General features: G+C 43.1%; 2 protein-coding genes across 2 annotated transcripts in view; one reads left to right on the top strand and one right to left on the bottom strand.

Annotated features, from left to right (window-relative positions):
• The first annotated feature begins 410 nt into the window (after positions 1-410).
• Positions 411-34195, top strand: LOC106613778 (leucine-rich repeat and immunoglobulin-like domain-containing nogo receptor-interacting protein 3). Its single transcript, XM_014216385.3, has 2 exons — positions 411-1028; positions 29688-34195. Exon 2 carries the CDS (start codon positions 29738-29740, stop codon positions 31556-31558), a length of 1821 nt encoding a protein of 606 aa, XP_014071860.1. The 5' UTR covers positions 411-1028; positions 29688-29737; the 3' UTR covers positions 31559-34195.
• A 23675-nt stretch (positions 34196-57870) lies between these two features.
• Positions 57871-60948, bottom strand: part of nfil3-4 (nuclear factor, interleukin 3 regulated, member 4) — a 7548-nt gene continuing 4470 nt past the window's right edge. Inside the window, exon 2 of the mRNA XM_014216899.3 lies at positions 57871-58856. Within this exon, the coding sequence (XP_014072374.1) occupies positions 57913-58749 (837 nt within the window). The 5' untranslated portion in view covers positions 58750-58856 and the 3' untranslated portion in view covers positions 57871-57912. The remainder of the gene's footprint in view (positions 58857-60948) is intronic.

The following is a 60948-nucleotide window of genomic DNA, read 5'->3' as shown; positions in this document are numbered from 1 at the left end:
CTACATTTTGCATAGAGATTCTCCATCAGTGCACATGAAGTGCTGTCTCTAAGTGAGAATAAAGGGACAGTAAGTCAGCCAGCAGTAGAGGGTGAAATTGGGTACAGTCTGTGTTCACCTGAATATGACACTCCTGCAATGCTTCAGGCTCCAATTTACTCTGTGATTAAACAGCATGGCTTAAGTATAAAATATCTGTGAAATGCCTGGAGGTAAAGCAAAAGTTATCTCCTCATTCTCAGCTTCAGAGCTTACTGGGGGGAGGGGGGGGGGGGGGGCTTCGTGGATGAGCTAAACCCTTGACTCCTGTTTTCTAGACTTTTGAGAGGATCCCTAAGCAGTTCATTGACCATCAGAGTAAGTTGTGAAGCTAGACAGCCAGTGTAGTGGAGCGGCAGCAACAGTGCATAATGAGTTCCACTGAACAGCAGCAGCCGTAGCGGCAGTAGCTCTCCCTTATACACACATTTACTCGCATGCTCCTGTAGTGAAAGAGTACACCGCCACCAGTCCAGGCTTTCACTGTGGCAGAGCTCCATCCTCCCCTAGACACAAAGCCCTGTGCCTACTGGGATCCAGGGGCTGGGTCTGGAACACAAAGAACAGAGAGAGGAGAGAGACTACAGTTGCCTTTTTATCTGCAGAGGAAGAGGGAGTTAGTAGATGCTCTATAGATAGGGAGGTAGCGCAGGGGAGAGGGAGAACGAAGCGATTTGCAGTCAGGCTCAGCTGCTGATGCTACAAGCTGGAGGCTCACTGATTGCTATAGGAAGCTGGAGGCTCACTGATTGCTATAGGAAACTGGAGGCTCACTGACTGCTATAGGAAGCTGGAGGCTCACTGACTGCTATAGGAAGCTGGAGGCTCACTGACTGCTATAGGAAGCTGGAGTAGCAACATCACAGTACAGCACACACACACTCTCCGGACGGACAGACCGCGGAACCAGAGACGCACAGACACATACACTCTGAGCGAGGAACAGGTTTGCAAATGTGGATGGACCACCAGTCAAGTTCCAGTCCTGGGTAAGCCAACTTCCTCTGATTCACAAGCCACACACACACAGGCATGCACCCAGTATAGATACCGAACAGAGAGAACTAAGAATGGGTACTGACACTGACACCCACCTGTAATTAACTGAAGACATAAAAGCATTATTTAATTAGGTTCTCAAACCACAGATTAGGTCATAGATACGTGAATGGATACTGTCTCTTCATCCTGTTTTGACTCCCTGCCTTGTGGACTTTTGAGCGGTTTCCTATCACATCAGTGTCATCCCAACCCTTCTGTTATTTCTCTCAGAGGCTCTGTTTGTTGTTTCTACATCAGCCTCAGGTCAAATTAGGTTTGGGGGTTATGCAGTCATAACAGATAATCAAATCAAATTTTATTGGTCACATACACATATTTAGCAGATGTTATTGCGGGAGTAGCGAAATGCTTGTGTTCCTAGCACCAGCAGTGCAGTAATATCTAACAATTCACAATAATACACACACATCTAAAAGTAAAATAATGGAATTAAGAAATATATAAATATTAGATCGAGCAATGTCGGAGTGGCATTGACTAAAATACAGTAGAATAGAATACAGTATATACATATGAGATGAAAAAAGCAGTATGTAAACATTATGAAAGGGACTAGTGTTCCATTATTAAAGTGGCCAATGATTCCATGTCTATGTGTATAGGGCAGCAGCCTCTAAGGTGCAGGGTTGAGTAACCGGGTGGAAGCCGGCTAGTGATAGCAATAGATTGTCTAGCTCCTTTTGAAAACAGACATCTGATCTTGTTATCTCTGTAGGTGGGTATTCTCTCCTTGTCCCTAAAATGTGTCTTCTCTGTTTGCTTCCTCCGTGCTGCCCCGCTCGGCCAGTGTCTATGCTCATCCTCACACAATTAGATCTTAATTACCAGGACATGGGGCTGAGAGAAGGTTGCACCCCAGGATCGATCCTGCAGGCGTATCACGGTGAGGGGGACATGTTGTATGACTCCCTGTCCTGCCACAGTCAGACTGACTGGCTTAGTGGGACTGACTGACTGTGGAGCTCCTCTAGGGCTTCCAGCCTCCCTAGACACGCAGACCGAGAGAGAGACAGGCAGGCAGACAGACAGACAAGCGGAACAATAACTGCTGGTGGAAGTCAGTTCAGTTCTCCTATCCAATTCGCCTGCCTATATGCCTGGAGTTATTTCTGATGATGCCTGTCTTTATTGGTTTTCCTGATGTTTTTTTACGTGAGAGATGAGATTATGCTTGGGATATTGGATGGGATATTGGTTCTTCAGAAACAGAAGGGCACCGGTAGCTATTGGACTTACACAGCTCAGTCAATTGTGTTTAACAGCACCTAGCCACAGTATAACCCTGTCTATCCATAACGAAATGTCCTAATGAATGTTTATGGCATCCAGAATGCATCAGAGTGCAATGTATCCATTATGCCTACGGTCCTTTGCCATCTCCTGCTGTTGCATATAAAGCTGTCCACTGTGCTCAAATGTGACATTACATCTCCTCAGCACTGGCAGTGCCGAGCTTCATTGTGTTCCATCATGGCTTTACGAGGCCAGTAAAACCCATGCATCCCCTGTCATCAGGCTTAGTGCACTGCTACTATCACAGTCTGCAGTAGAGAACGAGGGAACAAGTAGAGGACAACCCAGGGGCTACTAGTGGCATGTCAGTGGCCACAGTGAAAATGTCCAGCTGGACAGTTCACTCTTGAAATATACCTCCCACTCACTCAGTTGCATAATGAATGTTCAGAATGACCTGTCCTTGCCAATCTGCAGCGCTGTCCCTTGGCAACATCAATCGTACCTTAAGAACATCAAACCTGGATCACAGCTTATAGAAGTAATTGAAGAGACAGATTGATAACATTGAAAGAGCCTGTCTTACACGTTTTTGTGAGGGCTTTCATTTACTACATTGCCTTGTTATGAAAGTGTAATATGTACAATAGAAGTGTAGTGATTGGAATTAGCACCATTATGTAACTTGATTCAGTATTGTACTATGATGTCTACCTGCTGGTGACCAAAGCTAATAAGTAAGATTATTCTGCAATAATAGGCAATATTCCCCGTGTGGCTCAGTTGGTATAGCATGGTGTTTGCAACGCCAGACTTGTGGGTTTGATTCCCACGGGGGACCAGTACGGAGAAAAGATGTATGAAATGTATGCATTCACTACTGTAAGTCGCTCTGGATAAGAGTGTCTGCTAAATGACTAAAATGTAATGAAAATGTATTCCTCAGTTCAATCAGAGGTGGACCTATCATCAATCCTATCACACCTATCCAATTGTCACCTCCACCAACCCTAATGCATTTCCTCTGTTTCCCTGGAGCCCTTGAACCTGCCATGTAGTTACATTTGGCATCTGAGCTAATGAGTTTGCCTGTATCCCCTTTGTAGCACCCAGAGCATCTGCCAGCGCAGATACTAAAATAGCAGGGCAGAACAGAGGAGAGGCGGAAACAGGGATTTGTATTACTTTGTATGTCTTTTGGGTTTCGGCATGAAAGAGAATGAACAAGTCATGTCTATACAAGGGTGCTGAGAGAGAACACTCTCATTAGTAGTGGTATGTGTGCTGTAGCTGGTTATCATTTCTATATGCTATTTCTGTAGCATGGTCAATGTGATCTGCTACAGCCTGGAATCTATTGAGGAGTGAACAAGTCATTTTGTTCAGGTTATTAGTTGTTGGTTTTCCATCACATTCCATTTCAATTATTGATCAACAATATATTTGCTATCGTTTTTCTAAAAGGCACTCAAGTATTTCTTTCACATCGTCCACTTCCCAAACAGCTCTATAAAACACTTAGATCCTGTTATTTTCAGAAGGTCAACAAAATGGCAGAAGATAGAGGTATGGAAGCGTAAGAGGCTTGCAGTTAAAAACATGAACCTTTAGGTGTAACTGAGTGTGGCCGCAGAGCCGCTAAATCACCTAGTGGGCAGTTTTACGAGGAGGGGGCTGTGAGTTTATATACTTGTCAGTCTCCACCTCATTTGATTTGATGTATTTTCTGGGCCTGGCAGCTCCACTTGAAATAGTATGACTTTCTGGCCATAAAACAGATCTCTCCAGTATGGTACATGAGTGGGTTGTGGGGGCAGCAGGGTGAGTTATACAGGCTCTATACTACAGTAGCTGTATCACTCATAGGCCATAGCCTTCCTGTTTTATCACACCTATTTGCTTGGGCCTTTGGGGACGATGGTTCAGGTTCCTCTCTCTCTCTCTCTGTGTGGACCTATTGTTTGGGCCAGCTCTTTAATTATGTCATTAGATTAATAATCATCTAGTCATCAAACAAGCCACGAGCTGGTTGTACCAATGTGCCATAATGTGATTTGAGTCCACAAGGTGGGGTCAGATCAAGGTGGTCTGCCCACCACTTGCCAGCAGGTGGCTTTAATTTGATTGATTTATAAGTGTTTGCCCAAAATAGCTGTTATATTGTATAAATGTGCCCACACACAGCCCCGACCCTGGCTATAAGTCATAATAGAACCCTATTATCTTGTGTAACCAGCCTTAAACCGATTGATGCTCTGTGCAAATGGGAGTATTTAACATTAGATTGATCAATCGGTTTTCACATGGAGCTTTTAACGCACGTTAGTTAATAGTTTACAGGGCCGACTGAGCTTGGAACTGGCAACGTTCAGCAGGGGAGTGAGTGACAGGTGAAGATGGGTGATCAGTCACATTGTGCTGGAGCTCAGTCATCCACCCGCACTCTCCTCAATCAGCCTCTCTGTCTATTGCAGGGGATCATGGTATCAGTTCAGAAGCATGCTATATTTTACCTGTTCAGCATTAAATAATAATGAGTCAGTTCATCAAATCATCTTATGAGGAGGCAGAGGATACAGCTGCAGAAGGAGAGCAGAGCAGACACTGCTATCCAGCAGCAGGGTGTCGGGTAAATTCTATTTTATTTCTGAGAGCTGTGGCAAAGTGTGGCAGCAAGGGGAGCTAATGATGAAAACTGTAAACCCAGTTGTTTTCTTCATTATGCAGGGTTAATATATATGTGATGTGAAGAGCCGAAGGCAAGAGGAAGAGAAGAAAGGCCTCCTCCTCCTCCTCTCCCAAAGCATCCCAGGAGTTGGAGTGTATTTTTAGGTCATTTGCTACTTTTTAAAATATATTTTTTTTTTTACATTTGCAGGGGAAGGGACCTATTCCATTTTTATCTGGATGTTTGGAATTAAGATATTGAATGTCTGTACATGTTGGTGACAGTTGATGGTGAGATCCTTCAGCTTCACTGTCAGAGCAAGTTTGATCAGAAATACAGTGCTGAGAATCCAGGCTTTGAACTACTTGAAAGATATGGTTAGGATTTATCTTTGTATTGAGGCCTGCACTGGAATCTATGATATGCTGTGCACACACTGCATATTTATGTTAACTCACATGAGAATTTGAGTTCACTGGCTGCTTATACATTAGCTTTATTGTCATTTAGCACACTCTTATCCAGAGCAATTTATAGGAGCAAATAGTTTTAAGTGCCTTGCTCAAGGGCACATGGGCATATTTTTCACCTAGCCGGCTCGGGGATATTTGAACCAGCAACCTTTTGATCACTGGCCCAACACCCTTAACTGCTAGCTTAACTGCCGTATACAGACAGAGTGAGGGGAATACTTTGTTGGTGAGTATGTGTGTGTGTATGTCGCCTCTCTCAGAGCCTTTTTGAGCAGGGCTGAAGAACATTTGGTATGCATTGTGGGTGTGTTTCTGGATGGCATTCGCAGTTCTCTCTATTTGACAGGTATACTCATCTCTCTGCACTGGGTTGCCACACTCTTAAGGTTAAGAGGACAGAGCGCCTTTGGTTCATAAATTCATCATGGGAGTTCAAATGGATGCAGCAGCATCGATGCCTCTCTCCACTCCAGCATGTATTTGGCTGAAATGAATTATTCAGCTTTCTTAGAAATAAATACACAACCATCACAGATTCACAGATTGGCCAGTTGTATGGCAGTAAACTGTCAGAACCTATCTCCCTCTCCAATCCTCTATCTATCATGTCTTCCCTGCCCCTCTCCTTCAGATGAGGAGCGGCCTTTCTTCCTTCATGGTGTGGTGAAGGCTGATTGGTGGATGGGTCTGGGTTAACATTGTCTAAGGGGCCTATTATCTGTGTGTCGGCACGGAGTTTGTTTGTTTGTGTGCTTGGCTGTGCTGTTTCTTTGAGACTAACTGCCTGCATGCGTTTATATAGCATGCTGTTTTATCCCAGCTCCAGTGAAGCCAGTGAGTTCCTGTGTGGTGTCAGAAGAGATCTGCGTTTGATGTGCAGCACCCAATTACCCAGGGACCTCATTGTACAGAGCAGACCATGGCATGCTGCCTACCCAAGCCTGTGGGAAGCTATGAAGTGAATATGGGACCTCTATGTTAGCATCTGCCCCAATCCAGGGTCAGTAAAATTACAATTAACTCTGATTTCAATTGACATGTTTAGTGTGACTCAATTTTGATTGTCATTACGCTAGACATGCTACAGACTGTTGCCATTGTAATTTGAGACTCAATTGTTGGCCTTTGGTGGCGTTTTCTATAAGGCAAATAATCAATAATTCATGATCTATATTGTAGATTCAAATGACACATGATTGTAAAAACGTATGATACATCTCACATAGTACTATTCCTGTAGGGAGGCCGGCCCAGCTTGCAGGGGTAGGAATCACATACTGGGAGAGAGAGTAAGCAGCTGAGTCCTCCTTCCCCTCCTCTTAAGTCCCTCTTCATCCCTCTCTCCTTCCCTTTCTCCCATAAGCTCTAAAAAAAGCAGCTGAGTCCCCTGCTATCTTGCCCTCCTCTCCAATCCTTCCACATTCCTCCCCTCTCTTTTTTCATTCTAAGCTTTCATCAGGGAGAACTCAGAACCTCTGTCATTTGCACGGTTCAGTGTGAACTCTCCCTGGAGCATTAGGCAGACTTTAGCAAGGCCACTGCACAGTGGGGTAGGATTTCTCTAATGCTGAGATTTACACCGGAGAGACAGGAGAGAGCACCTGTCAAATACCCATCCAATCACATACGTCTGCACTCTCCGCAGCGCCTCAACTTCGGCAAAACCCTTTTTTCTGCTCTCTCTTCTTCCCTGGTTCTGTCAAATTGTATAATCCCTCATCACCTTCCCTTAAACCCTCTCTCTCCTTTACTTTGTTTCTTTTGATTAGTTTTTTTTCTCATTCTTTCCTTCAGGAAATATAGTTATTTTTCTCTTCCTCTCCATCAATTTGTAATTTCTGCCATATCATCCTGCAGACTTCTCTTTTTCCTTAACTGTAATTTAAATTATTCTCCCCTCCTTTGGACTTTCCTTCATCAACTGTTTACTCTTCATGGTCACTCAGTCTCTCCACACCTCTATTTTCTTCGCTCTCTCTCCCTCTGTAACAAGAGGCTGTATCCGATCGTGTTAGATTGATTTCTCTGTAAACGTGGCTCTGTAGCTTGTCCCGAAAAAAGTTTCTCCCAAGTGTGTGTGACACCTACTCCCGTTGTCTGCTGCACTGACTCTGAAGTTATGGCTAGCCCCAAGTCGTTATATTTTTTTATTGTATTTTATGCCATTTGCCTCATGACGCCTGCGTGCTTTGTTGACTATGAACTTGCTTGTTTACCCAACTGTGGGACAGACTATGTTCGTTCCCACACTCGGGACTCTGACTCTCTATTGGTTACACGGACTCTTGGCCTCCCATCCTATTCTAACCACCTCTCGCCGGTTTTGTATTCATGTTACCTGATGAAATCGCTGTACAATATGATCTTGTTGCCATCTAATGCACATTCAAATGAGGACAGCTCTCCCTGTCCTCTGCCGTGCCCTGATTGTATTACTGCTGCTGATATATAGAAATGTGCATGTACACCCTGGCCCATCTACTGTTGCTAGCCCCAGTTCTGACTCTGATATCTGCTTCACTGATTTCTGCTCTCGTTAAAGCCTGGGTTTTCTGCACTAGAAGGTTATTACCTAAAATGTATCAATTGAACGTGTGAGTTCACTGCTCCAATCCAGATGTGTTGGTCATTACTGAGACGGGGTTAAGAAAGAGTGTTTAGAATGCTGATGTTAGCATTTAACCTTTTTCGGCTAGACAGATCTTCCAAAGGTGGTGGAGTGGCAATCTTTACCAAGGAACACCTTCAGTGCTTGGTTGCTAGGTGACCTAAACTGGGACATGCTTAAACCACCTGACCAAGTCCTAAAGCAATGGGACTCCCTAAATCTTTTTCAGATTACTACCAATCCCACAAGGTATGACTCCAAACACCCAGAAAAGGCTACTCTTAATGTTATCCTCGCAAACAATCCTGATAGATATCAGTCAGGTGTTTTCTGTAATGACCTTAGGGATCACTGTTTTACAGCCTATGTTTGTAATGGCTGCTCAGTGAAACGACCTGTCCTGATTCATAGATGCTTGCTAAAACACTTGAATGAGCAAGGCTTCCTTCATGACCTGGCCTCTGTAAATTGGTATAGAAGTAGCTTTATCCCCTCTGTTGAAGATGCTTGGACCTTCTTTTTATATATTTTCAGTGGTTTTGTTAACAAACATGCCCCATAAAGAAAATTTGAATTAAAAACAGGTTCAGCCCCTGGTTCGACCCTGATCTGACAGTTACTCCACCTCAAGAATTCCATTTGGCAAAAGGCTCGGCATACTCAGCCTGACTGGCTCTCGTTCAGGCAAATGAGAAATAAGTGTACTCAGGCTATGCGGAAGGTCAAAGTTAGTTACTTTAAGGAGCAGTTCTCTCTCTGGGTCTAACCCCAAGAAGTTCTGGAAAATGGTTAAATACCTGGAGAATAAACCCTCCTCCTTTAATGTTGATGATGTGGTTGTTATTGACAAGGAGCACATGGCTGAGCTCTTTAATCACCACTTCATTAAGTCAGAATTCCTATTTGACTCAGCCATGCCTCCTTGTCCGTCCAACATTTCCTTATCTCCCACCCCTACTAATATGACTTGCCCTGATGCTCCTCCCTCTTTTCCCCCCGCTCCGCTACAAAGTTTCTCCATGCAGGTGGTCACTGAGTCAGAGGTGCTAAAGGAGCTCTTTAAACTTGGCCACAAAAAACAATCTGGGTCAGATGGTTTAGACCATTTCTTCTTTAAGGTTGATGCCCCTATCATCGCCAAGCCTATATCCAACCTTTTTAACCTGTCTCTCCTCTCTGGGGAGGTTCCCATTTGCTTGGAAGGCAGTCGCGGTGCATCCGTTATTTAAAGCTGATTCTAACTGTTAAAGGCCTTCTATTTTGCCCTGCTTATCAAAACTGTTGGAAAAACTTGTCAATAATCGGCTACACGTGCCTCTCCCTAATGTCAATATGCCTTGTCTATTGCTATTTTGGTTTGTAATTTTTTGTCTTATTTCACTGTAGAGCCTCCAGCCCTGCTCAATATGCCTTAGCTAGCCCTTTTGTTCCATCCCCCAGACATGCGGTGACCACACCTGGCTTAAATGGTGCCTCTAGAGACAAAACCTCTCTCATCGTCACTCAATGCCTAGGCTTACCTCCACTGTACTCACATCCTACCTTACCCTTGTCTGTACATTATGCCTTGAATCTATTCTTCCGCGCCCAGAAACCTGCACATTTTACTTTCTGTTCCGAATGCACTAGACGGCCAGTTCTTTTAGCCTTTAGCCGTACTCTTATCCTACTTCTCCTCTGTTCCTCTGGTGATGTAGAGGTTAACCCCAGCCCTGCAGCCCCCAGTATCACTCCCATTCCCCAGGCGCTCTCATTTGATGCATGTTAACATTAGAAGCCTCCTCCCTAAGTTTGTTTTATTCACTGCTTTAGCACACTGCGCCAACCCGGATGTCCTAGCCGTGTCTGAATCCTAGCTTAGGAAGGCCACCAAAAATCTTATAAATAACTATAACATTTTCTGACAAGATAGGACTGCCAAAGGGGGCGGAGTTGCAATCTACTGCAGAGACAGCCAACAGAGTTCTGTCATACTATCCAGGTCTGTCCCCGAACAATTCGAGCTTCTACTTTTAAAAATCCATCTTTCCAGAAACAAGTTTCTCACCGTTGCCGCTTGTTATAGACTCCCTTCAGCCCCCAGCTGTGCCCTGGACACCAGATGTGAATTGATCGCCCCCATCTATCTTCAGAGTTTGTACTGTTAGTTGACCTAAACTGGGACATGCTTAACACCCCGGCCGTCCTACAATCTAACCTAGATGCCCTCAATCTCACACATTATCAAGGAACCTACCAGGTACAACCTTAAATCCGTAACCATATGGGCACCCTCTTAGATATCATCCTGACCAACTTGCCCTCTAAATACACCTCTGCTGTCTTCAACCAGGATATCAGCGATCACTGCCTCATTGTCTGCGTGCGTAATGGGTCTGCGGTCAAACGGCCACCCTTAATCACTTTCAAACGCTCCCTAAAACACTTCAGCGAGCAGGCCTTTCTAATCGACCTGGCCCGGGTATCCTGGAAGGATATTGACCTCGTCCCGTCAGTAGAGGATGCCTGGTTGCTCTTCAAAAGGGCTTTCCTCTCCATCTTAAATAAGCATGCCCCATTCAAAAAATGTAGAACTAAGAACAGATATAGCCCTTGGTTCACCCCAGACTTGACTGCCCTTGACCAGCACAAAAACATCCTGTGGCATTCTGCATTAGCATCGAATAGGCCCTGCAACTTTTCAGGGAAGTCAGGAATCAATATACTCAGTCAGTTAGGAAAGCTAAGTCTAGCTTTTTCAAACAGAAATTTGCTTCCTGTTGCACTAATTCCAAAAAGTTTTGGGACACTGTAAAGTCCATGGAGAATAAGAGCACCTCCTCCCAGCTGCCCACTGCACTGAGGATAGGAAACACTGTCACCACCGATAAATCTATGATAATCGATCATTTCAATAAGCATTTTTCCACGGCTGGCCATGCTTTCCACCTGGCAACCCCTACCCCGGGCCAACATCTCAGCACCCCCTGCAGTAACTCCCCCCCCCCCCGCTTCTCCTTCACCCAAATCCAGACAGCTGATGTTATGAAAGAGCTGCAAAATCTGGATCCCTACAAATCAGCTGGGCTAGACAATCTGGACCCTCTCTTTCTAAAATTATCCACCGAAATTGTTGCAACCCCTATTACTAGCCTATTCAACCTCTCTTTGGTATCGTCTGAGATCCCCAAAGATTGGAAAGCTGCCGCGGTCATCCCCCTCTTCAAAGGGGGAGACACTCTAGACCGAAACTGTTATAGACCTATATCCATCCTGACCTGCCTTTCTAAAATCTTCGAAAGCCAAGTTAATAAACAGATCACTGACCATTTCAAATCCCACCGTACCTTCTCCACTATGCAATCTGGTTTCCGAGCTGGTCATGGGTGCACCTCAGCCATGCTCAAGATCCTAAATGATATCATAACTGCCATAGATAAAAGACAGTACTGTGCATTCGTCTTCATCGACCTGGCCAAGGCTTTTGACTCTGTCAATCACCGCATTCTTATCGGCAGACTCAACAGCCTTGGTTTCTCAAATGACTGCCTCGCCTGGTTCACCAACTACTTCTCAGAGTTTAGTGTGTCAAATCGGAGGGCCTGTTGTCCAGACCTCTGGCAATCTCTATGGGGGTGCCACAGGGTTCAATTCTCAGGCCGACTCTTTTCTCTGCATATATCAAGGATGTCGCTCTTACTGCTGGTGATTCTCTGATGCACCTCTACGCAGACGACACCATTCTGTAAACATCTGACCCTTCTTTGGACTCTGTGCTAACAAACCTCCAAACGAGCTTCAACGCCATACAACACTCCTTCCGTGGCCTCCAACTGCTTTTAAATGCTAGTAAAACTAAGTGCATGCTCTTCAACCGATTGCTGCCCGCACCCTCCCACCATCACTACTCTGGACGGTTCTGACCTAGAATGTGTGGACAACTACAAATACCTAGGTGTCTGGTTAGACTGTAAACTCTCCTTCTAGTCTCACATTAAGCATCTCCAGTCCAAAATTAAATCTAGAATTGGCTACCTATTTCGCAACAAAGCCTCCTTCACTCATGCTGCCAAACATACCCTCGTAAAACTGACTATCCAACCGATCCTTGACTTCAGCGATGTCATTTACAAAATAGCCCCAACACTCTACACAGAACACTGATCCAGCAGGTATATTTATTTTGTGTTATTGACTGTACGTTTGTTTATGTGTAGCTCTGTGCTGTTGTTTTTGTCGTACTGCTTTGCTGACTGGCTTTCTTGATGTCTATAGTATTCTCTCTGGTACGCAATCTGGTTTCCACTCAGGTTATGGATGTGTCACTGCAAGGTCCTAAATGATGTCACCATTGCCCTTGATTCTAAGCAATGTTGTGCTGCTATTTTTATTGACTTGGCCAAAGCTTTTGATACGGTAGACTATTTCATTCTTGTGGGCCGGCTAAGGAGTATTGGTGTCTCTGAGGGGTCTTTGGCCTGGTTTGCTAATTACCTTTCTCAAAGATTGTAGTGTGTAAAGTAAGAACATCTGCTTTCTCAGCCACTGCCTGTCACCAAGGGAGTACCCCAAAGCTCAATCCTAGGCCCCACACTCTTCTCAATTTATATAAAAAACATAGCTCAGGCAGTAGGAAGCTCTTTCATCTATTTATTTGCAGATGATAGTCTTATACTCAGCTGGCCCCTCCCCGGATGTTGTGTTAAACGCTCTACAACAAAGCTTTCTTAGTGTCCAACAAGCTTTCTCTGCCCATAACCTTGTCCTGAACACATCCAAAACAAAGGTCATGTGGTTTGGTAAGAAGAATCCCCCTCTTCCCACAGGTGTGATTACTACCTCTGAGGTTTTTAGAGTTTGAGGTAGTCAACTCATACAAGTACTTGGGAGTATGGCTAGACGGTACGCTGTCCTTCTCTCAGCATATATCATAGCTGCAGGCTAAGGTTAAATCTGGAGTTGGTTTCCTCTATCGTTAATCGCTACTCTTTCACCCCAGCTGCCAAACTAACCCTGATTCAGATGACCATCCTACCCATGCTAGATTATGGAGATGTCATTTATAGATCAGCAGGGGAAGGTGCTCGTGAGTGGCTAGATGTGCTTTACTATTTGGCCATCAGGCTTGCCACAAATGCACTTATAGGACACACCACTGCACTCTATACTCTGTAAACGGGTCATCTCTGTATACCCGTTGCAAGACCCACTGGTTGATGCTTATTTCTAAAAACCTCTTAGGCCTCACTCCCCCCTATCGGAGATACCTACTGCAGCCCTCATTCTCCACATACAACACCCGCCAGTCACATTCTGTTAAAGGTCCCCAAAGTGCACACATCCCTGGGTCGCTCCTCTTTTCAGTTCGCTGCAGCTAGCGACTGGAACGAGCTGCAAAAAACACTCAAACTGGACATTTTTATCTCCATCTCTTCATTCAAAGACTCAGTCATGGACACTTACTGACTGTTGTGGCTGCTTCACGTGATGTATTGTTGTCTCTACCTTCTTGCCCTTTGTGCTGTTGTATGTGCAAAATAATGTTTGTACCATGTTTTGTGCTGCTGCCATGTTGTGTTGCTACCATGCTGTGTTTTCATGTGTTGCTGCCACGGTATGTTGTTGTCTTAGGTCTCTCTTTATGTAGTGTCGTGGTATCTCTCTTGTCGTGATGTGTGTTTTGTCCTATATTTTATTTTTTATTTAATCCCAGCCCCCGTCCCTGCAGGAACCCTTTTGCCTTTTGGTAGGCCGTCATTGTAAATAAGAATTTGTTCTTCACTGACTTGCCTAGTTAAATAAATAAATAAATAAATAAAATACTTCATTTGAATTCAAGCCCTTTTATCAGATGGGTTCTCCTCTGGTATATCGTCTCCCTTCGTTTGTGTATTTGGCTAAGATTGTTATAGATACAGTGCAATGGGGTAGTAATTATATCTGTGGATGTATTACCAGTTCATTATCTATGATGTGATGAGAGATGTTCCTCCCTATGCGCCGTGAAAAAGATTGCCAATGTTTTCTGTGGCTCTTAATTGCATTAGCAATTAGTGTAATTAGCGTAATCTTGCCAAATAGCATTGGCATGAAAACCTCATTATTTGGCTTTATCAAGAAATAGACATTATTAACACTCAGAGAATAACTCACTAAACAAACAAATTTCCCAACAACATTACCTCATAGCAAAATATAACATCAATGCTGGTCTGTGAAGTGGACCCTCTTCTTCTTTTTATGGTGAACAAACAAAAAGCAAAATGCTATTTTTATTACAACTGTATCACAATAATTGCCTGTTGGACTGGATGTGTCAAACTTTATTGGTCACATACACATGTTTAGCAGATGTTATTGGTCACATACACATGTTTAGCAGATGTTATTGCGGGTGTAAAATCGAACAATTTCACAACAATACACACAAATCGAAGTAAAATTAACAATGTATAAATATATGGACGAGCAATGTCAGAGCAGCAGTCCAAACGTGCGTTTGGCTCCACCCAGTTCAAACAGTTTACATCAGACACCTATCTCCCCGCAGACTCACAGTGCTACATGTCTCTTGGGATTGGGTCAGGTGAGTTCCCTCCCCGAGGGATACATTTTTTTGCCTCCAACTTAATTCTCCCAAACTGTCCTGTCACTAAAGCCTTGCAGTGGAGGCTGCAGACAGCATAGCAGGGAAACAATTTGGGATGTTTAACCTTTTGTTCCGGTGTTTAGACAGCTTTCTGTGTGGTCTCAATTTCCTAGAGAGCCTGCCAGCTGTACCCAACAGCCATCTGTCTTGGAAGCGGTGAGATTACCAGGGGTGTAGGAGGCAGAGTGGGCCGGGCGGCCAGAACACCAAAGGATTAGACAGAGTACACTGAAGTAAACCAGGCAAACATACCCAGGCTGAAATATGGACAACACAGTCCTATGTTCTATCACAATAACAGTATATCATAATCCTTCTCAGTATGCCTCAGATTTGTGTGTCAATTTCTTATAATTGGTCAGTAGTAGTAGTTGTTATTGTCTGAACTGCACTATTTCCCAAAAAATATGTTTCTATGGATCACATTTTTATCTGAAGAGCAAAGACAAAGCTAAATAAATATGTTGTACGTCCATAACATCCTCCATAAGGAATCATTGTTGTGCAACAGAATAACAAGCAAAAATCTAATATATACTAAAATATCCTTCTGTATCTCATGCTGTTGCCCTGTCACTGAGCTAACAAGCATTAGGCATGAGGGGAATCAGGTGACCTATTCTGCTTTGCTTTTTGAGACTTACTGCACCAGTAGCTTGTGAGTGACCTTTTCAGGTGGGTGAGGGCTGGAGTATCGGGTGTTCTCTATGTTGTTGGTGATGAGAGCCCAGCCTGTAAGCCCCTCTGGTGCAGTGTTGACCCCTGGGGCCCCCTGTGGCCATGCCCACCTCCTGTTGGTCTCTACTCCCTCTCTCCCGTCCCTACTTTTGCCCTTTACTCCTCCACTCTGCCCTTCTGCCACCTTCTACCCCTTCCTCCTTCTCTCCCCCTCCTCCCACCCTCCTCACCCAAGGTCAGGGCTGCAGGTTGCCAGTCTGCTGCAGGACCACTGTGTCCCACAAACCACACAATCTTGACAACCAAAGTCCCCTCCCCAAGACGTGCCATCAGTGGACAAGATGTTGATTTCACATCACTTCGGTTTTCTTTAGAAAGTATGTTTTTGACATAGTTTGCTTGAAATTGTTTTGAATTGACCTTGATACCAATCAGACATCTGGTCCTCTATGGAGATTAAACCTTTCTGCCAGTTGGAAATAGAGCAGTGTAAGACCATTAACTTCAAAGGTACTTCGATTCTCTCAATGAATAGCTTTTTAATTCAGTAGAGATATATAAGAATCTGTGTGGAAGGCTGTTGTGAGTGAGATCGTATTGTATATTGTTTATTTTGAAGTGTTAGTATGTATTTCCCTTATGTGCCATGATTTTGTGGATTACAACTTCTGTGTTTAATTCATCTGAGTGAAATCCTTTGTCACTTAAGAGGGAAATGCATCATCAGTCATATTTCAAATACATTATTTGAATTTCATACTCTGAGAGCCTACCTGATCAGGTTGGGTTACCATAGTAAATGCCAGGTTAGCTTTTTCTTCGCAGGCCCCTTGAGGCTTCATTATAAGGACAAAATCACTCCCCTCTTATAATAGGCTATTACACTGTTGGAATGCATTGTATGTACAAGTAGCACTGGAATACAGATCTTACTGAGAGTAAATTATTATCCCTCAGAGCTCAGTTAAGCTTAAGTTTGATAATTGGACTTGTGTCATGTACAGTTGAAGTCGGAAGTTTACATACACTTAGGTTGGAGTCATTAAAATTTGTTTTTCAACAACTCCACACATTGCTTGTTAACAAACTATAGTTTTGGCAAGTCGGTTAGGACATCTACTTTGTGCATGACACTACATTTTTCCAACAATTGTTTACAGACAGATTATTTCACTCATAATTCACTGTATCACAATTCTAGTGGATCAGAAGTTTACATACACTAGGTTGACTGTGCCTTTAAACAGCTTGGAAAATTCCAGAAAATTATGTCATGACTTTAGAAGCTTCTGATAGGCTAATTGACATCATTTGAGGCGATTGGAGGTATACCTGTGGATGTATTTCAAGGCCTACCTTCAAACTCAGTGCCTCTTTGCTTGACATCATGAGACAATCAAAATAAATCAGCCAAGACCTCAGAAAAAAAATTGTAGACCTCCACAAGTCAGGTTCATCCTTGGGAGCAATTTCCAAACGCCTGAAGGTACCACGTTCATCTGTACAAACAATAATACACAAGTATAAACACCATGGGACCACGCAGCCGTCACACCGCTCAGGAAGGAGATGTGTTCGGTCTCCTAGAGATGAACGTACTTTGGTGCAAAAAGTACAAATCAATCCCAGAACAACAGCAAAGGACCATGTGAAGATGCTGGAGGAAACAGGTATAAAAGTATCTATATCCACAGTAAAACGAGTCCTATATCAACATAACCTGAAAGGCCGCTCAGCAAGGAAGACTACGGTTTGCAACTGCACATGAGGACAAAGATGGTACATTTTGGAGAAATATCCTCTGGTCTGATGAAACAAAAATTACCAGAATTTCTGGTAAGATGTTGTCTAAGACCCCTTTTCCATCTGTTTGACCAGAAATCAAAGCCTGCTTATTCTAAATGTTTAGTATGGAAAGTGGTTGAAATGTGTGAATATGTACCTTCATTTCTCCAAAATATAGACTCTTAACTTTCATTTGATGTCCAATTTGACATGCTCCTATGAATTTCACATGTTGGTTCTCATGGGTCCTTTCAGATGGAAATGCCCTATAGCTCTGTTCAACGTGTATTAAGTGCATTTCGCATTATTCTGGATGTAAATCCAAAACACTCCATTTAGTATGATATGTTACTTTTTGTATGGTATGTTAATTTGTGAATGTCCATCATCCATTTTGTATGAATTACAATTCATATGATATGTTATGAATTTGCAAAATGTATAATATTTAATGAATTTGTTAAACTTATGATGTTACGAATTCTAATTTGTTGTGCCTAACGTTGGCTAGGTGGCTACCTTTGGCTAGGTGGCTAACGTTAGGTAGCTGGGTAACGTCAACTTTAAGGCAAGTGTGTCAAACTCATTCCATGGAGGGCCTAGTGTCTGCGAGTTTTCGGTTTTTCCTTTCATTTAAGACCTAGACAACCAGGTGAGGGGAGTTCTTTACTAATTAGTGACCTTAATTGATCAATCAAGTACAAGGGAGGAGTGAAAACCCGCAGACACTCGGCACTCCATGGAATGAGTAGGGGGTTAGTGGTTAAGGTTAGGATTAAGGTTAGGGTTAGCTAAAAGGGTTAGGGCTAGGATTGGGGAAAGGGTTCGCTAACATGCTAAGTAGTCGCAAAGTACCTAAAAAGTAGTAAGTAGTTGCTAATTAGCTAAAATGCTGAAGTTGCCCGTGATGAGATTCGAACACGCAGCTAGACGTTTGCGTTATATGCCCAACCAACCATCCACCCACCCTCCTTTAGTTTTGCAACATGAATGCAACATGCAACAATTTCAAAGATTTTACTGAGTTACAGTTCAGTTTAAATAAATTCATTAGGTCCTAATCAATGGATTTCACATGAATGGGAATACAGATATGCATCTGTTGGTCACAGATACCTTAAAAAAAAGTAGGGGCGTAGATCAGAAAACTAGTCAGTTTGACCACCATTTCCCTCATGCAGCGCGAGACATCTCCTTCACATACAGTTGATCAGGCTGTTGATTGTGGCCTGTGGAAGGTTCAATGGCTGTGCGAAGTTTCTGGATATTGGCAGGAACTGGAACAGTTGGTTATGACGCCAACTGCAGTCAGGTCAAGAGCCTGGTGAGAACGACGAGCACACAAATGACGATTTTATTCAGTTGTGCAAACCCACAGTTTCATCAGCTGTCTGGGTGGCTGGTCTCAGATGATCCCGCAAATGAAGAAGCCAGATGTGGAGGTCCTGGGCTGGCGTGGTTACAGGTGGTCTGTAGTTGTGAGGCCGGTTGGACGAACTGCCAAATTCTCTAAAACTAAGTTGGGGGCGGCTTATAGTAGAGAAATTAACATTACATTCTCTGGCAACAGCTCTGGTGGACATTCCTGCAGTCAACATGCCAATTGCACGCAGGTAGTTGGATTATACTGGCAAAGGAGAAATGCTCACTAACAGGGATGGGATCTTTTATTTCAGCTCAGGAAACATGGGACCAACACTTTACATGTTGCATTTATATTTTTGATCAGTGTAATTTGGGTGTCCTGGATTTACGTTTGCTTTGCTACGTCTAGTCTATGAGACCAGTCTGCTCTGTTAGGTAGTCTTCTCCTACACAGCATGGATGGCTGAGCTTGATAAAGCTAATGGATGAGTAGCAGACATATTTCTACACTGTCTTAGCTGTCTCCTTGTCTCATTGTAACTACCTACCTCAGCATTCTCTCTATTCTCACTTCAACATCTAATTGGACCTTCTCTTCTGGAGATGTCATGGCCTACTAAACATTCCCACTACTTCTGAGTGATGAATGACTTTGAATCCATTTGGCCGGGCAAGAGGAAAGGGATTACTTTCAATTTACACATCGCTCCCTCTGGCAGAGCACTTCCTCAAGGAGTTTTGATTTTGAATGCATTATTGGATGGCCTGAAACACTAGCCTGCCAATCATCATAGATGTTTGAGAAATGTGCATGTAGCTACGAGATCATGTTACTGACTCTCTGTTTGACTCCTCACCATCTGACTCACAGTTCTCACTTTACTGACAGAAGCTAAAGGAAGAACCATCCGTAACCTTCTCGGATGCTCATTGACTCCTGTAAATTGTGCTTAATTGCCCTGGTTGATTTGCTATCAGTGAAAGCAATAGACTGAAGGACGGAGAGTCAGAGAAACCCTAATGGAGGTGATGAGAAGGACACAGAACGCCTGTGGGTCCCATCCGGATTACACAGCCTGTTACATGTCACTGCACTGTCTGTTGCACCAATCAGAGCACAGGAAACACAGAGGGAGTGTTCTGTGGCGTTCTGGGATTCCAGAGACCCACCTTCATTAGAACAATGTGGATGTGTTTGCAAATAAGGACTCTTCCTGTGACCCTGTGTGTTCTCTCTCTGCCTACAGACACTGACCTTTAGAGGGAACAGTCACAGTCATGCTGACTGCACAGGAGATGGAGGCATAGGGAAATACAGTGTGTGTGTGTATGTGTGTCATAAGGGTGCGGACTGTGCATTTGTGCATGAGTGTGAATGTGAGTGCGAGTGTTGATGGGACTGATAGTCTGTGAATGTGTGTAATCAAGTGTTAGAGTGGCCTCATATGCCCCATCTCTGCATCTACGCCAAGTGAATCCCACAGGCAATGCCCAACCCGGGTGAAGGGATGGATCTTGACAGGGCAGTGAGGCCAGCCAAGGAAGGGTGAATGCCAAGCAAGATGGCAGCTCACACTCACCTTCACACTGTGGCAGCCACTTCACCATCCTGCCTCCAAGCAATCTATACAGTCCTGCATTGTACAGTGCACTCTGGCCCCCTGATAGAAATCAATGGACAGCCTTATGCAGTTGTAAAGCTCCTCTCCTTCATCCTCAATGTCATCATGTCTTTTTCTGGCTAAAGATTTAGTTACCTGGAATAATTAGCAATTATTCTGCCACACGTAATAAGCGATTAAATATATTTTAGTTTATAATTCCTCAACAGGAAATGGAAATAGAATGATGGTATTTCAGCGTGGTTGAACGGATGCCATGAATACTTAAACAATCAGAGCGCTTGACAAAAAGCCACTTGCTATGATCATAAAGGGCCATGGAGTAATGGATGTTTCAAAGTCATTACATTTGGTACTTGATGAAAGTGCTTTTCAATGACAGAGTACTTTCCAAATTATGTTCTACTATAACTTAATAGCAATCAGAGGCTACAAGAGGAAATTCTATTTTCTCTGCTTTAATACGGCAATATTCCCAGATATCCGTGCACTATATACAGTTGAAGTCGGAAGTTTACATACACTTAGGTTGGAGTCATTAAAATTTGTTTTCAACCCCTCCACAAATTTATTGTTAACAAACTATAGTTTTGGCAAGCCGGTTAAGACATCTACTTTGTGCATGACACAAGTAATTTTTCCAACAATTGTTTACAGACAAATTATTTCACTTATAATTCACTGTATCACAATTCCAGTGGCTCAGAAGTTAACATACACTAATTTGACTGTGCCTTTAAACAGCTTGAAAAATTCCAATAAATTATGTAATGGCTTTAGAAGCTTCTGATAGGCTAATTTACATAATATGAGTCAATTGGAGGTGTACCTGTGGATGTATTTCAAGGCCTACCTTCAAACTCAGTGCCTCTTTGCTTGACATCATGGGAAAATCAAAAGAAATCAGCCAAGACTTCGGAAAAACATTATGCACCTCCACAAGTCTGGTTCATCCTTGGGAGCGATTTCCAAATGCCTGAAAGTACCACATTCCTCTGTTCAAACAATAGTACGCAAGTATAAACACCATGGGACCACGCAGCCGTCATATCGCTCAGGAAGGAGACGCGTTCTGTCTCCTAGAGATGAACGTACTTTGGTGAGAAAAGTGCAAATCACTCCCAGAACAACAAGGACCTTGTGAAGATGCTGGAGGAGACGGGTACAAAAGTATTTATATACACAATAAAACGAGTCCTATATAGACATAAACTGAAAGGCCGCTCAACAAGGAAGAAGCCACTGCTCCAAAACCGCCATAAAAAAGACAGACTATGGTTTGCAACTGCACATGGGGACAAAGATCGTACATTTTGGAGAAATGTCCTCTGGTCTGATGAACAAAAATAGAACTGTTTGCCCATAATGTTTGGAGGAAAAAGGGGGATGCTTGCAAGCCGAAGAACACCATCCCAACTGTGAAGCACGGGGGTGGCAGCATCATGTTGTGGGGGTGCTTTGCAGCAGGAGGGACTGGTGCACTTCACAAAATATATGGAATCATGAGGAAGCAAAATTATGTGGATATATTGAAGCAACATCTCAAGACATCAGTCAGGAAATTAAAGCTTGGACGCGAATGGGACAATGACCCCAAGCATACTTCCAAAGTTGTGGCAAAATGGCTTAAGGATAACAAAGTCAAGGTATTGGAGTGGCCATCACAAAGCCCTGACCTCAATCCCATAGAAAATATGTGGGCAGAACTGAAAAAGCGTGTGCGAGCAAGTAGGCCTACAAACCTGACTCAGTTAAACCAGCTTTGTCAGGAGGAATGGGCCAAAATTCACCCGACTTATTGTGGGAAGCTTGTGGAAGGCTACCCGAAACATTTGACCCAAGTTAAACAATTTAAAGGCAATGCTACCAAATACTAATTGAGTGTATGTAAACTTCTGACCCACTGGGAATGCAATGACAGAAATAAAAGCTGAAATAAATCATTCTCTCTACTATTATTCTGACAGTAAACATTCTAAAAAATAAAGTGATGATCCTAACTGACCTAAGACAGGGAATTATTACTAGGATTAAATGTCAGGAATTGTGAAAAACTGAGTTTAAATGTATTTGGCTAAGGTGTATGTAAACTTCCAACTTCAACTGTAGCTACACACACACCTATATCCCCATTATTTCGTATAGTCTACTACTTGTTTTTCCTCTGAAGATGTAGGGTTGCACTATCTGCATGTCGTCCTCCCTCCATCTCTGTATCTGTGTTGATGTTGTGTAACAGGTCTGGGCCTGTCCCCAGAGAGGGTTGACAGACTCTTGGGGCTTTAGGGAGAAGATGTTTATTTTAGAGTCCTACTGCCAGCGGTGGCGCCCACATGCCTCGGGTGCCACACATGGCTGACTTATTTACTGTACCAAAGCCCAGTCCTCTGTCTCTATACGACCCTCTGTCACTAACTGCAACGCTACTCACCCCGCCTGCCTACACCCACATCTGGAGAGCACATTTACAAGTGCCTCAACCCTCTGAATTTATAAATGGCCCAGAGCACCCTCTGACACTATGAAGGCAATTTACGAACACACCCTTTATTGCATGAGAGAAAATGTTATTGTTTTGAGTCATTTTGGCGTGACATGATGTGTGACTCGAGAGGATATGTCATGTAGCATTACGGTGATGGAGTGTGGGTCATTGGAGAGTGACATTTACTGTAACTTAATGTTCTTTTGAGCAACAACTATGGTGTTAGCTCGAACTGACTTTGCTTAGAGGGATAGATTGTTTTGGAAGTGTTTGTCAAGGACCTCACGTTATCCCAGCTTTACCTCAGAACGATATGCTGTCAATGCTGCCCATTGAAAATGTCAGCTTACCCTTTGCCACCCAACAATGAGGTAGGCCTACTGCAACTATACCCCTCTATAGTCAATGTAAACATCATCGTCTACACAATATTCTGATTGTAAATAACTTTGAAATGGAGGAAAAGACTAAGAATATCCATATGACACTATGGTCTAACCTCAGTCCCAGGGTCTAACCTCAGTCCCAGGGTCTAACCTCAGTCCCAGGCCTTATTGGAAAGCCAACACGTGGTTGCTGGTGAAGGGGCTGGTCTGGACCATTGTCTTGTCTATGGATCTAGTATACATAGAGTATCCATATCCACCCATCTATAATCTATTGTGTGTCAGCGGTGGTAGTGATGGGGGTCTATGGGGGTCTAATGAGCCAGGTAAGGTCACTGTCTCTGTGTCAGTGGGTCATGACTGGAAAGTGAAATTGTTTCAATTATTCAGCGGCTGTCTTGAGAACCCCTAACGTATAAGCCCCCACCGTTTCCTCGTCATCAAATATGCATGTTGGACAAAGTCTTACATCCGTCCTCTGTGTGCCATTGGGTTTCTCCACATGATTGAAAGTCATCCCTGATGATTTTAATAGAAAGCTGTACCTCTATAAAGCCCGAAGACTCATGAACATAATGAGATGACATCCATGACTGAGCAGACATCAGTAACACTACTTTGCATATCGCCTGAGGACAAAAACACACGTGTTTTTGCTATTTACCTCCACTTCCATCTTTCCCCGATCTGCCATGTCACCATACTGTCCACATTGGGCCCCCAGACTGCCCCTGGCTTGCTGTCCTCCAGTGGTGGAAGGGTGTCCTTGCCTGCTGTGGGGGGCCCAGGGCCCAGGCTGGTTGTGCAGAAGTGATCTATCATGGGGCTACGAGGTGGCATCCTGGGGAATAGAGCCCACCCGGAGAATAAATCTTCAGGCTGGCCTGCTATGCCATGTGCCGACATTCTGCAAATTTTCTCATCAATGAACCATTTGATCTCAATACATTTTCTGTTCCCAAAACTAGAATCTGTTACGAACACAGTGCACAATGTTTCATAGACTTGACGCTTTGCTACATTTTCAAAAAATTGCGATGTGTCGGAGTGCAAGGTCGACTTGAGTTTGTGCACGTGCGCACTTCCCAGAGGAGGCGTTCCCTAACGGAAATATGCAAATACAGGTCACAATGCTTCAATATGATCTCTCTAGCTCGTGCTTGGCTTTGTTCTGCCCACTATGCTAACACAGGTGAACTACCTTGGGTTAGTTATAAATATCTTTGGTATTACTGCTACTGATGGTACCTCATAGATGAGTGCTGTTTCAGACTGAGGAGGACATGCTTATGTAAAGTGTGAGTGTTCATGGTGGTGGAGCTGAAATCGATGCAAGTCCGTCACTTGCAGTGGAAACACTGGAGAGATTAGATGATGATGTGCTGCCTGCTGAAGAGCGCTACCCACACCTCTCTCTAGCTATCGCTAAGCAGCCTACACATTATCCTCATCATCATCACTCCGGTAACTTCCTGGATTATACACACCAAGTCAATTCAACCCAGTGGCCCAGTTGCTGATGTATGAGAGAGATATTCAGAGAAATAACTTTGTTTCAGGGATTGAACTACATTGATCCCATTAAACCCTGTTATGTTAGGTGTGAGATATTGAGTGGGTTGAATTTTTTTTTCTCTGAAATAATTTCCTGTTATTTTTTCAGAACACCTACTGTAGTCAAGGATAAGAGTCCGTAGTAACATAAACAACTACCTCAGTTCTCCTGTGGAGTGGTTTGATGCTGCATGCGTTACATGACATTATATTACAGTGGACTCACTGACCCATGGTGAGTAATGTGCTTGATTTGGCAGAGCTTCCGCAGAGCCCCCTCTCTCGGATCCTCTCTGAATATCTGTCATGTTTCAAAATGTGGAGGCTTCACACTCCATAACTATGAACTGGTATCAGAAAGAAAGGACGGACAGACGTTGTTTGGGAAACAGCTCGTCTAATCAGCACATTTGCTTAATTTGCCATCCATTTTGTCCACTAATAGCCATTACGCAAACACAGGTGAACAAGGAGAAGCAAAGAACCGAGGCTGAGATGGGAACGGTGTTGGGGGCAACATCACAGTCACAGTGGGCCCTGCCCCTGCGCTACACAACCCACTCCATTTTCTAAATCTGTCTCTGTTGCTAACCTGTGCTCTGTACTTTGGAGCTGAGAAGTCACACTTTGCTGGAGTCTCTCTGGGTGTTTCCAGTGGCTGCTGGGTAATTGGGCTCCGGTCAGCGAAGTGATGAGTTCAGGGTCACTGTGTCCACCCACTCCACTGTCTGTCTGTCTGTCTGTGTTTATCTGGCTGGCACTGTATAGTATGGTCCCTGTAGGAGAAACGGGAGAACTATCAGTCTGGCCGTGTGCCTCCAATGAGTGCAATGATTTCATATCTTATTCATTAGTTTTTACATCGGCCCACGTTTGGAGGATTGACATATGATATTAGACTCCCATTGTTCATACCAGTGCAGCTTAAATTTGATGAATTTGAAAACTTCAAAGGTTCTGCTCGCAGAGCAAAAAATATGTTCTTGGACCATGTAAATACACACAGAAAGATATGCTAACAAGACAAGTACACCATAATCTTCTTTTGCTGTAAAGGACCTCATTCATTTATTAATTCACAATTACACATAGTGTATGGGCTTCCCAAGACGAGGCAGTAACATTTAAATGGCAATTGGTATGTGTTGTGTGGACAGTTGGAGAAGTTATAGTCAGTCCATTAATCACATCCCAAGACAGCACTAACAACTCCCCCTCACTCTAACAATTGACACCTGCTCTGTAAGAGACACTTGCAGGGACCAGCCCTGACGGACACACCAGCTAACTCTCCCAGCTCAGTCCTCCTGTGTTGGAGCTAATTGTCCTGTAAGAACCCACACTCACCACCTGCTACAGAACAACAGTACAGGGTCGGTCCATGTGCTGGTCGGTGGGGGCTTGTTAGTGCCACCAGATATGGGGTCAAAGGAGGTATGATCACGTGACCTGTGAGTTTATTTACTCTTGACTTTTGGGAGGGGTGCTCTGTGGAGGGGCTCTATAGGTGGGAGTATTCTTACTCAGCTGAAATGACAATAACATATATGAGAAGTGGATTATTTTGAACCAGAGGTGAGTCCGAGCGCTTTGTTGGGATGACTTGGTTTGGGCAGCGATGTGCCTCTAAGTCCTGTTGCCGAGGAAAGAAAATCAAAGGACCTCCGAGCCTGCCAAAAAGAATTTAGCCTGGCAAGATAGCATTTGCAAACTGCTGCCCTAAATATGTCCTATTATACTCGTCGTTTTGTTCACATGCGTTTGAGGATTACTGTAATCTGAAACTATTTCCTGTGTCTCTTCAAAGCTATAGTCTACTGTACAAACACATTTATCCCTTTAAACTGATCAGAATAAGTGATCAGTTTTAGGCTGACAGGTTGACTAATGGGTATACTTATTCTCTACGTCTTGAGATCATTTGAAATTAGAGCGTGTAAATCTTAGGAACATGAAAAGAATGATTAAGTAATCTGAAACAGCAGCTTGTGGGAGTTGAACATCATTAGACATTTTTTGTTTCCTCTCGAGTGTCACTGGTCCTCTCTGATCATCTCCCTGTGGTGTGTGATGTGTGAGGGGGTTGGGTGTGTGCATATGATATTGTGTCAGAGGTGAGGAGACTCTAACTTAGTGTTAGAGTTCACTGAATTCTTACTAATAACCCCCCCAAAGGACATTACATTACACTGGAACTGTAGAAACATTTCAGTCTATAATTGATTCATACATTTATAGCACTGTGTGTTGAGTGCATATCAAATCAAATCAAATTTATTTGTCACATACACATGGTTAGCAGGTGTTAATGCAAGTGTAGCGAAATGCTTGTGCTTCTAGTTCCGACCATGCAGTATTATCTAACAAGTAATCTACCAATTCCACAACAACTACCTTATACACCCAAGTGTAAAGGAATGAATACGAATATGTACATAAAAATATATAAATGAGTGATGGCCGAACGGCATAGGCAAGATGTAATAGATGGTATGGAGTACAGTATATACATACGAGATGAGCAATGCAGGGTATGAAAACATTATATGAAGTGACATTGTTTAAAGTGGCTAGTGATACCTTACATCAAGATGGCAAGATGCAGTAGATGGTAAAGCGTACAGTATATACATATGAGATGAGCAATTTAGGTTATGAGAACATTATATAAAGTGGCATTGTTTAAAGTGGCTAGTGGTACATTTAATTACATCAGATGGCAAGATGCAGTAGATGGTACAGTATATACATAAGAGATGAGTAATGTAGGGTAAGTAAACATTATATAATATAAAGTGGCTAGTGATAAATTGATTACATCAATTTTTCCATTGTTAAAGTGGGTGGAGTTGAGTCAGTATGTTGGCAGCAGCCACTCAATGTTAGTGATGGCTGTTTAACAGTCTGATGGCCTTGAGATAGAAGCTGTTTTTCAGTCTCTCGGTTCCAGCTTTGATGCACCTTTACTGACCTCGCCTTCTGGATGATAGCGGGGTGAACAGGCAGTGGCTCGGGTGGTTGTTGTCCTTGATGATCTTTTTGGCCTTCCTGTGACATCGGGTGGTGTAGGTGTCCTGGAGGGCAGATAGTTTGCACCCGGTGATGCGTTGTGCAGACCTCACTACCCTCTGGAGAGCCTTCTGGTTATGGGCGGAGCAGCTGCCGTACCAGGCGGTGATACAGCCCGACAGGATGCTCTCGATTGTGCATCTGTAAAAGTTTGAGTGTTTTTGGTGACAAGCCAAATTTCTTCAGCCTCCTGAGGTTGAAGAGGCGCTATTGCGCCTTCTTCACCACACTGTCTGTGTGGGTGGACCATTTCAGTTTGTCCGTGATGTGTACGCCGAGGAACTTAAAACTCTCCACCCTCTCCACAACTGTCCCATCGATGTGGATAGGGGGGTGCTCCCTCTGCTGTTTCCTGAAGTCCACGATCATCTCCTTTGTTTTGTCGACATTGAGTGTGAGGTTATTTTCCTGACACCACACTCCGAGGGCCCTCACCTCCTCCCTGTAGGCCGTCTAGTCGTTGTTGGTAATCAAGCTACCACTGTTGTGTCATCTGCAACTTGATGATTGAGTTGGAGGCGTGCATGGCCACGCAGTCGTGGGTGAACAGGGAGTACAGTAGAGGGCTGAGAACGCACCCTTGTGGGGACACAGTGTTGAGGATCAGCGGGGTGGAGATGTTGTTACCTACCCTCACCAACTGGGGGCGGCCCGTCAGGAAGTCCAGGACCCAGTTGCACAGGGCGGGGTCGAGACCCAGGGTCTCAAGCTTAATGACGAGTTTGGAGGGTACTATCGTGTTGAATGCTGAGCTGTAATCGATGAACAGCATTCTTACATAGGTATTCCTCTTGTCCAGATGGGTTAGGACAGTGTGCAGTGTGATGGCGATTGCGTCGTCTGTGGACCTATTGTGGCGGTTAGCAAATTGGAGTGGGTCTAGGGTGTCAGGTAGGGTGGAGGTGATATGATCCTTGACTAGTCTCTCAAAGCACTTCATGATGACGGAAGTGAGTGCTACAGGGCGGTAGTCATTTAGCTCAGTTACCTTAGCTTTCATATTTCATGGGTGTTGCTATGTTTAAACATACTCAGGCATACATCTGCTACTCGGTTCATTATTTCACTGTGTTCATTTATGGCCTGTAGTAAGTAGAGTATCTGTGTGCTCAGGTGACACACAGCACATGGCTCTGGGACTTCCTCGTACATAAACTAATGGGATTGACAGGTCTCATGGGGTTTTTAATCCATTTACTCCTCTGTAAGCCCAACATTCAATGAATATTATGTTATGGAACACGTTATCAAATCAAATGTTATTTGTCACATGCGCCAAATACAACAACCTTACAGTGAAATGCTTACTTACAAGCCCTTAACCAACAATGCAGTTTTAAGAAAATATCTACAAAAAAGTAAGAGATAAGAATAACAAATGATTAAATAGCAGCTGTAAATATTAATAGTTATTCCTGGGATGTTTCATGTCACAGGTATTGTCCTGGTAAATTGGAGAAAAGGATGTATTTAGGAAAGGATTAACGTTCTGATACATATGGTCTGCTATATGAGATCCAGGCAGAGTTCTCTCAAGCCTCACAGAGACAATGTGGAGATGTAATGGAAGTATTATAGTGTTGTGCGCTGGGTCATAGCCTTGTATGATGTGTGATCTTGCCTGAGAGCTACACTAAAGAGTCATTTTCACTAGATTTTCTGCCCAGCGGTGTGGTTGATGTTGGAGCATGACAAACAGGCTACAATATGAGTTGGTGAGACAGACTCATGTTTAGATCACACCAGTTTCTCACCTACTCATAATGAGTAAATTAACTTCTCACTCATTATCTTCTGGGGTCGCACCTTGAAACAGAATAATAATTTACTGGAAACTTAGGCCAGGTTTCCCATGGTGTGTAATCCTCTGAGACTCTGGCTCAGAGCACTAGCTAATTAAAGAGGTAATTAAAGTCTGAAATAGTAATTTTACTCATTTACAGTGTCTGATCACAGCTGTTGGAGGGAATAGAGATACACTAATTTGTATCTGTCTCTCTCTCCCTCTCTCTTCTTCTCTCCCTGTGGACAGGTGTCTGGTGCACTGATCCAGCCACAGTGGTGCGGAGGTAGAGCCGGGGCATGGCGGCCGGTCCAGGCACGGGGTGGCCTGGCCTGCTCCTGCTGCTGATGACTACTGTGGCCTCCAATCAGAGCCAAGGCTGTCCCCAGCGCTGTGAGTGCATGGCCAAGCTCAAGTCTGTGGCCTGCCAAGGCAAGCGCCTGTCTGCCCTCCCCGACAGCATTTCCTCGGACACACGCCTGCTGGACATGAGTGGGAACATGCTTCGCTGGGTGGAGCATGGCGACCTCCTCTCCTATCCTCGGCTGGAGGAGCTAGACCTGAGTGAGAACATCATCAGTGTCCTGGAGCCCAATGCCTTCTCCAGCTTGCAGAACCTGAGGGTGCTGTCGCTGAGGGGGAACCAGCTCAAACTGGTCCCCATGGGCGCCTTCTCACGCCTCACCAACCTTACCACACTAGACCTGAGTGGGAACAAGATCGTCATCCTTTTGGACTTCACCTTCCAGGACCTAAAGAGCCTGAGGAACCTGGAGGTTGGCGACAATGACCTGGTCTACATCTCCAACAAGGCCTTCCTGGGCCTGGTGGGTCTGAGGCAGCTCACCATTGAGAGGTGCAACCTGACCTCCATCTCCAGCCAGTCTCTGTCCTACCTCCGCAGCCTGGTCACTCTGCGCCTGCGCTACCTCAGCATCTCCTCCCTGGATGACCAGAACTTCTGTAAGCTGGGCGGGCTGCGGGGTCTGGAGATCGACCATTGGCCCTTCCTGGAACATATCTCCCCCCACAGCCTCCAGGGCCTCAACCTGTCTTGGCTGTCCATCACCAACACTAACATCACCTCTGTGCCCACAGCCGCCCTACGCAGCCTGGCCCACCTCACCAGCCTCAATCTCTCCTACAATCCCATCTCAGTGCTGGAGTCCTGGGCCCTTAGGGACCTGGTTCGGCTGAAGGAGCTACACCTGGTCAACACCAACCTGATGACGGTGCAGCCGTACGCTCTTGGCGGCCTTCGGCAGATCCGCCTGCTTAACCTGTCCACTAATGCCCTGGTAACCCTGGAGGAGGGCGCCTTCCAGTCCGTCAACACCCTGGAGACGCTGCGTGTAGATGGGAACCCTCTGTCCTGTGACTGCCGCCTGCTTTGGATCCTCCAGCGCAGGAAGACCCTCAACTTTGAAGGGAAGTCCCCAGTGTGTGCGGGACCCATGGAGGTGCAGGGCAGGGCCCTCAGCGCCTTCTCAGACTCTGCCCTCTTTGACCACTTTACCTGCCAGAAGCCCAAGATACGCAACAGGAAGTTGCAGCCTGTCACTGCCAGGGAGGGCCAGGTAGTGTCCTTTGTGTGCCGGGCGGACGGAGAGCCCACACCTATCATCTTCTGGGTATCTCCACAGCGCCGTCGGATCACTACCAAGAGCACTGGACGTGTCATCGTCCTACCTGAGGGAACGCTGGAGATCCGCTACGCCCAGGTGACCGACAGCGGCACCTACATCTGCATCGCCAGCAATGCCGGGGGTAACGCCACCTACTTTGCCACGCTGACCGTGAGCGCGCTGCCTCTGGACGCAGCGCTCATGGCCAACCGCACATACTACACAGGTGACCTCAACGAGACCAATCTGAACGACACCAAGGTCTTCCTCAAGTTCACCTTGGACCTCAAGACAATCCTGATATCCACAGCCATGGGGTGTTGCTTGTTCCTTGGCGTGGTGGTTTTCTGTTTCCTGATGCTGTTCGCATGGAGCCGGGGCCGGGGGCAGCACAAGAATAACTTCTCAGTAGAGTACTCCTTCAGAAAGGTAGATGGCCCTGCTGCCAGTGGCGGACAGGGAGGGGCCCGTAAGTTCAACATGAAGATGATTTGAGACAGAAAACGGGCCGCTCTGTTTACTTGTAGACTTAAACGGGGACAGAATAACTTCGGACTTTTTGATACTGATCCCTGTCAGTTCAGAAATCAACTCACTAGGTTCATCCAAGACAGATTACTAAGACTTCGTTTTTTTTATCTGTAAATGGCTGTATCAACAACAAAAAAGTACATTGATTTGGTACGGTCCAATTTTTCTCAATTGCTATTTGTGTATTGGTCTATCTTGTGCAGAAGAGTCTGGATGATAGTTAAAGAAGTCCCAAAATCCTATTGACATGACCCCTGCACAACTCCACTGGTCTCTCTGCAGTGCACCCTCCCTCCTCACTCATGAATACATAATCACAGGGTGCTCGCTGAATGCCAATACTCGTTTAAACAGATTATATTATTTGTTTTCCCATAGGAGGACATGAAATTGATATAATTTGAATCTATTCTCCCACTATAGCGGATTTGAGATCCAGCTACCACAATACCACACAGGTAGAGGTCTTGCATACAGTAGATAGCAGACATTGATACTCAACAGTAGTCTATACTGTAAACTACACTGCCAAGCTATAACCATGGGCACCGTACAGAAGGACTTCTAATGCAAACTACATTACAGGATACTTCCAACCTCATCTGTCATTCAAAAGCATGAAATGCTGCTACACATTTGACTAGTTAAACATTTTTTTAATGGATTTGTTATGTAAAGTACCATGAATGACGAAGCGAAAAATATAGAAATCTTGTGTACAGGTGAGTGATCACTCACAAACCATACACAATTTCCTATGGGTTCAGATATCCTCGTTCTGGTGTATTCAGTAAATAGTATACACCTGCTCTCAGACTGCACCCCCTCTGACATGTGAAAAGGTGTACAAAATGTTTTGTATATACTGTATGGTTGTTGTTGGGTGTACAGATTTGTTGTCTCATTTTCTGAATAACTTGCTATATAATCTTTGTTAATTCGTCATTGTCTGATGGCTTCATCCAAAGACAAGTGTTCATACTGTATCGATTGATAGACATATACATCAGATGTCATACATTTTGTAATCTTTAAAAGCTATTGTGGTTGTTCATATTGTGGCAGATTTTATGTGGATTATTCTAAGTCTAATTATCCTAACTGGTAATAGCCAGTAATTTAATTCATAGCCGACACATATTGCCTGGCGCAGAGATTCGCCCTTTCTGTGCTTTCCAAACAACTTATGAAGGACAAGCATGCAGTGTATCAGATCAGTTTCCTATTTTGTGGAAGCAGTGGGAAGCCTGGTGGCCAGCAGTGACAATGTTTCTCATCAGGACCCGTCTCAGATATGCAGGAAAATGCTAATGTAACAGAGACCTTGGATGCTAGAAGAGAGGTCACAATGGAACAGAGGCAGGATGTGCTAGAGGGCCTTCATTGCCCAAATCACAAGGCTGACATCATTTGCTTTCTGCAGATAAATTAGAATAGGATCAGAAACTAAGCGAAGATTACGCTGTTCTTAAAATATTTGTAAAATGTGAATTTGATTATAACAGCAGTACATTGTATCTTTTGGAAGAGCAGTTATTGCTAAAGTTTTGTAAACTTGCTAAAGGAAAAAATTATTTAATCATCATCCCTCTGCACTTTGTGCAGGTGCCTGGCACATAATTATTATTATCGGTCTGCAGCACGGGAGAAAATGCATTTAAATTCCAAAAATACACTGAGTGAACAAAACAGGAACACCTTCGTAATATTGAGTTGCTCCTTCATCTACACTGATTGAAGTGGGTTTAACAACTGACATCAATAAGGGATCATAGCTTTCACCTGGATTCACCTGGTCAGTTTATGTATGCTTGGTGTATATCCTAATATCCTATTTGGATTTAGGGTGCTAACCATGGTTAGGGTCAATTACAATTTAATATAAAATTCCAATTAAAATATTGAATTCACTCATAAAGTGGAGGATTTAGAGTGAATTCTATTTGAATTTAAAAAATCTTCAAATTATGGAATTAGAATTGAATTGAAATTGGACTGTTTGGACAATTTGAATTCGAATTGACTTAGAATTGTAAAAATATTCATTGTTTTAAATTTAATTTAATTGAAATTACATTTCCCAGTGAATGAAATTGATGCACTTTGTATAAAAATGTCATGTTGTATTTCTATATTTCCAGTATAGCTAGGCTGTATGAATAGTAACATGATCAGCGATTTGGGGATCCCGAGTGGCGCAGTGGTCTAAGGCACTGCATCACAGTGCTTGAGGCATCACTACAGACACCATTCAATTCCAGGCTGTATACAACCAGCCATGATTGGGAGTCCCATTGGGGAGCGCACAATTGGCCCAGCGTAGTCCGGGTTTGGCCGGTGTAGGCCGTCATTGTAAATCAGAATTTGTTCTTAACTGACTTACCTAGTTAAATGAAGGTAACATTTTTAAAATTGTATTCTAGTTTCTATCTACATCTGCCTCTCTTTCTAGCTTTGGTTTGGCTGTCATTGGCGCCACAGATTGTTCCCTCACTCAATGCACCACCGCCAACAGTCCCAAATAGCTTACCTTTGCTGCCCTCTGCTGGAAGCATAGGAATCTACAGCATTGTCACAGAGAAGTTCCAGACATTTTGTATCACACTGTATATATATATATATATATATACACTACCAATAACTGTGGTTATTTCATAGTTTTGATGTCTTCACTATTATTCTACAATGTAGAAAATAGTAAAAATAAAAATAAACCTGGAATGAGTAGGTGTGTTCAAACTTTGACTGGTACTATCTATATATATATATATATATATATATATATATATATATATATATATATATATATATATATATATATATATATATATATACGATCATTTTTTTGCTGAGTATATATATATATATATATATTCAGCAAAAAAATGATCGTCCTCTCACTGTCAACTGCGTTTATTTTCAGAAATCTTAACTTGTGTAAATATTTGTATGAACATAAGATTCAACAACTGAGACATAAACTGACAAGTTCCACAGACATGTGACTAACAGAAATTGAATAATGTGTCCCTGAACAAAGGGGGGGGGGTCAAAAGCGAAAGTAACAGTCCGTATCTGGTGTGGCCACCAGATGCATTAAGTACTGCAGTGCATCTCCTCCTCATGGACTGCACCAGATTTGCCAGTTCTTGCTGTGAGATGTTACCCCACCCTTCCACCAAGGCACCTGCAAGTTCCCGGACATTTCTGGGGGGAATGGCCCTAGCCCTCACGCTCCGATCCAACAGCTCCCAGACGTGCTCAATGGGATTGAGATCCGGGCTCTTCGCTGGCCATGGCAGAACACTGACATTCCTGTCTTGCAGGAAATCACGCACAGAACGAGCAGTATGGCTGGTGGCATTGTCATGCTGGAGGGTCATGTCAGGATGAGCCCGCAGGAAGGGTACCACATGAGGGAGGAGGATGTCTTCCCTGTAATGCACAGTGTTGAGATTGCCTGCAATGACAACAAGCTCAGTTCGATGATGCTGTGACACACCGCCCTAGACCATGACGGACCCTCCACCTCCAAATCGATCAGGCATCCAGAGTACAGGTCTCGGTGTAACGCTCATTCCTTCGACGATAAACGTGAATCCGACCATCACCCCTGGTGAGACAAAACTGCGACTCATCAGTGAAGAGCACTTTTTGACAGTCCTGTCTGGTCCAGCAACGGTGGGTTTGTGCCCATTGGCGACGTTGTTGCCGGTGATGCCTGGTGAGGACTTTCCTGGTGAGGACTTGCCTTACTATAGGCCTACAAGCCCTCAGTCCAGCCTCTCTCAGCCTATTGCGGACAGTCTGAACACTGATGGAGGGATTGTGCGTTCCTGGTGTAACTCGGGCAGTTGTTGTTGCCATCCTGTACCTGTCCCGCAGGTGTGATGTTCGGATGTACCGATCCTGTGCAGGTGTTGTTACACGTGGTCTGCCACTGTAAGGACGATCAGCTCTCCGTCCTGTCTCCCTGTAGCGCTGTCTTACACGGAACCCAAACCGGCTGCGTGCGTGCGCCATCGTGCATAAATTTATTTTGTCCCCCTACACCAAACGCGATCACGACACGCAGGTTAAAATATCAAAACAACCTCTGAACCAATGACATTAATTTGGGGACAGGTCGAAAAGCATTCAACGTTTATGGCAATTTAGCTAGTTAGCTTGCACTTGCTAGCTAATTTGTCCTATTTAGCTAGCTTGCTGTTGCTAGCTAATTTGTCCTGGAATATAAACATTTGATTATTTTACCTGAAATGCACAAGGTCCTCTACTCCGACAATTAATCCACACATAAAACGGTCAACTGAATCGTTTCTAGTCATCTCTCCTCCTTCCAGGCTTTTTCATCATTTAACTTATATGGGGATTGGCATCTAAACTTTCATAATATTCCCACGACAACCGGCACAACAGTTCGTCTTTCAATCACCCACGTGGGTATAACCAATGAGGAGATGGCACGTGGGTACTTGCTTCTATAAACCAATGAGGAGATGGGAGAGGCAGGACTTGCAGCGCGATCTGCGTCAGAAATAGGAATAACATAGATTTCTAAAATTATTTTGCAACGCTCGCACACGCGACACCAGCGGTGTGGTCAGCCTATTAGGCATCCCACAATACAGACATTGCAATTGATTGCCCTGGCCACATCTGCAGTCCTCATGCCTCCTTGCAGCATGCCTAAGGCACGTACCCGCAGATGAGCAGGGACCCTGGGCATCTTTCTTTTGGTGTTTTTCAGAGTCAGTAGAAAGGCCTCTTTAGTGTCCTAAGTTTTCATAGCTGTGACCTTAATTGCATACCCATCTGTAAGCTGTTAGTGTCTTAACGACCGTTTCATAGGTGCATGTTCATTAATTGTTTATGGTTCATTTAACAAGCATGGGAAATAGTGTTTAAACCCTTTACAATGAAGATCTGTGAAGTTATCTGGATTTTTACGAATTATCTTTGAAAGACAGGGTCCTGAAAAAGGGATGTTTATTTTTTTTCGGAGTTTATATAATAGCCCTATTAAATAAAGCATACTGTTTATAAAGCATGTGACGCCTACAATATTGCCTGTGTATTTTTCTATATTGCCTGTACCTCTTGAAATATTTGCCACCTATCTACATAGACGGGTTGAGGCAGAAGGCCGTGTTATGATTCTGAACGGTCAGATAGCTCGCAACAATTTTCTTTTTGTATTTGTTATTTCACCTTTATTTAACCAGGTAGGCCAGTTGAGAACAAGTTCTCATTTACAACTGCGACCTGGCCAAGATAAAGCAAAGCAGTGCGACAAAAACAACAACACAGTTACACATAAACAAACATACAGTCAATAACACAAAAAAATTGAAATATCTGTATACAGTGTGTGCAAATGTAGAAGAGTAGGGAGGTACGGCAATAAATAGGCCATAGAGGTGAAATAATTACAATTTAGCATTAACACTGGAGTGATAGATGTGCAGATGATGATGTGCAAGTAGAGATACTGGGGTGCAATAGAGCAAGAGGATAAATAACAATATGGGGATGAGGTAGTTGGGTGTGCTATTTACAGATTGGCTGTGTACAGGTACTGTGATCGGTAAGCTGCTCTGACAGCTGATGCTTAAAATTAGAGAGGAGATATAAAACTCCAGCTTCAGTGATTTTTGCAATTCATTCCAGTCATTGGGAGCAGAGAACTGGAAGGAAAGGCGGCCAAAGGAAGTGTTGGCTTTGGGGATGACCAGTGAAATATAGCTGCTGGAGCGCGTGCTATGGGTGGGTGTTGCTATGGTGGCCAGTGAGCTGAGGTAAGGCGGGGCTTTACCTAGCAAAGACATATAGATGACCTGGAACCAGTGGGTTTGGCAACGAATATGTAGTGAGGTCCAGTCAACGAGAGCATACAGGTCGCAGTGGTGGGTAGTATATGGGGCTTTGGTGACAAAATGGATGGCACTGTGATAGACTACATCCAGTTTGCTGAGTAGAATGTTGGAGGCTATTTTGTAAATCGCCGAAGTCAAGGATCGGTAGGATAGTCAGTTTTACGAGGGTATGTTTGGCAGCATGAGGGAAGGATGCTTTGTTGCGAAATAGGAAGCCGATTCTAGATTTAATTTTGGATTGGAGATGCTTATTGTGAGTCTAGAAGGAGAGTTTACAGTCTAACCAGACACCTAGGTATATGTAGTTGTCCACATATTCAAAGTCAGAACCGTCCAGTAGTGATGCTAGTCGGGTGGGAGGGTGGGGGCAACAATCGGTTGAAGAGCATGCATTTAGTTTTACTAGCATTTAAAAGCAGTTGGAGGCCACGGAAGGAGTGTTGTATGGCATTAAAGCTCGTTTGAAGGTTTGTTAACACAGTGTCCAAAGAAGGGCCAGATGTATATAGAATGGTGTCATCTGCGTAGAGGTGGATCAGAGAATCACCAGCAGCAAGAGCGACATCATTGATATATACAGAGACAAGAAGCTGCCATGTGGGGAATCGTAAGTGATAGTGCCTGAGAAGCCGGTGTTTGGAGGATATAATGGCACAGGTGTTGTTAGGGCATTATCACTTTTATACAATGGATTACTACTGGGGCACAACTTTCACTGGGGACGGGGATCCCCTCCACATTCTGAATTGCATTTTTGTGCCCCCCAGTTATGTCATTGGAATGTGATACAAAACGAGGCAACGGTATGCTTTAGAAACATGCGGTCAGTTAGGCTGTTTGCAGTGTTTATCCGACTGGATAAAAAAAAATATATATAATATGTCCCCCCCACTTCTAAAACCAAAGTTGCACCCCTGGATTACCAACATATTCAAATAATGACATATTTTCATCAAAAACTTTATTTTGATTAATTTATTCACACTATTTCATCCTTCCACGAGATATAGTCCCAATGCAAATCTAAGGTTGCTACCCAAGCCGCTGGTCATTCGTTCGTATCCGTTCGGTTGCCAGAGTCGTGACCCAGTTGTTAAAAGTATTTTGTTCTGTATCTACACTACCATTCAAAAGTTTGGGGTCACTTAGAAATGTCCTTGTTTTTGAAAGAAAAGCAAAAAAATGTGTCCATTAAAATAACATCAAATTCATAAAAAATACAGCGTAGATGTTGTTAATTAATGTTGTAAATGACTATTGTAGCTGGAAACGGCTGATTTATGGAACATCTACATAGGCATACAGAGGTCTATTGTCAGCAACCATCACTCCTGTGTTCCAATGGCACGTTGTGTTAGCTAATCCAAGTTTATCATTTTAAAAGGATAATTGATCATTAGAAAACCCTTTTGCAATTATGTTTGCACAGCTGAAAACTGTTGTACTGATTAAAGAAGCAATAAAACTGGCCTTCTTTAGACTAGTTGTGTATCTGGAGCATCAGCATTTGTGGGTTCGATTACAGGCTCAAAATGGCTAGAAACAAAGAAGTTTCTTCTTAAACTCGTCAGTCTCTTCTTGTTCTGTGAAATGAAGGCTATTCCCGACGAGAAATTGCCAAGAAACTGAAACTGGTTCTAACCAGAATAGAAAGAGGTGTGGGTGGCCCCGGTGCACAGCTGAGCAAGAGGACAACTACATTAGAGTTTCTAGTTTGAGAAACAGACGCCTCACAAGTCCTCAACTGGCAGCTTTGTTAAATAGCACACACAAAACACCAGTCTCAACGTCAACAGTGAAGAGGCGACTCCGGGATGCTGGCCTTCTAGGCAGAGTTCCTCTGTTCACTGTCTGTGTTCTTTTGCCCATCTTAATCTTTTCTTTTTATTGGCCAGTCTGAGATATGGCTTTTTCTTTGCAACTCTGCCTAGAAGGCCAGCATCCCAAAGTTGCCTAATCACTGTTGACATTGAGACTGATGTTTTGCGGGTACTATTTAATGAAACTGCCAGTTGAGGACTTTTGAGGCGTCTGTTTCTCAAGGGTACATCAGATTAAAATGTTTACATTTTAGTAATTTAGCAGACTTATGCAGTGTGGGGGGTCAAGTGCAAGTGCTGGTTAAGTGTTTTTTATTGTTATTATTTTTTATATATTTTTGGGAGGGAGAGGGGTCGAGGTGAGGAGGATTTCTAAGATGCTGTTTGAAGAGGTAGGGTTTCAGAGGAACTCTGATGACCTAGCTTCAGGGGGAAGCTGGTTCCACCATTGGGGTGCCAGGACAGAGAAGAGCTTTGACTGGGCTGAGCGGGAGCTTCCCTGTCATCAGGGTGGCAGGGCCAAGAGACCTGAGGTGTCAGAATGGAGTGTTCGGGTTAGGGTGTAGGGTTTAGCATAGCCTGAAGGTAGGGAGGGGCAGTTCCTCTTGCTGTTCCGTAGGTAAGCACCATGGTCTTGAAGTGGATGCAAGCTTCAACTGGAAGCCAGTGGAGTGTGCGGAGGAGTGGGTGACATGAGAGAACTTGGGAAGGTTGAAAACCAGGCGGGCTGCTGCATTCTGGATAAGTTGCAGGGGTTTGATGGCACAAGCGGGGAACCCGGCCAACAGCGAGTTGCAGTAGTCCAGACTGGAGATGACAAGTGCCTGGATTAGGACCTGCACTGCTTTCTGTGTGAGGGAGGTTCGTACTCTACAGATGTTGTAGAGCATGAACGTGCAGGAGCAGGTCACTGCTTTGTTGTTTGCAGCAAACGACAGAGTGTAGTCCAGGGTCACGCCAAGGTTCTTTGCATTCTGGGAGGGTGACACTGTGGAGAGGTCTTTGAGCAGTCAGGCCTTTGTAAATAAGAATTTGTTCTTAACTGACTTGCCTAGTTAAATAAAGGTAAAATAAAAATATATAAATCAATGACTATTCAACAAAACTGTACAGAATTATCAAGTTTCTTTCCAGCGAATGTCTTAGTTATATGATTGTATAACTAGCAAAGGAGTTTTGAAGTTGAGGGTGCAGTATGTTTGGCAATGAAGACAAAAACTAGCATAGTTCAGCTAGCCAGCTAGTTTAGCCAAGGAAAACCGAGGAAAACCGGGCCTAGTGCGCATGTCAGGCTAATTCAGGAGACAGATTGTAGTTTTTATGTCCTGATATCAGGAGCCGGTTGCAAAAAGTTTGATTGAACAATTCAGAGACTGAAACTAATCAATCAGATTACTTAAATTTAAGGAGAGCAAATTGATATACAATTTAAAAATGAGTTGTAACTGTCAATAGTAAAACAAAGCTTAAAATGATGTATGAGTGAACCCTGAGTACAGAAAATGAAGGGTGAATCCGTTTCCGGACACGGTAGACTCCTCTTCATCACCCTATTGAGTCTTCACATAGGAATGAATAGTGTCACGTGATCGATGGCTTTGTCCATTCATATATACAGTCATTGATAGAGTGTCACAGTGTTGTCATCATAATACCCATAAAACCTAGGTCATTTTTACTGTGACATCTTTTTCATAGGGGTCATCAAAGTTCATTGTAATATAGCTATATTTAAATTATAAAGATAAAGAATGTGAGGATAGGCGAAGTTAGATGAAGTTAACACTTTTTTTAAATTCATAATCTCTAATGAAATACAAAGAAAAACATATCAAGCTCACTTATGCTGCAATTGTATTTGCTTGCAACTGAGCTGTTCCTTGATTGCTTTGTGAAACACCCACTGCAACTAATAAGCAACTCATCTGCAACTTGGTTGCATCCAGTTTAAACTTTTGAACTTTGTGCAACTAGTTGCAAGCAACAAGCAATCAAAACAAATGCTTTTTTCACATGATCCCCCTCAATGGTTCGGACCTCCGGCCCAGTTGTCATTGTCAGCAACACAGCTGTCAGTGCTGCGAGAACCATGATCAAAATGGACCAAAGAGACATTATCCAAATGGGAGCTGTATAAATAAATACTGGCATCAGGACTAGTAAAGGTTAATGTACATGGTTTGGAAGTAAAACATATATAAAAGTAAAACATATAAAAAAACACAAGTAAAACATATAAGTGAACCCAAAACTCTCGCTTACCAGTTTCAACTGAAATTGTTCAACGCGAGCTGACTAGCTAGCAAGTTTGTTGCTAGCTTGGTTAGTGCGTTGCTAGCTAGCTAGCTTGATAAAACAGTGCTGTCTATTTCATTTTGTCTAGCTAACTATATTGTACAGCCAGCATTTTGTGTAAATCGATCCTTATACAATTACGAAACGTTTGGATAAACAAAATTTTATGAAATCCAGAGGTGCAACTTTCACTAGGGACAAGGGGGTCATGTCCCCCCGACATTCTGAAATTGAATTTTTGTCCCCCCAGTGTTGTAATTGCAATGTGATACAAAAATCGACAACGGTGTGCTTTAGGATCATGCGGACGCCTCCGAGCGGTCGGGTAGGCTGTTTGGAGTGTTCAGCTGGCAGGCTGTGTGAAGGCAAAGCTTCTGGAAGGCTGGCTGGACCAGCACGGGAGAGTTGAGCATAGTTTAGTGTGTATGTGTTGAGCTCTTTCACTGAGTTGTAAAAGCAAGCAGAGCAGAAACTGGCTACTCTTTAGTTGACTGATGTAGCTGGCAAGGTAACTGCTGTTTAACTAAACAGAATAAAACAAAACTAGTATTTACTCACAGTGCTGAGCTAGTATTGTAATTGACATGTAACATATTATTCCTTTTTTGTTCAAAAAACCGTGTGGGGTAGATCAGCTTTAATTTAGCAGACATGCAACATTAGCTAATGTTTCGTAGCCTAGTGGTTAGAGCGTTGGGCCAGTAACCAAAAGGTTGCTGGATTGAATCTCCGAGCTGACAAGGTAAACATCTCTTGTGCTGCCCCTGAGCAAGGCAGTTAATCCACTGTTCCCTGGGTGCTGAAGACGTGGATGATTAAGGCAGCCCCCTGCACTGCTCTGATTCAGAGGGGTTGGGTTAAATGCGGAAGATACATTTCAGTTGAAGGCATTCAATTGTACAACTGACTAGGTATCCCCCTTTCCCTTTCATCCCCTCTCGACTGAGGTGAATGAATTAGATACTCTAGCTAGTAGCTACCACAGCCAAGTCAGCTCCAGCCTCTAGCTATCTGTCAGATAGCAATATGAGGTGGCTATTATTACTATCTAACAGCAATTGTTTGTATGGAAATGTTTTGTAGCCTTTGTTTTGTCCCATTTTAACAGAAGTAAATGCAATTGGCCAGTTGATGTACCATCAGAGAGAGATAGAGCTGGCCAAAAATTGGCTAACATTAGCTATTATTTTTGCCTCAATCACACTAGACCTGAATCAAATGATTGAAGATTGATATTCTGACGTGTTTTTCAGTGCAATGTGAGTTTTTATTACTCAGTATGGCAATGTAACATTATTGATCTATAGCTAATTCACTACTTTTCACACTGACACAGTAATAAACAGCTCTAAAGTTACAGGCTCCACTGTCATGATGCACAGTTTCTTCATCCCGCTCCCGCCTTCATCCGCAGCTTTCCATATGCATTTCATACCCCACTAAGCCCACACCTGCTGGTTTTCTGTCTGACTCCCACCCGCTACCACACAAACTGGTCCCGAACCCAACCACAGTCCCGCAGTGTTATTTTAGGCGTATGCGACGCAGCTCACTTGTCAGCCATGGTTCCAGCAATTTTGTGCCCTACAGGCAATATCAAATGTGCAAAAATAACTTAAGAAATTACCAGAGATTCTCACATGGCCCTTATATTAAGCTATATCTGCCAATATACTAGATGTAGTTTGAAGAGAGCAGAGTAGGTGAGACTTGCACTTTTTCTTGAGTTATTTTTATAGCCTACCTTTTAGGAGTGGGAAGATTTTCAGACAGAGAAACATGGGTGATCAATATTTAGGCCTATTTTTAGGCAAGGCAGTAAAGTATTTAGGAAGTACATTTCCTTGGCAAAATAACTGCCTCGTGCTTCTGCGCCATGCATAAGCTATAGCCTACTCTATTTAATTGAGACCACACACTCACCTGACCCCCCATGTATGGCTACTGAACTTGAAGAAGCAAGAATGATGACAGAGACACTTACTACAATTTGCATAGGCCTATAGGATATAGCCTACCTTTTAGGAGGACGATTTGCAGAAAGAAACAAATAAATGGGTTATCAATAGGGTACTAGGGGGTAACTAGCCCCTCTAAGAACAATGTCTAATTGCTGACACAAAAAAGCAACATTTGGTGCCAGTTACCCCAGTAGAAGATTATGGGATAAGGTTTTACACAAGTGTGTAATTATCTATTTAATCAGTTTTATTTAGAAATGATTTAGTAAGTAATACTTTAAAGCTAAATCTAGTTGTCTTATTTTAATTATTTGAATAAAATATGGGGGGAAGGGGCCTCCTGGGTGGCGTAGTGCCACCAGAGACTCTGGGTTCGAGTCCAGGCTCTGTCGCAGCCGGCCGCGACCGGGAGGCCCATGGGGCGGCGCACAATTGGCCCAGCATCGGCCGGGTTAGGGAGGGTTTGGCCGGTAGGGATATCCTTGTCTCATTGTGCACTAATGACTCCTGTGGCGGGCCGGGCGCAATGCACGCTGACCAGGTCACCAGGTGTACGGTGTTTGCTCCGACACATTGGTGTGGCAGGCTTCTCGGTTGGATGGGCATTGTGTCAAGAAGCAGTGCGGCTTGGTTGGGTTGTGTTTCGGAGGACGCATGGCTCTTGATCTTCGCCTCTCCCGAGTCCGTACAGGAGTTGCAGCGATGAGACAAGACTGTAACTACCAATTGGATACCACGAAATTGGGGAGAAGAAAGGGGTAAAACATAAATAAATAAAAAATATGGGGGGGAAATGGTGTTTCACATGTCACCATTAATATCCGTGCTATGAGGTGATTTGAAGGGGGTAACTAGCCCCCCCCCCCCTCGTAATTCACATTAAGACCACAAGATGTCACCAAATTATTTTCCCAACACTTTCCCTGGATGCCACTGCACTTGCTCTGTATCATCACAACTTCAATATTAATATTTCAACAAAACGATTTTGTGGTAAGTTTATCTACAGTCTTCCCTGTTACCACTTAAGTCATTGTGATCTGCCGCTGCTGTGGGAACTGTTCTGACATTCTCATATGCTTTGCTGATTCGAAGTGACTGTTGATTGTTGACTTTATCTAGTTTACAAAAACATTTGGAAATTGTTTCGCACGGTCGTTAGCTAGTATTTTTGTTGGCAAATGAGATTGATTTCTGTTCATTGTAGTGCCTGTCAGCCATCGACAATCACCCATAATTTTAGCATGGGAATACGCTGACAGTAGTGACGGGTCGTTCGCTAATGAGTCGGCTCTAAGAGCCAGCTCTTGTAGGTGAACGTTGGGAGCCGCCTCACATATTAGAAGAGCCGAATCTATTTGTATTTTTTTGAATTTTTATTAAGATATGAATAATCAAAATATTTAAATGAATAGAATAAACTAGTTCAAAGAATGAAAAAAAATTAAAAAATAATATAGGCCTAAATGCTCAAGCGCACACATTTGTTCTGACTCTCTGCTCAGACTAACAGCCTCACCTGTTGTTCCTGTCAATCAAACACGCAGTGTCAACCAATGAACCAAAGACGCGTGAGGGAGGGCCGTGCCAACTCACTCACAGTCACACACTTAGCAGCCGAGGAGAGTGAGGAAGGACAGCTGTGAGAACAACAGCTGGAAAATGAGTCAGAAGCACAGTAGCATTTGGATGCATTTTAATAATGTAGACAATGTTAGAGCACAGTGTAGAATTTGCCAAAACAAAATCTCATATAAAGCCGGTTCTACGCACAACTTACACCGGCATATGAGAACTGTGCACCCAACTGTGAAGCTAGCTATAGCGGAGCTTCGAGAAACTAGTGGGCCTGCTAGTGACAGTGGTGGAGCCAGCACCTCCACACGTGGAGATGTATCCACTCAGTCAAGTAGGCTTACTCTGCGACCCACAGCAACGCAGTCTTCTATGGACCAGTTTATGCCAACGTCTATGTCTGTAGCAAAACAAGGCCAAATTGATATTGCATTGGCTAAAATGATTTCCACCAATTTCCAGACATTTTCGATTGTGGAGGACAGAGGTTTTAGAAATTATAGCAATAGTCTAAATCCAATGTACACAATTCCAAGCAGGAAACCCCTTTCAAAACCACTTATTCCACAACTGTACGAGAGCACACAGGCTTCAGTGTGGGAAAGAGTCCAAAAAGCTACTGCAGTTTGCCTTACCACTGACAGCTGGACATCAAGGGTAACCACTACATGTCGGTTACATGTCACTTCATTGAAGATTTTTCGATGTCTAGCTGTCTTCTGGATTGCTTTGAGTTCAGCGACAGACACACTTCAGAGAACTTGGCAGAGGAACTGTTGAGAGTGGCCAGAGAATGGCAAGTAGATGGGGAAAGTGGTTACTACATCATTATTTAATCCTGTATTATATATGTATATGAGCAGTAATTAGAATGTAGTATCAGTAGACAAAACATGAACCTGAACTAATAAGTTACTGTTCTCTCTTTTCAGCTATGTGACAGCCTCAAAAATGATACTCCTGTGTAAGGGTCTGCAGCGAATCACAGCCAGCCGCCAGAGAGAAGCAAATGTAACCACAAGACATGTGACAGAGTTGATGGACACCCTATGTTCATCAATGGACAGAAAGTTCTACAGAATGGAATATAATCACGTGCTATCAGAAACCGCTGCACTTGACCCCAGGTTTAAGAAGTTAGTCTTCAGTGATGCCAGAGCGATTGATGAGGCTCTTCAAAGAATAACCTCTGCAGCAGGGAGGGACAGCCCCAGCAGTCAGCTGGCTCAGGCACCAGGGCAACAGGAAGAAGAGGGAGCAGATGGAGCAGAAACACCAGTAGTAGTACCACAAATGTCTGCTGTTTGGATGCTGTTTGACGAGAGAGCAACTGGGGATGGAGCACGAAGGAATCCCTCAGCAGATGCCACAATGGAGGTCCGATCCTATTTGGAGGAGACAGATCCTCTGAGCTGGTGGAAGAACAAGGCCTCTGTCTACCCACGGCTGAGAGGGTCTTCTCGAAAACGGGACAAATAATTACTGAGAGAAGAAACCGCATCAGCCCCTCGAAAGTGAGGCAGCTTGCATTTCTGAATGCAAATCTCTCATAAAAGCAAAATATGGTCAGCATTGCTGTGTGCTGCTGGTTATAACATGACAATAAAGAAGAGAGAGAAAATAGGGACCAGTTTAATGTTTTAAGTGGGATGCTGCAGTTTTGCACATTGTTATTTATTTTTCTTTGATATGGTGCAATATTATATCATTATGTTGTTCATATTGTATTTGTTTTGAATTATTACATTTATATGTATTTTGTTTATATACATAAAAAAAGTTATACTTTAAATGCACATATGTAATAGCATCCTTCTTTTTTATATTTATTTCAATTTGTGGGATGCTGCAGTTTTGCAAATTGTTATTTTTTGTTGTTGATATGGTGCAATAGTCTATTATGCTGTTCAAATTGTATTTGTTTTGAATGGTTAGATTTATATGCACTTTGTTTATATACATTAAAAAGTTACTTTAAATTCAAATGTTTAATAGCATTCTTTTTCATAACAAACCAATGCATTTTTAAATACATTGTGGTTAAGGTAGAGTATGATTTCATTTAACTATTTAATTAGAGTTGTTTTAACACCAAGCTATCGCAAACTGTTTGACTTGAAAAAATACAAACATATTTTTTTAAAGAGCCGTTTGGGAGCCAAAAGAGCCGTCTCTTTTTGGTGAGCTGAGCCGAACGAGCCGGATCACTGAAAGTGACGGAATGCCCATCACTAGCTGACAGGCCAGGGGAAAACTTTGTTGACGTGTTTTTGGATTGGGACATTTTCCACGGTAAGAGGGCAGTAATTGGTCAAAATTACAAACCCGCTTTTGATTGGACCCTTTTATGCGCTAAAAGTGCGGGGGTTGGTCAAAATTGCGAGTTCTTGCATAATATGCGCTGATTGGTTGATTTTGCATTGAATTATGCGATCGCAGAATCGGGGAATCCTGGGGGGACTGCTTTTAGCTACTTTACATAGCATTTCATGTCATATAGCTAGATAGCTAGCTACATTTTTAAGAGAGAGCTTTCAACTGGCATCTCTACCCCTATTTTGAGTCACAGGTGGGGACTGGATTAGGCGTGAGCAGAGCAGGAGGTGTGCTCATGAGTTGTCCTCCGATTTTACTGGGGATAGCCTTATTTGTGACCTATGTATAAATTAGAATTGCCACATCAATGTTACACTGAATTAATTAGTTAAGTTATTGTTATTAAATGTTCAAATGTTCAATTCCAATGTTATTATTTATATTTCATTCCAATTAATATTTTTTTGAAAACATTTTGCTCCTGAATGTCATTTTTAAAGATTTCTGGGTTTTAAAATCACATTAATCAAATCATATTTAGTGCAATTGTACATTAGCCTGCTACTTTTAAAAAACTCCCCTTTTCAAAAAAACAACATTTCATGAAATAACAAAACAAGTGTAAACTGTAGCCATTTATGCCACATACAATTTTTTTCTCCAAGCATTTATTTTTTTGTGTCAGTAATTAGACACTACTAGCCGGATTTGAACTCTCACGCCCAACTAGGAGAGGTAGGCTACTAAAGTTGAAGCAGCAAATTGTGTGGATAATGCGAAAAATATGTGCTTTTAATACAATAGGTAGGCTAACACACTCAAAGCAGAAAGAGGACTGTTTCCAAATAATCTATGAGAAAACAAAAATATTTTAATCCCGAAGTCGTCTGTCTGACCTCTCGCAGCATGAAAAATGCTGACCGCGGGAATGCAGCCCTCTAGTGCACAGTCAGTACACAACACTGCTCATCATGTCTTTGCAGGATCAGATGGGTCCCAGCAGTGTCAGACAGCCAGGGAAGACCAATCTATGGCGCTCAGGTGAATTTTGCAGTATATTAACAATATCATACAAAGTTCCATCTTGAATTGATGGATAGACCTACAGTAGCTACAGGACAGCAGCTTAAAGCTACAGTCTGGGATCTGGGAATAATGGTCATTTCAATTATTGAACCACTGATTCTATTCTTGGATAATATAATGTATAAATGTACACCAAGGTAATTCTTTGTCATACCTCATCTTAGGAGGATCGGTGACAGGGGTCTCACCAGGATCAGGGTAGACCAGTCTATGACAGAGCTGAGGTGAATTTTTGCAGATACAACACTTTATTCACTCTGTGCAGAAAACACTGAACAAGCCAGATGCTATTTTAAGGCAGTCTGACAAACCTCTAAAGTTCATTTCCAAACTGTATCAAGGGTTGATAGAGGCTTTTCCCAATGGCACAAAACATGTAAAACAAAGATGTGAGGAAGACCTGGTAGAAGCTATTTGATGATGATGAATGGATACAGATACATTAGAATGCCCATACATGACTGCAGTTTAAGACCATCCACAGAACGTTACTATATGCCAGTGAAACTGGATTACATGCACTCAAAAATGTCATTATTTTCTGGAGGTGTAAAACACAAAAGAGGACATATTTGCATATGTTATGGTCTTGTGAAGGCTGGCTGAATTCTGACAAAGAGTATCTTCTTTTATCTCAGCATGTCTACATATTCTCCGTTCTCCCTGTTTTTGTTTGCTTGGAAATGTTGATACTGGAGACTGTTCTTTGAAGAAACTGCGTAACCAAGCATTTGAAGTGGCTAAGAAATGCATTGCCATTCATTGGAAGGTTGGTTATCTTCCCACAATGTCAAGTTAAGTATCACTAGATTTAATGTATTACAAGATTAAGGGTATACTGAGCAATTTTCATAAGGTCTGGATGCCTTATATGGTCTGTATTGAAACATGCCCACGTCAGGGGAGATACCTATTTAGGCAATTGTTAGCTGCTGGGCTGCTCAGTCCTGGCCCTGGAGGTCTGTTGTCCTGTGGGCTGTCACTCTATCTTTGGCCTAACATACCCAAAACCAATCAAATGAATATTTCAGTAAGATCCTAAAGCTGAGTGGGGTGTGTTGGGTTGGGGCGCTGCAGGGTGGTGGAACCCTAGGGACAGGGTTGAACTCCGTCAAGACTGTTAGAAAAGTATTCCAGGTGAAGCTGGTTGAGAGAATACCAAGAGTGTGCAAAGCTGTCATCAAAGCAAAGGTTCGCTACTTTGAAGAATCTCAAATATAAAATATATTTTGATTTGTTTAACACTTTTTTGGTTACTGCATGATTCCATTAGTGTTTTTTCATAGTTTTGATGTCTTCACTATTATTCTACAATGTAGAAAATAGTAAAAATAAAGAAAACCCCTGGAATGAGTAGGTGTGTTCAAACTTTTGACTGGTACTGCATATAGAATTTGTACACCTTGTAGTAATATAGGATACTTGGATCGGTGAATGCATAGATTTCACTCCTTCACATGCACAGATTCAATCCAATGAGAACTGTTATTTTATTCTATATCAGGGTCATTCCAACATTGAAAGAATGTGTCTGTATTTTTGTGTTATTTTTTTACAGGAAGCTGAAGGGGGTGATGTCCTGCAGGACCTTGCACAACATGTAATGAAAATCAATGTGATCAAGAAGGAGGGTGCCATGGCGAGTGACGGTCCAGAGGAGATGGGCATCGTCCTAGAGGGTGTCCAAGTGACCACCGGTCTGGGCAGTGTCGCAAAGGCTTGTGCCATTCTTCTTGGCATGACATATGCTCTGAATCTCAGCTACCCCAAAAAGCTGAAGTACACATTCAAGGCATTCCAGAAACTGTTTGTGGAGCTGGACTGCTCAAAGCTCACAGTCAAGATGATAGCCAAGAACAAATTCCTTTCTTAAGCAGAATGACAGCCCAGAGGACAATTGTCATGGACTGAATGTCAGGGTTACTTTGTAACACCTTTGTAGTTAAACACTGAGGAGCCTCTGAAACTCTTCTCTCCTTTCATTTGTTCTGGAAGTAGGTCAGGAACAGTGTCCTCTACCACAGGCCTGCCTCTTGTTGTTGTTGAAGCTGCCTGGGGCACAGAATCTGTGCTGGGACCAGCCTCTGCCTACTGGGGGATGATCACCGAGAGGCGGGGCTCGAGCACATTGCAGTCTGGGACCCTGTCCCTGATCTGTCCTCTGCAATGATCTAGGCTTAAGGAAGACACATTTATTCTTCAAAGTGTGATTTAATGGTTCACTGCCACGGTATTTAGTGTTGTGTTTTGTATACAAAGATACAAAATCGGTGTTTTTAATTAAGGATCTCATTGTAAAATGTCATGTCAATTTTGTTCCCATACGGTTGATGTTTGAAATACTGACATTTGAATCAGTTTTACAATTTTGAGATTTCATCAAGGTACCATCATTTTACCATATGTATTTTGAAAATTCGACCAGGGTCTGTCTACACCAGGGCTGGGAAATTCCAGTCCCCGAGGGCCTAATTGGTGTCACAGTTTTGCCCCAGCCACATCTAACACACCTGACTCCAATAATCACCTAATCATGATCTTCAATTTAATTAATCAGCTGTGTTTGCTAGGGATGGAGAAAAGTGTGACACCAATCAGGCCCTTGAGGACTGGAGTTGCCCACCCCTGGTCTACATGATATGGTTCTTATAACATCACAATTCTACCTGCGTCACTGAAATCTACCTGCAAAGCATTGTAGTTTATTTTTAACGGATTTCTACTGGGAACTTTTATGGGAACTTTGAAAAAACCCTCTAAGCTAGATAATTTATGGTTTAAAAAAAATATTACAAAAGTAATATAGGTGGAATCCATCTGCAGCTTTTGTGAATAGAGAAATGTTATAGGAAGAAACTAGTAAAAGTGTTTAGATTACATGATTATTGGGGTTGTCATCTTTTTCTTTCATTCTTTTTGCCTTGTAGGCAACATTTTATTTGGAAAAATACCTCACAGTGCAAACACGAGCTATTTGAGCCTCCATGTTTGTAGTTAGCCATGGTTACTATGAGAATATTTTGGTCCTTATGAAGTCTGTGGAGTTACATTCTCTCTTCTAATCCGATGGTTCTGCCATCAGAGATCCTATTATTGCTAGTGTTCTAGTTCCTAATGCTACGCTTTTGCCTACCTGCAGCAATCAGGACCTACCTGAAATGTTGACTGCAATTATTGATTGAAATAATTTGTCAACTAATAATTTGAGAATCATAGCTGCTGTTTTTGTACTGCTTAATAAGAACTGTTTTGCAAACCGTTGATGTTTAAATAAATGGTTTTTAAGGATTCCTGGTGTCCTGATACCTTTTCTCTTAGGTGATCTGATCGAGTAAAACCAAAGTAAAAATGTGAACCAATATGAGTTGGTCTAAATGAATATATCATGTAACAATGAGTATATCATATGATTAATCATTCAGTTAAAATAACACCATTTCATACATCTATTTGACTTCAATCAACTTAATATAATATTTGTATGTATATAATTGTAAGGGCTGTCGTGAGAGAGAGTAGACCAAGGTGCAGCGGAGTTAGTGTTCATCATTGAATAAAGAAAGACCACTATACAAACAAAACCGATAGCCAAACAGTCCTGTCAGGTGAAAACACTAACAGAAACAATTACCCACAAAACCCAAAGGAAAAACATGCTCCTTATGTGTGACACCCAATCAGCAACAACGAACCTCAGCTGTGCCTGATTGGGAGCCACACACGGCCCAAAACAAAGAAATACCAAAACATAGAAAAAGGAACATAGAACGCCCACCCAATGTAACACCCTGGCCTAACCAAAATAAAGAACAAAAACCCCTCTCTATGGCCAGGGCGTTACAATAATCTTCACTCAATTTATTTGACCACATCCAAACATCTTACTCCATCTTATCTACTCATAAAAACAAGCAAAAAGATCTACTCAATAATATTATGTGTAATTTTGTTGTCTAATATTTTGAGTAGATTCAACAAATCATGTTTTACAGAGTAGCTCAAATCACCCATGCCTACTTAGACCAGCGTCCATGACCCTGGTCATAGCTACGTTTGATACTAGCCTATGTGAGATTTCATAACTTTTAAAACTATGACCAGCGAGTGACTGTCAAAGAATATAGCAAAGAGATGCTGTTTTTATGAGTGAGTTAATATCTAAGTTTTGTTCAACACTGTTTTTTTATTAAACACTAATACAAAACATAAAACGTGCTTCTCTCTACTTCTACTCGCGCTGCAGCTGCAATGAATGAGTAGCCGAGTGTATCGATAGCCCTGTGTTTTTAACAGCTCGTGTATATTTTAATATCGAGGAGTATTTCACTTTCTCTGGTCATAGGAACAACATGAAGTTGTGCCTGCAGACTGTGTCCCCTCTCTCTGGTCTGTCTCACCGGAAGAAAGGAAGGAGGGAGCAGGTATCATGAGACGCGGATCCTCTGCTGCTCTCTTCCCTCCCTCCACTGAGACTAATGCCGTGTTCAAAACAACTGGGAACTGTGAATTTGGAAATCACTGACTTCAGTGGGTTCAACACAACTGGGAATTCGGAAGAAACGAGAACCGACTGGGAAAATCGCTTTGAACTGTAATCCAACTCAGAAACTCGGGTATGTTTCTGGAGTTCCTACTTTCCGAGCTGAAGTTCACTGACGTCATGATTTGACCTAATTTTTTCAGAGTTCCCAGTTGTCCTGAAAGCACCATGACCATCAGACGCAGGTACCATCAGTCCAGTAAAATAAAAACGCGAATTATTTGCAAATTATTTCCATTTAGGCTCAGCTATGCCTCGCAAGTGCTACACCAACTGATCTATTTTGTTATCAAAGCTCGAGTTTTTAAATATAATATGGTCTGAGAAGAACAGTATCGACAGGCCAGGTATATATATACAATATTCTGTGATAATGTATTAGGTCTACTGCACAAACCTCATCCCGACCAAAAATAAAGTAATGTTTAAAAAAATGGAGGGGTAGTTCTCGGCTTGCTTTTTGACTGCGGAAGTGATATTTTTCGGGGGGAATATATAGTGACAAGAAAACCCTTTGGAATTACCTGGATTTCTGCATAAATTGGTCATCACATTTGATCTGATCTTCATCTAAGTCACAACAATACACATAGTGTGCTTAAACTAATAGCACACATTCTTGTATTTTTCTTGTCTATATTGAATACATCATTTAAACATTCACAGTGTAGGTTGGAAAAAGTATGTGAACCCCTAGGCTAATGACTTCTCCAAAAGCAAATTGGAGTCAGGAGTCAGCTAACCTGGAGTACAATCAATGAGATGAGATTTGAGATGTTGGTTAGAGCTGCCTTGCCCTATAAAAAACACTAAAATAAAATGTGAGTTTGCTATTCATAAGAAGCATTGCCTGATGTGAACCATGCCTCAAACAAAAGAGATCTCAGAATACCTAAGATTAGGAATTGTTGACTTGCATGAAGCTGGAAAGGGTTACACAAGTATCTCTAAAAGCCTTGATGTTCATCAGTCCACGGTAAGACAAATTGTCTATAAATGGAGAAAGTTCAGCGCTGTTACTACTCTTCCTAGGAGTGGCAGTCCTGCAAAGATGACTGCAAGAGCACAGTGCAGAATGCTCAATGAGGTTAAGAAGAATCCTAGAGTGTCAGCTAAAGACTTACAGAAATCTCTGGAACATGCTAACATCTCTGTTGATGAGTCTACAATACGTAAAACACTAAACAAGAATGGTGTTCATAGGAGGAATCACGGAAGAAGCCACTGCTGTCCAAAAAAACCATTGCTGCACATCTGAAGTTTGCAAAAGTGCACCTGGATTTTCCAGCGCTACTGGCAAAATATTCTGTGTACAGATGAAACTACAGTTGAGTATTTTACAAGGAACACACAACAGTATGTGTGGAGAAAAACATCAAAACCTCATCCCAACTGTAAAGTATGGTGGAGGAAACATCATGATTTGGGGCTGCTTTGCTGCCTCAGGGCCTAGACAGCTTGCTATCATCGACGGAAAAATGATTTCCCAAGTTTATCAAGACATTTTGCAGGAAAATAAAAGGCTATCTGTCTGCCAATTGAAGCTCAACAGAAGTTGGGTGACGCAACAGGACAACAACCCAAAACACAAAAGTAAATCAACAACAGAATGGCTTCAACAGAAGAAAATATGCCTTCTGGAGTGGCCCAGTCAGAGTCCTGACCTCAACCCGATTTGAGATGCTGTGGTATGACCTCGAGAGCAGTTCACACCAGACATCCCAAGTATATTGCTGAACTGAAACAGTTTTGTAAAGAGGAATGGTCCACAATTCCTCCTGACCGTTGTGCAGGTCTGATTCGCAACTACAGAAAACGTTTGGTTGCGGTTATTGCTGCCAAAGGAGGGTCAACCAGTTATTAAATCCAAGGGTTCACATACTTTCCCCACCCTGCACTGTGAATGTTTACACGGTGTGTTCAATAAAGACATGAAAATGTATTATTGTTTGTTATTAGTTTAAGCAGACTGTGTTTGTCTATTGTTGTGACCAAGATAAAGATAAGATCAAATTGTATTACCAATTTATACAGAAATCCATGTACTTCCAAAGGGTTCACATACTTTTTCTTGACACTATTTTAAAAATAAATGTTATATAATTTTCTTTGTTTCAGGTCAACATCATAAACAAATTGTAGATATCTATTTGAATTCCAAAATGAAATAAGGTAACTTATAACAACCAACAAAAACAACATGAATTACGCATTCCCTTTCAGTTCTCTGCTTTAAGTGTTTCATTACTTCATTTCTTTTCTCATTAATGTCATGAACATCATTTTTTTATTTTCCTTACTTAACACTGTCGCCAAATGTCTGGCTATAGCGTGTAGTATACCCCTAACAGAGTATAAAGGCCTATACAACAAGATATTTATTTTCTACAAGAAAGCAACCAGGGTCCAGTTGACCCATAAATTCACACATTTTTATATTGACACTTCTTAGGGTATCTGCAAGATTAGGGGGATAAGATAGAAAAAAGGGTTCCCATATTGGATAGAAATCTTGTTCCTAAATATAATACTAATTTTCTCCAGAGGTAACACTTTAAAAATCACAAAATACCACAGATTTATTGTTGGTGACTGGTCTTTTATCCAATTAAGGAAAATGCATTTGCAGACCACACAGTCATTTTTTAAAGATGATTGCGCTGTGCTAAGGTAAGTGAGGGCCTGTTCCCAATACAGTACAAATAGCTATGTGAACAAGCTCCATTTTTCCAGAATGTCCAAAAGAGCTGGCCATGAGTGCCTTTTTACCTTCATACACTTACAACAGGTATCAGACAATTCTGTTTTAATTTAATTACATATCATGGGAGTCCTATGAACCCTTTGCATAATCTTATATTGCATCTCTTGCACCTTGTTGCAGATGGACAGTTGTCTTGCTTCGAGTATAGCCTTTGTCCAATTTTGAATTTTCTGGGCCTCTCCCCAGCTCTGTTTCCCATACCCTAATCAGTGCACCCCTTTCCTTTATTTTAACATGTGCAGGTAGTAAGTACACCATCATACTTTTGGGATAAGTGTCTTTTCAGATTGCACAATAATTATTTAGTTGTGGACACCACATCACCACACTCCCTCTCTTGCTCTTGGTCCTCATCTTTGTAAGCCACCTTGATTCAGCACCTGTGTGTTCCATCCGTTTCTTTATGAAAATATTTAGTGAACTCCATGACAGTAGCTAAAACAAGGGGCTATTAGCAGCACACAAATAGACAACAAATGCATGCTGGAGGAGGCATGCCCTGAGCTCGTGAAGTGAGCGCTACTGGAGTACTACCGGAGCTGAGCGAGAATGCGAAACTTCAGCCTTTGGGAATCTCCTTTCCTGCTCCAGTCAAATTGGGCACGCTCTGCTCCTCGCTCTTCTCCAGCTCCGCTCCGCTCACATACTCTGCCTCCAACTCAGTGGCGCTACCTGAAAACACGTGATACCATAAAGTGTTGTGAATTCGCGGAAACTGATGAACGGGTGGCTTGACTGTTTTTTTGTGCCAGTGTCGGCTCACGATCGTAGTAAATATAGACGTGTGGAGGAGGTGTTGGGTTCTGTGAGCTGTCACCTTGTTCGATCAGGGAGTAAGCTTCCCCACAAGAGTTGCTCAGCGGGCTAGAGAGGAAGTTTCACAAAGGTGAAGATTCAACAAGTCAGTCAGTGGCTCAGAGTTCATGTCAATACAAAAACAGAAGGTGAGCGATGAAGATGCAGCTATTGAAATGCACTCTATTTGCAATAATAGTGTTGAACATGATTTTTAAATGACTACCCCATCTCTGTACACAGTGGTTGTATTTAAATAGGGTTAGGCCTCATTGATTGGACCTTTGTTCTCATCTGTTGCTAACGGGAACATTTGACTGAAAATGCATTGGGACAAAAACAACTACATAAGAAGATTTGTAAGGTTGATTTCGAGGGTCTTATAATACAAATAAGTTGGCCCGAGACAAATAAATTGGTCACTGTTCGTCATTTGCACCATACATACCCCATTCCGTTAAGTGCATTTGTGGTGGTTATAGCAGGTACAAGTAACTAACCACTAAGTTCTCACCTATATTGTACACAGAATGTGTCTCTAGTTATGTTGAAATTCATCTCCTTTCATGTCATGTCTGGTATTTTCCCCTCATCTCAACTTCAAGCCCTCAGTGCTTGCTCTACCAGGCAGCCAACATAACATAAACATAACATAAACATTACCCACAAGGTAGCCTACACATTGCAGCACACACACACACACACACACACACACACACACACACACACACACACACACACTGTTTGTGTGCTAATCAGTAAAGAGTGAACAATAAGAGGAATTTATTCATTTAAAAAGATAAATTCCATCCATTCCAAAAAGTTAAAAACAATTATTATAATGTCTGCCCATATTGAGTTTTACATACATACTGTAAGTGAACTGGAGTCTCTCAGTGCTATAAAACACTTAATCCCCAAGTCCGGCTAATTAAGCAGGATTTACAGTAAAGTATGCTATAATAGATTTTATCCAGTTAACTTGGACACTAAAGAAGCATAGCAGAGAAGCAAAAACAAACCAAAAAAACAAACAAATGTCTGTTTGAAGTTGTACATAACGTCTTTGCTGTAACTTTGGTGTCAATGTTACAGCGCTGTGGTTGGTCTGCTCTGTGCTCCTGTGCAGTGTGGTCAGTCAGATACAGAAAGCGGGGGGGGGGGGGGCCCTATCTCTGCTCTGTGCTCCTGTGCAGTGTGGTCAGTCAGATACAGAAAGCGGGGGGGGGGGGGGGGGGGGGGGGGGGGGGGGCCCTATCTCTGCTCTGTGCTCCTGTGCAGTGTGGTCAGTCAGATACAGAAAGCGGGAGCGGGGGGTGAGGCCCTATCTCTCACATCTCTAAGGACAGTAGAAGCTCTGGGGTTCTTCAGCCTCAGCTTGTGCGGTAATGCAGCGCTGGAGGAGGCTGCTGGGACCTGCTGTTCCCCCTCCTCATCTGAACACCTTCTCTTAGGGGTGGGCCTCAACAGGGGAACCCCCGGCCACGACGATAGGGAAGGGGAGAGAAGCGGGGGCAGGAGAAGGGAGGATGAGTTTGCAGGGTGGAGGACACTGGGCATGTCTAAGATGTATGGATATCCCCTTCTAGTTGGTAGAGCATGTGGATGGATCAGGGCAGGGGCAGGTTGCCCAGTCAGTACGGAGGGTCGGTGGTGGTAAGTGGGCAGGGTGGAGGGGTTTCTGTAGCTGGGCCTCCTGCCCCAGTAGACATCTCTGTCCAGGGACTGGGTTGAGCTGCTGGGTGGCGGGGACTGGGGGCTGTAGGTGTTCGCATGGCAGAGCCGTAGCAGGCTGTTCTGGTGGGCAGCGTAGGCTGCAGGGCTCACCAGGCCAAAGTGGAGTTTGAGGGCCAGCAGTTCTGTGTTCAACCGGGCGTTCTCTTCACTCATGGCCACCAGGCGGCTCTCCAGCACATAATCGTTCACCCTCCTCTTCTCCCGCGACCGCTTGGCCGCCTCGTTGTTCTTGCGACGCTTCTCCCAGTAGGTGGCGTCCTTATTCTCATTTGGGATAAACTCTCTCTTGCGCCGCAGGCCCTTGGGTGCCAGCTCCCCCTCTAGGTAGGCTATGTGACCGTCCTCCATTTCCTCCATGCTCCCATTTGGAGATAGCGTCATGGGTTCCATCTGGTCTCAGTATAGAAATTAGGATGGCTGTTTCTTTGTTGGGCAGGTAAAAGGAAGATAAGTAACTTCTCATGCACTTCTTTCAGGTTGGTTTTCTAAGATGTCACCTGTGAAGGGCAGGTAAATTATTAGTAAAGTATTTGTCAAATCGTATGTATAGGCTATACATTTCCAAATTTCTGCTATACAGTATGTCTAAGTGCCTGGGTCACAGATCAGAACATTTATTGATTTCTGTGTTTGATCGTTGACAGCTTTGAATGAGATGCTGTTATAGAGCCACAAAGCCCACTCCTATCCCACTGTCAGCCCACTGCCCAGCCCTCAGTCTGTCTTTGAGACCAGCCACCTCCACGTCTAGACAAGCTGAATAAAACAGTGGTGGAAAGGATGGAAAGGCAGAGAGGAGGAGTTGTCTGAGGTGTAACCAGCCCCTCTAGTGTGACTAAAATAATCTTTATGTCTGAAAGACTTCCTGAGTGTTCAAGTAAATTGAATGGGTGATTAATATAGTATGTAAGATGGACATGAGGCAGTATGCATGACCTTCAAGTTAAAATGTTGGACAGTTCATATGATAAAGTATTACGTGGCTAGTCTCTGCTCTACCAGCTCTTATGTCATTCACACAAACAATTTCTAGATTTGACACAGGAACTTCTCTGGACTTGTCTCTTCTTTCAACTTGACTAATCAACTCATATTCTTCTCCTAGCTTAGACACGGTATACACATAATTGAGAAATGAGCTGTTTTTGTGGACTTTTAATAATTTGCAAAGTTAAGATATGAGCTACATGTCATTTGTGACATACTGATTCGTGGCATGAATAATGTTGGCTGATAGAGTGGACAAGTCAAGTGATTGAGAGTTACAAACACACTCAATCTGCTCGATGCAGAGCACGCTCGTTTTAGAAACAAGCAAGGTTTTGTTTTCACAATGCTGCTCTCTCGCTTTCTCTCTCTCTCTCACACACTCGCTCTCTCTCACATACACTCTCACAGTCATCTTTTTTTGATGGTGCACTCACTTGTCCACCCCCCAGCTACTGATTGCCTGCAATGTGCCCACCGCTTGCTCCATATCGTCTATCTCCCTTTCATTTTCTGTCCTTTGCCCCTTACATGCAGATGAGAGGGGGGGTCAGTTAGCAGTGAGACTGCATGTGTGCTAGCCAGAGGACAATACGTACAAACAGGAACATAGAAACCCTCAGATGAAAAAGCACTACAATGGAGCCCTGCTCATCTGTTTCATTGCAGGGGAGGGTGAGTGGGTGGGTGAGTGGGTGGGTTTGGTGGGAAGCTGTGCAGGAGGAACAAAGCTATGTTAGATTTGCTTAACCACAGCTATGAGACAACGTGGCCTGTGTGTGAAGTGAATACACAGATGCACTCTCTCACACACGTATGCAGAAACATCAGACTGAAATATTCTTAATCAATCTGGGAACATCTGAAACAGAATTCCTACAGTTACATGTTATCAAGCTATTATTCATGTTCGTCTTTTTAGCCAGTGGAAAGCCTCTCCTGAACCATTACAGGCTTATTAATGAGAGCACCATGTCCCAATGTGAACTCTGATCTGTCTGAATGTCAGTGTTATGCAGCTCAATAGTTTGATTGATTGGTTTGGATTTCAATGTTGGCTGCTGATTGATGTTGTTTGGCCACCATGTTTCCCTGCAGCAGAGAGAGCTGAGACCATTCTGTACCAGCTGTCAGCCCCATGATGCCAGCAGCATAACCACCAGAGCAACATAATAACTACCAGAATCATCCGAAGGAGACCAGCTGAATGTAGCTCCATAGACTGAAGTAGTTATAGACAGGGTATGCAGAGACAAGCAAAGGTCCTATAGTGGTATGTTGCAATTGAGATAAGTGCATGTGTGACATAGACAAAAATACACTGGAGATTTGCACTACAGATCCACAGATGACGCAATCTCTATTGCACTCGTCACTGCCCTTTCCCACACGGACAAAAGGAACACCTACAGTATGTGAGAATGCTGTTCATTGACTGCAGCTCAGCGTTCAACACCATAGTGCCCTCCAAGCTCAGGACTAAGCTAAGGACCCAGTAAAGTCTACAGCAGTTGTATTCGGCGCATGTGACAAATAACATTTGATTTGATGACACTGGGATTAAAAACCTTCCTCTGCAACTCTATCATGGATTTCCTGACG

This window comes from Salmo salar, chromosome 10, assembly GCF_965601325.2.
Source record: "Salmo salar chromosome 10, fSalSal1, whole genome shotgun sequence".
Taxonomy (NCBI): Eukaryota; Metazoa; Chordata; class Actinopteri; order Salmoniformes; family Salmonidae; genus Salmo; species Salmo salar.
Note: the sequence above shows the minus strand (reverse complement) of the source record. Positions and strands in the feature narration are given on the sequence as shown.

Bases quoted from the DNA above. Each gene is read 5' to 3' on its own strand.
- LOC106613778 (XM_014216385.3), top strand. From the start codon at position 29,738: ATGGCGGCCGGTCCAGGCACGGGGTGGCCTGGCCTGCTCCTGCTGCTG.